Source organism: Rattus norvegicus, chromosome 1 (genome assembly GCF_036323735.1).
Source record: "Rattus norvegicus strain BN/NHsdMcwi chromosome 1, GRCr8, whole genome shotgun sequence".
Lineage (NCBI taxonomy): Eukaryota > Metazoa > Chordata > Mammalia > Rodentia > Muridae > Rattus > Rattus norvegicus.
In genome coordinates, this window is record NC_086019.1 from 15,441,608 (window position 1) to 15,513,696 (window position 72,089).

General features: G+C 42.6%; 1 long non-coding RNA gene and 1 pseudogene across 1 annotated transcript; one reads left to right on the forward strand and one right to left on the reverse strand.

Moving 5' to 3' along the window:
- The first annotated feature begins 35,913 nt into the window (after positions 1-35,913).
- LOC108348769 (60S ribosomal protein L7a pseudogene) lies at positions 35,914-36,706 on the forward strand (annotated as a pseudogene).
- Positions 36,707-41,258: 4,552 nt separating this feature from the next.
- On the reverse strand, positions 41,259-54,706 carry LOC134482579 (uncharacterized). The gene is made up of 2 exons (XR_010058852.1): positions 49,881-54,706; positions 41,259-42,677 (listed from the first exon to the last, which is right to left on the reverse strand). It is a non-coding gene; the product is annotated as an uncharacterized LOC134482579 (long non-coding RNA).
- Between the last annotated feature and the right edge of the window lie 17,383 nt (positions 54,707-72,089).

The following is a 72,089-nucleotide window of genomic DNA, read 5'->3' on the forward strand; positions in this document are numbered from 1 at the left end:
ATTCATAGTCAATGTGGAAGAACAAATGAAACTCTGACCGCCTCTAGCTCTGGACATGAACGCTTACACGTCATTCTGTTGAGATAGGCATGGGCATAGGGAAGGAATCTAAGGTCCAATGACGTGGATAATGAAATCTAAAAGTCAAACAGTTTGCGAGAACCTCTGCCCCAGACTGGAATGAATGATGATTTGTTGGGATGTTATGAGGGTTAGAAAGATGCAAATGGGAGGTTGAAAGGGGCGACCCTTTGAGGGATAGTGGGGTTGCAGAAGAGTGTGATGGACTGCGTGTTTGTGTTTGTGTGTTTCTTCCTTCTTGAATTCGCATTTTGGAACCCTGGCCCTAATAAGGTGCTGTTAGGAGCTGGGATGTACTACTGCCTTTGGAACATACATGCGTCATGATGGTGGAACGTCCATGGTGGGACTACTGCCCTTGTGAGAGGGCTAGCCTACTCTCCCTTTTCTCCATTGTGTGAGGATGTGCTAAGAAGTCAGTATCTGGAAACACGAAGAAGCAGGCTCTCATGAAGACCTGTGTCTTCTGGGACACATATATTGGACTTCCTAGCCTCTATAAGTATGGGGAATAACAGATTGTTTGGCTGTAATTTATTATACAAAGACAAGTATGGAGGTCTAAAGAGTGAGAAGCCCATCCTGAGACAATGGAGCCATCAGGTTATAAAGGGAGATGAGTACCAGAGGGCAGATATTATAATCTCCAACAGAACAACAGGGTGGACTTTGTTCAACTGTCATTTTAAAAATTGAGAAATCTTGGGGGGAGGGGGAGAAACTTGGATTTCTGAATATTCTTGAACTAGAAGTGGCAACATAGTCTTAATCCTTGTCTCTCGGTTCCTGGTCACAGTCAAGGACATGCTGCTGTCATTGGTGAGATTTGGGTTCTCCGCTCTACCCAAATTCATATCATATCCTGTTCACCTACTCTCCTCTTTCTTGCTTGAATTCTCTGATTAACTCCCACGGATAGAATAATTTGCAATCTGAAATTTTAAAACTTATTTTTACCTTCCACATTGACTTTGAGGCAGTCTCTCTTTTTGTTACTGCACTGCATACTTTAGGAGAGACGGCCTGAGAGCTTCTGTGGAATTGTCTTGCCTTGACTTCTCTTCTTGCCATGTGACTGCTGTGACGTTAGGCACATGCCCTGCATGTGCTTTTGCACCCAGATAGTCTGGGCATCCAAACTCCGGTTGTCAGACTTGCATGGCAGGCACTTTTCCTTGCTGATCCCTTCTTGTTGGCCCTGTCTTCTATTGTTTAGGCTTTTCCTGTATTCTGTGCTTTAAACTGCCCATCACTGCTATTGTTCAATATTGGGAATGATGTTGTTTTTTTGAATTTGTGAAGGTTTGCCAATATTGTTTTTGTTTTCATCTTTCTTTCTTTCTTTCTTTCCTTCTTTCTTCCTTCCTTTCTTCCTTTCTTCCTCCTCCTCTTCCTCTTCCTCCTCCTCCTCCTCCTTCTCCTCCTCCTTCTCCTTCTCCTCCTCCTCCTCCTCCTCCTTCTCCTCCTCTTCCACTTTGGCCTGGTATAGAATATTCAACAACAAACATTGTGTTTGTGTGTGCATGTGTGTGTGCTCACATGCGTGGCGAGAGAGAGAGAGAGAGAGAGAGAGAGAGAGAGAGAAAGAAAGAAAGAGAGTGAGCATGTGTGTACAGTGTATACATGTGTTTGGAAGGACAGAAGTTGGTGTTGGGATGTCTTCCTACATCACTTTCAACCCTATTTTAGAGACAAGGCTTCTCCTTGAATCCGAAGCTCACCAATTGGACAGAGTAGCCGGCTTCAGGGATTCCAGGACTCTGCCTCACAGATGCTGGGATTACAGGCATGTTTCACCATGCTGAAGCTTTCCCATGGGTGTTAATGGTTTGAATTTAAGTCCCTATGTTTTATGTCAAACACTTTATGGACTAAACAAACATTGTTTAGTACCTCCAGTGTTTCTAGAATTGTGTCATCAATGAGACTTCTCTCTTACCAAAACAGAGTAACCTGTGGGAGACAATGCTCTGTGTAGGGAACAGATGATAAACAGAGAGGACAATAAACCAGTTGGCTGATGCTGTTGTAAAAGGACATTTGTCAAGAGGAAAACAATAAAAGAAGGGGCTGGGGAGACTCCCCAGAATAGTGTTTGCTATTAAGCATAAGGACCTGTGTTTGAGCCCTAACACCCGTGGAAGAGCCAAGTGTGACATCATGTCTTTTTACTCCTACTGCGGAGAAAGGAGGCCCTTGGGGCACACTGACCAGCCAGGCTTGTTTAATCAGTGAGCTCCAAGTTCAGTGAGATACCCTGTGATTGAGGAAAACAGACAACATTGACCTATGGTCACATACACATACATGTACGGACACCCACATACACATGGACATATACATACACACAAATGCATGAGGATGAAGGGCTAACAGTGGATCTTATAATTTTAAAATATATATTTAGAATAAGTTTCAGTGAGAATGTGACATTTAAACAAATACTTAAAGAAGGCTGCTGGAGAGGGGACATCACCTTCATGCCATGGGGACTTCCAAGTACCAGGTAAACCATCCTGGCATTGAGCAGGGAAAAGCTCTAATTTTGATGCTTAGATTATAGAAACTAGCAAATGAACCTAACACACAAAATGAGAAAACAAAAAGCAGGGAACATATGTAAATGTATTAAGCCAATGCAGTTGGAGGGCCCGACTGAAGGAGCCCAGAGATATGTGTGCTAATATCATCTTCCCACTCAGTACCCACATGGATGTTTTTGTTTTTTTTTTTTTTTGCCACTGATAGTGAGGTTATAAGGACAAGACTTGAACTTGGTGCAAAAGTCTTCAGACTGAAAGTTCTCAGGCAATAGCAGAGACTGTGTCTGAATAACTATGGGTTCTGCTGTACATGTGGAAATATATATATATATATATATATATATATATCATCAGTGGGCAGTCAGTTAGATGGCATAGCTGTCAGCTCGGGGGTGGCACATCTAATTTTCAACCTTTGGTCTTTCATCCTTTCTGTAGTTGTTCTCAACCTGTGGGGTTTGTGTATCAGATATCATGCATATCAAGTATTCACACTACAATACATTACAGTAGCAAAATTACAGTTAATAAAGTAGCATGGTTTGGGGATCACCACAACATGAGGAACTGTATTAAAAGGTTACAACATTAGGAAGGTTAATAACTACTGCTTTATAGTGTGTGTGTGTGTGTGTGTGTGTGTGTGTGTGTGTGTGTGTGCATGTGTGTGTGTGTGTGCATGTGTGTGTGTGTGTGCAAATTATGCTCACCTGTCCATGTGGAGGCCAGAAATTGATGCTGAACATCTTCCTCTATGACTCTCAACTTTGTTCTTTGAGGCAGGGTTTGTTACTGATTCTGGAGCTCTGATTTGGCTAGACAGCTTGGCCAGCAAGCCTGTGACATCCACCTATTTTGCTCCACAAAATGCTGAAGATACAGACCTCACCACACCTGGCCACATCTGGATACTAGGGATCTGATCCTCACATTTATGCAGCAAACACTTTACCTACTGAGCCTCTCTCTCCAGCCTTGCACTAACAAACTTGGTTTGTTCTGTTTCTTAACTCATACATCTTGTGTATTATTCTTTAATATGTGTTATAGCATACTCCTTCATGTTTTAGGATAATCATCCATCCAGTTATTTTCTCATCTTTTACAGTGTAAATTATATAATAAACACACAATACAAAGGTAAAAGAGTAGTAGGCATATTTCCAGGAATTGAAGACAGGTTATAGAGACAGGCTGGGGGAAGTGTGGGTGAAGTTTAGTAGAACAGATGCTCAGCTTTTCCAGGCCTGCTGGTCACTGGGGGAACTGCCATGCCAACAGTAACTCATCCTTTACTGAGTGATGCTGTCTGTTTAGTTTTTCCACTCTCTAGGGACTACCCTTTACTCACCATCATGAGGGAAAGCATGGTCAAGCAGTGTCATTGGAATCCAGGGGGAGACAGGGTTGACTGTGAAATGACACTGATAAACAATAGGCTATTGGGAAGGAGAGGCCCTTTGAAATAGCAATCAAGATGTCATTGGTGAACTTCAAGGGACAGGTTTTGATGAAGCAGTCTGGGTAGAAGGCTGAGCACTTGCTGGTGTTACAAAGGAAGCATGTGGGGAGGAAAAGGATGTCTTCCTCAGGCTGAGGTGACCTTTGCAGATCACTTGCTGAGGTGAGAATGCTCCTCTCCCTGGGAACTTGTGGCTCAGGCAATCACTTCCCAGCATAGCCCCACAAACCCCATTTCTCATGCACCAGACTGCTGATTAAAATATTTCCAGCAAAGCCTACCAGATTCTTTGAAAGGCCACTGAGGTTGCTCATTCAAGAGAATCCTTTTATCTCTGTTTGTTTGTATGAATGGAAGGAACATAGATTAATAAATGCATTCACTGATAGATAATTTTAAGATTTAAAAATCCATAATTCTAAATCTAAAGATCATCTGTACCTGTATCCACCCAATCCAGTCAGATTCCCACTCACCTACCCACCTACTCATTTACCCACCATCCATCCATCCATCCATCCATCCATCCATCCATCCATCCATTCATCCATCCACTTATCCATCCATCTATCCACTTATCTATCCATCCATCCATCTATCCACTTATCCATCCATCCATCCATCTATCCACTTATCCATCCATCAATCCATCCACTTATCTATCCATCTATCCACTTATCCATCCATCCATCCATCCATCCACTTATCCATCCATCCATCCATCCACTTATCCATCCATCCATCCATCCATCCATCCATCCATCCATCCGTCTGTCTGTCTGCCCATTCATCCGTCTGCCCATCCATCTACCCATCTGCCTGCCCATCCATCCATCCATCCATCTACCCATCTGCCTGCCCATCCATCCATCCATCCATCCATCCATCCATCCATCCATCTATCCATCCATCTGTCCGCCTGCCCATTCATCCGTCTGCCCATCCATCTACCCATCTGCCCATCCAGCCAGCCATCCATTCGTCTGCCTGTCCATCCATCTCGTGCTTCTTTGTGACAAACAACCTAAGGAAGTAGTCTACAAGAACTTTGAATTTCATTTTCCACACTCAATCTAGCACTCCATTCTTTCTTCTTATCCTGCTGGAGAACTTGCAAAAACCGAATTTCTTCTTATTGTTGATCAACCATCTTGCTTTCGTGAATAAATGCAATTGGTGTCTTTCTTTAGTCTTTAAAGAGACACCTCTTCCAATTCTGTGCCCACCTGAAGGTTTTAGCCTAGGGTTCAGAGCCAAGCTCCTTAAATGTGTATTTTGCGATCTTAAAGTTTCTTCTTTACTGAAACTTCTGTACTCAAGTCTCAGACACACTCCCATCAGCTCAAAACACCTGTACTTAATATATTTCATAGCATAACTGACAAATTTCTTTTTTTTGTCTTACTCAAGAAAGTATATTCAGTTTCCTATTTACCAAGTCTCCAACATCTCTGATAGTCTGTGGCAAGTGGTAGAAGTTAATGACTGTTGAATGAAGGGATTCATTGACTGGCTGAATTCTGTTTTGACTTCCTCTGTATTTGAGCTATATAATCACGGCTGCCTTTTAAGGAATCATCTTGTACTTGGTATGTAGCTGGTAGTCTCCCTGGGTTTCATGTTAGCCTGTTCTTTTGTGGTTTATTATTGTTGAGTGATGCATCACTCCTAGGGATCTGACTTTGTTCTTTTCTCTGCACTGTATTCTACCTGGGCAGACTCGTCTTTAGTTATAAGTGTAACTTTCATTATGTTTACCTTTTCTCAAGGAGCCCTGACCTCCTGCCCTTTTGACCCATATCTAGCTTCCTTCAAAATACCACCATTTAATTGGATCATGGGGACTCTAAGTACAAAACTTAGAGACCAGTAGAGTCATCAATTTAGTTGACAAGGTGAGAAATATAGAAATTTCTCTAGATATTTTTTCTATTCACCTGTCCCATTTTATTTATCACTACTTCCACTGGATCAAATTCTGGTAATGCATATAAACTGTATCATCCACTACTCCATTTTTCCTGTCATGTGTGGAGTTCATGTATGAGGGGTGGAGCAAACACAAGCAGTACTTCCCCTTCAATCCCTCCTCACACTGTCTCTTCCTGTGTGTGTCTTTGTCTGTCTCTGTCTCTCCTCTCTTTCTCTGTCTCATTGCGTCTCACCTCTGTCACACACACACACACACACACACACACACACACACAAACACACAGAGACACACAAGAGAGAGGGAAGAGAGAGAGAGAGAGAGAGAGAGAGAGAGAGAGAGAGAGAGAGAGAGAGAGAGAGAACTCAGAAGTATTGGATTGCTGTCTCTGCAGACATCTGTGGGACACAGTGGTTAGCGCGCTCCCTTGACTGGAGAGAAAACAGTGGGGAGGCAGCATTAGAAAAATGGAGTAGATAACACTCATCTCTCTGAACACTGAAAAGATTTTTTTCTTTAAACAGCATTATTAAGTAACATAAAGTAACAAATCAATAAAAAGGAAAGGAGAAGTGTGTTCACTAAGGCAAGCAAGTCTGGCCACAGATTTCACAACCGGCTCCTAACTTTCCTACCATTTCATTCTACGGACTGACTATCCCTCAGAACAAGTTGTCATTTCACAAAGCCACATGCATGCTTTCCTGAAGCATTTTAATGTGTACACCTCAAATACTCAGCAACATCAGGGGCTAGGGCAGCAAAGTAACGATGCGGGCAGAGTTGGAGTTAGATGCCCTGGCTTACTCTGGACTTTTGAGGAGACCACTAGGCCCTTAAATTTGGAAGACTCAGAAGATAGATATTGCCACTAATACCCAGGAATGGGGAATGTAACAGAGTCTCAGACTTTAGCACAACTGACTCCATGATGAAAAGTACCATTCAGGCTCTAAAACTCAGCACGAACCAGCCACAGTTAAAACAAAGACCTAATCTGTCCAAGTTTATAGTTCAGGGAAAGTTTCTAAACATACCAACCTTGCTTCTTTTGATTTTTGTAGTTCCACTCTGGCTAACTGTTCTTGTTAGCTGAAGTGTGTCAACCCAGAACATGGTTTTGTGCTTAAAAGTTCATCCTGAGAGAGGCTTGTTGCTACACTGTTATCACGAGCACCCAGTGTAGACACTGGCTGGCAAATACTTTGTATTGGCTTAAAGCCACATCTGAGCAATCTTCTCTGGTAAATACTCCACAACAAGGAAGTCTTCATGTAACATTAGCAAGTTTGGATAGTTATATTTAAAACGGAACAGTTCAAGGATTATTTATTTATTCATTCACATATGCGCTGTTGGTGACCCAACCCAGAACCTTACACATTCCAGGCAATGCTCTTGTGGTTTGATTTAAGATGAGGTCTTGCTGTGTATCTCAGGCTGGCCTTGAACACAGACTAACCTAGATCTTGAAATCCTGCTGCCTTTGCCCCCTGACCACTAGAACTGCAAGTGTCTATTACCACACACAGCCAAACCGATGATATTTTAAGCACAGAGGTATTACAACGGATGGTCATCAAATGTTAGGCATGGCATAATGGCCTCCCATCTGTAACATTTAGAATATGGGAAGTGTTGTGGGAAATGATTGTTATTTAATTTTTAATGTAGCTCTTTGAGTCAATCATTCTTTATTTTTCTTTCACAGATAAAGAACCAAAGTATAAGGGAGCTAATTTGTTCTACTCCTTGTAGGTTATAGGATCCAAATTTCTTTCCCAGATTTATTAGACTCAGGAGGATTTTCAGTCATCAGTTTGATGAAGGAAATCAGTGAGACACTATTGAGAGTGCAGACCTTTGTTCTTTATTCCAGTATAATCCCACCTTTCTTTACCTCATTTCTTACCATTTCTCAACACTTACAATGTAGGACCACCATACCCACACACATCAAGCCGGTTCTGCTCTGTCTTGGCACATGATGGTACTTTTACTTTTTGCTCTTGTATGAGTGATTGTCTCTAGGCCTTTGAGACCGCTCCATTATCTCAAATCTCTCCTTTGCTTATGCCTCCTCCCCATTCCTTAGTCCAATCCTGGAGATGAGTGCAGCGGCCATTCCTTTCCAGCACTGGTCTCCCAACACTCTTGCTCTGAATCTAGTAATCCAGGTTTTAATCACACCTTACTTATTTTCAGTTACATTCAGAAGTTCTAAGTTTTTTCATCATAAGATTAAATAGTAGTAAAGCACGTAATTTCTAATGTTACAGACTTTTAAATGAAAAGTTGACTTTAAAATAAAATACTGCATCACTTTCTTAAGTGTATCCAGTGGAAACTAAATACTTTATGATACAGACAAACACTTCCCGGGCAATTGAGAGTTTTCTGCCATTCCTATTATTTCTTTTTTTTTTCTTTTTTTTTCTTTTTTTTTTTTTTTTCGGAGCTGGGGACCGAACCCAGGGCCTTGCACTCGCTAGGCAAGCGCTCTACCGCTGAGCTAAATCCCCAACCCCCCTATTATTTCTTTATCATATGTTTCATTTTTGTACTTCTGCAAATTTTTATCACAATGTGAGATATTTTTACTTGGAGGGGGTAGCATGGAACTTCTACCATTACAGGTTCTCAAATAAATCAGCTGTAGGAATTAGGAAATGGTGATCTAGACAATCTAGAAACTTCTTCCTAGCTAGCCTCCATACCTACATGCCCTTAGAGCGTCTTGTAGCACCTGGATACTCTGTGTGTCCCAACATTTGATCTCGTCGGTCCTTTATTAGTCTTCATGGGCCCTGAACAACCAAGCCTGGGACCAAGTGTTGCCTTATACTATGTCTGCACTACAAAGCAGGCGTTTTGAAAATATTTGCTGATCTAATGACCTCACTGGGGCTGTGTCCTATCTCTTTGTTTTCTGTTTTAATTCCTCTTTCAGACAGCCTTGGTTCAAACACGATAGGCCAGGTCTCTCTGACAGGGAAACATCAGGGGAATTTCCAGCAGGTGTATATACACAGTTCACTTCCTTAGCATCTGAACGTAAAGGGAAAGATATGACACAGGGGATACCTTTGGAACCTGGGAGCTCCAGTCACCTAGGATGTGATCTTTGCTCTAAAGGTGCTAGCCATCTGGCACAGGGGCAAAGACATGGAAAGATAAGCAAAGCCTATGAGGTACTATGAAATGGTTATGGTGGGAGGGGACACAGTTGTTTCATTATTTATCTAGAGCAAGCCATGCTATAAAGTCATAATCACATGTTTCATTCATTATCTAAGCAAGTCATCCCGTCACTGACAAGGCATCCCTATGGTAGATGTTGTAGGAAGTACATGGTAAAAATATACTTTCTTTAGGTGAAGAAAAGCCTAAGGACCTCCCAGTGGTGGTTCAAGCTGTCCTTCAGGAGGTAGTGTTGTAGAATAGGTGGAATCTGGACTTCAGGGTCCATGAGATTTGAGTTTTGATCAAAATATACCTGCTAGGAACTGAGGAAGCTGGAGCAAATACTTTGCTCTGTCTAAGACTTTGGTCTCAACGACACGATCAGAATAATGCTATCTTCCTTGGGGTACTGAGTACAGATGCAAAGGTTCTGTACATGTAAAATTCCATGTACCTGGCAGAATGTCAGGAAATATTAACTACTTTCTTTTACCTCCTTTTTGGGAGGGAACAATGTTTTTCATGCAGTTTCGCAATACTTTATTTTTTAAACTGTAGTCTATGTATGTGAATTTATTATTTCTCCTTTCCTTAGGCTTTCTGAAAGCTGGTGCCCCTTAGACTTGTCATCACAGCTCTCCCTGGAGGCTGGTCACAAATTTTAAGTTGAACCCAATGGTTGATGTCCCCTGTAGCATCTGCCCCCGATAGGGAGAGAACATACATTTCCAGCTCCAAGTCTTTGTCTTGACTTTCAAATTCTTGTTGCTTAACACTCTTTGAGCCATGCCCAGAAACTGACTTCCTTTAACTTATCCTGAAAAAGGGGTTTGGACAGGGCATTGGTAAAAATCTTCCCAGCACTGGGAAGCATGGAAATAGGGCAGTCCTCGAGGCTCTGGTCACAGGAGCCTTACACTAGGCTGTCATGGGGTTCCAACTCTAAGTTGTTCATGTTGGATGGCTATCAAGTGTTCAGACTTGCAGAAGAAAGCCCAGCTGGCTTTGCCCATGTGTCTGGAGCACGTGAGAAGGAAAGCAAGACCAATCGCACACCACAGATCCTGGGGCTCTCCCAGGGTGCGATTCCTTATCATGTTTCTGAGGAAACATGAGCAGATTTGGCACTTATTTATAGCATCTGTGTCAGATGTCACCTGAGCCAAGTCCCCTCTCACCTAGCTTGAAGCGAAACCAAGTCATCAGAACCAAGAAGAAGTTAGCCAAGCATGGAGACCTAAGGCAACAAAAACTCCCTTCCTCTTCCCCACCAACCCTTCCTTTTTCCTTTCCTTCTCACTGCCACATGTAAGGCTTTGGTATCTATCACATGTAGTCACTGTGAGATATTAAGGGGTGCACAAGAGGAGTCTTGCTCCAAAGAAAGTAACTGCCTAGCAGAGACACACAGACATTAAAAAGATAATTTGTGGGGCTGGGGATTTAGCTCAGTGGTAGAGCGCTTACCTAGGAAGCGCAAGGCCCTGGGTTCGGTCCCCAGCTCCGAAAAAAAGAACCAAAAAAAAAAGATAATTTGTGTAAATATCTCAAAGCAAAAGTGAGGGGCAGAGTGGCCATTGGTAAGGGCAGTGTTTGGAATATGATACCAGGGAGAAAGTGTGTTTTAATTAACAGTAAAACCAGTGACCTACTGGTGGCCAATCCACATAGCGATGACCAATTATTTCTGGGTCACTTTCCTATTTACCTCAACAAGAACAAATGCCCAAGTAAGTAAAGTACCTTATGGTAATGACTTTAGTCTAGGGTTGTTTATAGACGGATATGAGTGTCAACGTTCCCTTGCCTTAAAATCTCTTTCTTAACTGACTGACTAGGTGCCTCAGGTTCCCAGATGAGTTTAAACAGTTGTTTCCAGGGTCTTGACTGCCGTAGTGCCAGGCTAGGGGATGAGATGACGCTCTGGACACTAAACTGTTAGCAAGCACACACCGATCTGTCACGGCTTTCCATTAGTGAGGGCACCCACTTGGAGGGAACCTTATGCATGCCATTAGTTAGAAACAGAGAGGGAGTAAGTATGGTGCGGTGTGTGAACCATGAAGTACTCAGAGAAACAGCCAGATTTCAGAAGGTATGGGGTAGGACTGTGTATTGGAGGTCCACCAGAGATACCAAAGAGGTATTTTCTGGCCATAGAAAATTTGGAGAAAGATTGATTAAACACAGCAAACTCTTATAGCCTTGAAATCATTCCCAGAATCGTGACTGTGCTAATATGCCCTTGTAAATTTAACAGAAACATTGACATAAGGGGCTGAGGAGATGGGGTGCTGGGTGAATTTCCTCACGTCTTAATGTTTCTGACAACTTGGTTTACTCTCATGGCTTAGATGAGAGGGGATTCGGTGTGTATGACGTTTTAACGGCAAGCACGGAGACCTGTAAAACTCCAGGGGTGGCCATGCATACCTGTAACAACAGTGCTACAGCACCATGACAGTGGATTCTGACTGGACTTTATGCTCTGAATCCAACACAAACCCTCAGCTTCTAGTGGAGAGCTACATTCTGCTTGGTCTAAGGTCCTAAACAGGGACTGGAAAACTTCTTTCGGCAAAGGGCCAGGGGAGACACATTTTGCTTTGTGGGTGCTGTGGTACCCGTTTCTATTACTTTGATGCTATAGTATGAAGAAAGACATAGGTGCCTTGTAAATAGATGGGTGTGGCTATGGTCCAATTAGACTATGTTTATAGAAAATGGAGAACACCATGTTCTGAAGAGCAGTCAAAATCACCTCGCAATAGCAGTTGTTGCTTCAAAAACATCTACTGTTAGCAATACAGGAAACTACTCTTCTTACATTCTTGGTTCTGGGGAAACAAAACAATGAAGAATTGATGGGTTCTTGTTTCTGTTAGCATTAGGCAGGAGAGAGAAAAATCTTTTGCCTTGGGAAGAAGAAATAGGGAGAGTGAATTTGTGGGTCAGGGTAAGTTTAGGCATGGAGCCAAGCACGGTGTTAGAGTTTGAATGGGAATGTCCTTCACAGGCTCATAGTTTGAACGTTGATTCCCAAGTTGACACGAGGACACTGCTTCAGAAGGCTGCTAAGTCTTTAGGAAGTAAAATCTGGATGGCAGAAGTAGATCGCTAGATGTAGTCCTTTGGAGGTTATATCCTCCCTGGGTCCAGTCTGCCATCTCTAGCCAACCACCATGTGGCCATCACACTCCACTATCACTGTCTGAGGTCCTACCATGCCCTTCCACTGTAGTTGACTGAAATCTTTTAAAGTCATGAATCAAATAAACTTACTGTTAAGTTGTGTGTATTGGGCATTTGGTCACATCAATGTAAAATTGACAAATATACCAGATCTCAGAGCTGACTTCACTACCTGTGAAACCTGGGATATTAACGTAGGAATCTACCTGATTTCTGGGTCTTAAGATCCATTTCTATAAACAGAAGAGAAGTAATGTTAGCCAGCTTTCTAAAGCTGAGTCTAGAAGGCAAGAGGGAAATAAATGAACAGAGGGAAATAACAGGGCTCAAATGTGTTAAATGCGAGACTCACTGGAGAGCTTTTTCATAAAATGGTGAATTGTAAGAAGACTTGGGCACCAGGTGGGAACTGAGATTTCCAGGAATAAATTATATCACAGCATGGTGATATAAAAGGCAATCCAAGTGGACAAGTTTTGATTTTTGCCTGGTGGAATTCTTTTTTTTTTTAAATGAAAATATTTTGCTTCATAAAATATACTCTCATCACTGTTTCTTCGTCCTCACCTCCTTCCAGATCCTACCTTCCCATCCTTCAAACTCCATGCCTTTTCTGCTTTTTTCTCTTTCTCTTAAGAAAAAGGCCCAGGAAAATAGAAAAGACAAACAAAAATATAGAAAACTAAAAGACAACAAAAAAAGGGCACAAAGATCATGAGGAATGCACACACAAGAACAGACACACACACACACACACACACACACACACACACACACACACACTATTAAAACCTAAGATTGGAAACAGTAATATGTAAGCAAAAGACCAGTGATGGGAAAAGGGCTCAAATTAAAAAGATCCAAATATACCTTCGATGGAATTTTGTGTTGGTGATCTACTGCTGGGGATGGGACATATCCTTACATGAGCTTTGTCCAGTGAGACTCCCTTGGAGAAACTTTTTCCTCGTGAAAAGGTATTAATTGATGATATCTTCATGGTTGGGGATGAGAGCTTGTGTCTCCTTCCCCACTTCAGTGCTGGGATGCTGTTGGGTTTGGATCTGTGCAGGCGGCCTCAGTCTCAGTGAGTTCAAATACATGCTATTCTTGCTCTATCTAAAGGCCTTAATCCCTTGGTGGTCTCCATCTCCTTTGGGACTAACACTCTGCCTCATTTTCTGAAGTTCCCTGAGCCTTTGAGTGGAGGAATTTGATGGAGACATCCCATTTAAGGCTGAGTGTTCCGAGCGCTCTCATTCTTTGCATATTGTCTTGCTGTGGGCCTCTATATTAGTTCCCATCTGCCTCAGGAGGAAGCGTCTCTGCTGACAGCTGAGCAATGTGTGGACTATTATTTCCGCAGAATCTCATTAGCCATTGTACTGTTGCGTTCCTTTGGCAGAACAGCAGCATTGAGTTTTCCTCTAGGTCCCTTGCCTACGTAGTCTCAGGTTCTTGGCTACCCAAGAAGTCTTGAATGTGGGTTCCATCTCGTGAAGTGGTCCTTAACTCAAATCAGATATTGCTTGGTTACTCCCACAAGTCTGGTGGTGCTACTGTACCAGCATATCATGTAGGCAGGTCAAGTCATCATTGTAGACAGAAGGTTTTGCAGCTGTGTTGGTATTTACCATTCTCCTCTGGTAGCATATAGAGGCTTCCCATACCATCAACACTAGTTGGTAGGTGTGATGGTTTTGGGTAAGCATCAGTTAGACTTCTCTATGTTTAATGAGTTTTGTAGGTATTATCTTCAACAACAGGGTCTTAACATTGTTGAAAGATACCAATAGCCTTGCCAATCATCTACGTTATGGGTTCCTATGGGCTATTTAACCAAAACTTGATTAGGTGTAACCCATTTTCAGTATTGGATGTTTCATTGGTGACAAGACATGTCTAGTTGAGGCTCTACCCCTTTATTTAGTAATTTCATCTAGATCTTCTCTATATATACCTATATTATAGAAAGCTTCTACAGTGTTATATTTTCATACGACCCCTCAAATTGCACTTAGATTTACCTCACACAGGATATTTTTCGATTTCCATTTATTTACCTGTGAATTTCATCATTTATTTTTTAACTGCTTAGTAATAGTCCATTATGTAAATGTACCACATATTTTTAATTCATTCATCCATCTGCAGACATCTAAGACCTTTCTCATTTATGGCTCTAATGGCCAGACCAGCAATGATTATGGATAAACAAGTATTTCTGTAGCATGTTGTAGAGACTTTAGGGTATATGTTAAAGTATATAGGATAGCTGGATCTTGAGGTAAATCTATTCTCAGCTTCCTGAAGAACCACCACACTGATTTCCATAGTGACTGTATGAGTCTGTACTCCCACCAGCAATGGATGAGTGTTCCTTACTCCACATCCTTATCAGCATGAGTTGTCATTTCTTTTATTGATCTCAACCATTCTGACTGGTTTAAGATGGAAATCTCAGAGTAGTTTTGCATTTCCCTGATGACTAAGGACGTTGAAAATCTGTGTTTGTCAGCCATCTGAGTTTCATCTTTCGAAAACTCTCTGTATAGTTCTGTATTCTATTTGTCCCTTCCTCGCTTTTTATGTTCTTTATATATTTTAGATACTAACCCTTTCTAAGATATATAATTGTTAAAAAAATTTTACCCTTCTATAGCCTGCCACTTTCCTTGAATGACAGTGTCCTTTGCCATACAGAAACTTTTCTGTTTCATAAGGTCCCATTTATTAATTGTTGTTCTTAGTGCCAGTGTTCTGTTCAAAAAGGCTTTTTCCTGTGACAATGAGTTCAAGACTTCTTCATTTTCTCTTCCATCGAATTCATTGTATTTGGTTTTAAGGTTGTTGACCCATTTGGAGTTGAGTTTTATACAGGGTAGTAAGGATGGATCTATTTGGATACTTCTATACGCAATCATCCAGTACTGCTAGTATCATTCACTGGAGTTGTTGTCCTTTTTTTCCAGTGTGTATTTCAAGATTCTGTGTTAAATATCAATTACCCATAAGTATGTGAGCTTGTGTCTGGGTCTTCAGCTTTATTCCATTGATCTGTTTTTATGTCAATATCATATTTGATGTTTTTATTACTATAGCTCTGTAGTAAAATTTGAGGTTCGGGATGGGGATACCTCAAACAATTCTTTGATTAATCAGGATTATTTTACATAACTTGTTTGTGTGTGTGTGTGTGTGTGTGTGTGTGTGTGTGTGTTTCTGTATGAAACCAAAAATTGTTCTTTCAGCTTCTGTGAAGAGCTGTGTAGAAATTTTGATGTGGATTGCATTGAATCTGTAGACTGCCTTTGGTAGAATGGTCATTTTCATTATATTAATTCTACTGACTCATGAGCATGGGAGATCCTTCTGTCTTCTGATATCTTCTTCAACATATTATGGTTTTTAATATACAACACTTTCATTTGCTTGGTTAGAGTTCCCACATGATATTTTTGAGGCTATTGTGAAAGATACTGTTTCCCTGATTTCTTTCACAGCCCAGTTGTTATTTGTATATAGGAAGGAGACTGGTTTTTTCTGTGTGTTAATTTTATATCCTGCTACTTTGCTAAAAGGGTTTATCATCTGTAGAAGTTATCTGGTAGAATTTTTAGGATCACTTATGTATAAAATCATATCATCTGCAAATAAAGATACTTTGACCTCTTTCTTTCCTGGTATGCCTTCGACCTCCTTCATCGGTCCTATTACTTTAGACTTCAAGTACTATATTGAATATGTATAAAGAGAGTGTAGTTTTGTTCTTGATTTTGGTTGGAAATGCATTCACTTTCTAGGTTGACATTGTTCTTGAACTTTCAGGTGCATCATTAAATTACTAATGTGAGTCCCCACGCTTCTGTTTTGAATATAGACACTTAGTGCTATGAATTTGCCTCTTAGAACCACCTTTATTCTATCCCACAGGTTTGGGTATGTTCCATTTTCATTTTCTTTCAATTCTAGAAAGTCTTTCATTTCCTTCTTAATTTCTGTCTTGACCCATTTTTCATCCAGGAGTGAGTTGTTCAGTTTCCATGAGTTTGTAAGCTGTCTATTCTTTCTGTTATTATTGATATACAGCTTTAATCTATAGTGATCTGATAGGATGCAGAGTGTTATTTCAGTTTTCCTGTACCAGACGAGGGTTGCTCTGTGTCGAAGTTTGTGATCAATTTTGGAGAAAGGTCCATGAACTGCTGAGAAGAGATATTCTTTTGTGTTTGGATGAAATGTTCTGTAAATATGTTAGGTCCATTTGATTTATATTATTTAATGCCAGCATTTCTTTGTTTAGTTTTTGTCTGGATAATGGCTGTATTGGCAAGAGTGGGGAACTGAAGTCTCCCAATATCAGTATGTGAAGGTCCATGTATGGTTTATGCTGTAATATCATTTCTTTTATAAAATTGGGTGCCTCGAGCTTGGTGCATAAATATTGAGACTTGACATGTGCTCTTGGTGGATTTTTCCTTTGATGAGTATGTAGTGCCCTTCCCTATCTCTTCTGACTAGGTTGGCTTGAAGTTTGTTTTTTCAGATATTAAAATGGTGACACCTGCTTGCTTCTTGAATCCATTTGCTTGGAATATCTCCCTCCATCTTTTTATCCGGAGGTAATGTCTATTTGTTATAGTAAGGTGTGTTTTTTGTAAGCATCAGAAGGATGAGTTCTGTTATGTAATTCAATTTGCTAGTCTGTGTACTTTATTGGAGAATTGAGGTCATTAATACTGAAAATTCATCAATGAGCAATGTTTATCGATTCCTGTAAAAACAAACAAAAACAGGAATCAAGTGTTGCTATTGTGTGGGTTCTTTCCTCCTTCACCTCTTTTTATCTGCTGGTCTGGAATTGTTTGTTTTTTTGTGTTGTTTTGGATGTGGTTAACAGCCTCAGATAGAGGTTTTACTTCTAGCACCTTCTATAGAACTGGTCTTGACTTGTCTTTAATGTCTGAGATTCTCTCCTTTCCATGTCTTGTATCTGTTGCTAAGGCTTATTTCTGAGATTTTGTTTGACCTCCTAACGTTTTCATTTCCAGCATTATGTCAGTTTGGATTTTCTTCAGTGTTTCTATTTCTACTTTTATGCCTTGAATCATTTTTATTGTGTTTTCATAGACTTTATTAAGGGATTTATTCATATCTTCTTTAACGTCCTTGAACACATTCAAAATTGCTAATTGGAAGTTCTTGCCTTGTCTTTTAGCTATTTTGTGTTTCCCAGGGCCTACTGTATAGAGATTAGGTCTGGTTTTTTCTCCCAACCCCATGCTCACAGAAATAAGACTCAGACTCAAAATATATTTACAAATACCTTGGCCATATAACTAAGTTCTTCATGACTAGATCTTAATTTAAAATAACCCATTTATTTTAATCTATATTCTGCCACATGGCTGGTTACCTGTGATCAGGTACCAAGAGTCAGCCTCGCCACATCTTTCTGGGTGACCCATTCTGCCTCCTGGATGTCCCACCTATTTCCTGCCTAAGCCATAGGCCATCGAATCCATCACTGACAGGTGGCATATCCATACGGACACAAGATGTTCATTATCACTACACTACTGTAGTAGGGTCACTGGATTCTGGTGGAGATGCATTGTCCTTGCTGCTAATAATTATGCTTTTGTACAGTTGTCTAGGAATTTGAGTTTGGGGTGATTGGAATGATTTTAGGTATTGATATTTGGTCTTATATTTTTTGAGTGGGTGTTTCATTTCTTCATTTCTGTTGCCCTCTCTGAATCTTGGGAAAGTGTGATGGCTGTATGTTGCCTGGTAAGGTTATCCTTTTTCAGGTCAGAGAGGAGTAGAGGCAGGCTTGGAAGACAGCCTGAGAGGGACATCAGGAAAGAGCCAAGGGGAAAGACCTAGAAGCTGGGTGAGAGGTGTGGTGGGAAGAGGAGATCTTGAAATCGTGTTGTAGTGAGGCAAATAATTGTCTGTAGAGACATGGTTAAAAGGTATACGGGGACACTGGATCTCAGCCAAGGGTGGAGTCTCCAATGGATGGGGTTGGGGCAAGTAGAGGGCCACCTTGAAGCAGGTTGCTACCAGGCTAAAGGCGAGAATGGAAAGACCATAAAAAAGGCCAAGAAGGAAAGTATAATTCATCTACCTGAGTCCTTGCTAGGTATGACCACTGTTTTCCTAGGTAGAAAGTGTTCCTAGGTATTGGTGGCTGACACAAAGGAATGGGAATCCACTGGTGGGGTGAGGGGGTGAGAAGATATCTACCAGGATAAAGAAAGCTGGATCTACTCTCTGGTTCAGAAGACTCCCCAGGGAATGGAGATAGAAAGAGAAGACAAATCCCTGCAAGTGACCTGCTGCAAGGCTGTGGAGGAGACTGGAGAGATTGGAGGGCAGAAAGAAGAGTGGGAATCACTGAGTCCTGGTCAGTTGTGTGCACTGGGGATCTCAGGTAGAAAGTCCTGCCTGATTTCTTGCCTTGATGATGAATACATCTAATCTGTTGCTTCCAATGATGTAGCCATCCTCTGCTTTCTCTGGCATGCCAACTCGTATTGGAGTTTTTCTGGGTATAGTGTGGGCCTTCAGCACTGAATTGGGACTGTTATAGCCTTATAGTTTGAGCAACTACTGAATCCTTAGTCTCTCCAACGTGCAGATGGCCATTGTTGAGATCTATTTGGTTTACTCTTTATGATTCTGATTTTTAAAAAGTTTCCAATTACATTTGTGTGTGTGTGTGTGTGTGTGTGTGTGTGTGTGTGTGTGTGTGTGTGTTGGGGGGATATAGTGTATGCTCAAGTGTACATGTCACTGTGTAGAGCTGAAGAAGCATTGAATGAATGTGTAAAAAAAAAACAGATAAAGTAATGAGTGGGTTGTATGTTGTTAACATGGGACAGCCAAGTCAAGAACCAATGCCTTAGATCCCTGAGTAGATAAAGGTTTTGTCAATTCCAAACTTGACCTTTATAGGAAAGATTTTATTGATTTCCCACGGATCTAAGGCATTGGTTTTTGACTTGGCTGTCCAACGTTAACATCTCTGTATCCATGCAGGAAACAACCCCATTAACGGTTTTACCTGTATAAAGTATTCATTGTGTACTATGTAAATAGACTATGGTTACTTGGGACTTGTCTAAGCCTTGCCACAGTAAGTAAGTAGCTATGTGTACAGTCATTACAGCATTGCAGAAGTGACAGTAAGAAAGATGCCCAAAATAGGGATGTTCCCAGAAACTGTTAAAGATTGCCACATTCCCCTCCCGTCACATTAAACTGATTCCTCTTCATGAGAAAGTGGTGTAATCTTAAATTTTAGTGTTCTTATTTTGTTGTGCCATCCAAATGTTTTGAATGGGAAATGTCATTGTCACGATTTGTATATTTTTTCCAGTTTATTTTATTATTGCCAGGTTTTTTCCTGTCACTGTGATAAAATACTAGACAAAGGCAACTCAAAGGAGAAAGGGCTTATTTTGTTAAAGAGCACCCACCAGAATTGACCACGCAGACAGTTTATAGCCAATTGAAAGTCTTTATTCCAGCTGACTGGAACTATACTCAGATGTTTGGGATGTTTAGTGCTAAGTGTTTAGGGTAAAGAGACTTTTAAAGGCAAAAACCACAGCCTAAGACCTTGCTCAACAGCTATGGCAGGGGTGGGGGTTGTGCAAGCAAACAGTTTAACAGATGCTAAGATAAGCAGTAATCTAGAGGGGGAGGGATGCCCAAGTAAGCACTACAATGGAACTTAAGTGGTTAGTGGGAGGTTTTGCACAAGCAGGCAGTTTAACAGAAGCTAAGTTAGCTGAAGCATCTTAAAATTAACCTCAAGTTCCTAGAATAGAGGTGGGCAATTTTCCATGGAATTCTCCATCTAGAAGACTAAATTCTAGTTAAATGGTCTAAAGTAGCCTCAGCTGGAATAAAAGATGGAAGATCCTCTTGCTGAGAAATAGTTTTAGCTCATTTGAGGGTACAGTCCGTTATGAGAGACAAATCCAGACAGCAGGAGCGTGATGCAGCTGGTCACGTCAATGGGCAGGGAGTGCAGAGCAATGAACACTTGTGCTCAGTTCACGGTTTCCTTTTTGTGCAGACCAGGACCAAAGTCTAGGGAATGGGGTGCCATGCATTTTTAGCGTTGACATTCCCACATCAATGAACTTAACATGATAGTTCATAGGCTTTCCTCAAGGCTAAATAATTCCTCACAGGTGTGCCTGGAGGCCGGTCTCCTTATTGATTCTCGATTCTAGCAAAAGTTCCATCACCACTAACCGCCATACACACTTGCCTTGTTTAGGGTATATTTTTTCATCATCATGGACGTTTCAAAAGTTATAGAATTTGACTCACTGTTTCAATATTGTGATTTTTTTTTAAAAAAATTAGTTCATAGAAACCCCTTTTCTAAAATAAAAAAATGCACCTATAGTTTCCTTTATAATTTTTATTTATTTTCAATTTTAAGAATTTGATATAGTTTAAGATTTATCTTTACAGTTTATGTTTCCTTCAATCAGCTAGTTGTCCCTTTAGCTAATATGTGTTTTCATCTTGTTATTAAAATTGTTTTTTATAATATAAAAAATTTCTCAATGGATTAGCATCTTTAAAAGCTTTATCTTGTTTCACTACTGTTTCTATTTATGCAGCAATATCAGCTTAATTTATTAAACTTTCTGGCACATTTTAAAACTGATATGTTGACCCTACTCATATTTCTTTTAGTTTTCTACCTATTATCGTTTATTTATATTTTCACATGAAATAATATCTGGTTTATTTTCATTGAGATAATTATACATTTAAGGATAACTTGTGGTACACTGTTGGGTAAATGGACAAGCCAAATGTAAGAGAAATAAATAATTACAATGTATAATATATATAATCATTATTTTCACATGTGGTACAACATGTAGGCTAAGTAAAATTAGCTGGTCACAAAAGGACAAATGCTTTAATACTACAAATGATTTAAATACTACCTAAGGAATGTATCAAAGTTAGTCCTGAAATGCACCACAAAATGATAATTGTAGAAGCTGGGTGGGGCCAGGGAGGGGAAGGAGAAGTTATAGTTTAATGGGTAGAGAAGGTTCTGTTTTACAAGAATAAAAGGGTCCTGGAGACAGTTGATGGAAATGGCTACACACATTCAATTCTATTGGTGTATTTTTCAGGAGTATGTATGTTTTTTTCCTTACACTCGTGCAGGTTCTAAGCATTAGAATATGGCTATTCTGGGAGACCTATCGTTTAGGAATGGGAATGAAAAACTGTGGTAAATGAGCAACAAGGAGCAACACCAGCTTTTAGAGGATAGGTACTGGCTGGGCACATGGGATAGGCTATGAGATGAGACTGAGAAATGGTTACCTCCTCACGTTGTGGACCTGTGTAGCAAGTTGGGTTGCTGATCTTAAGATAGCGAGACTGGCCTGGAAGAGCCATGATGTGTTCCTCAGCAGGAGGAGGAAGTAGGTCCAGCAGTCAGTAGTAGGAGTCAGGACCAGGACCACAGTACCATTGACCAGTTACGCAGCAGGAAGAAGACAAAGCAAACTGGAACACACTTGAGCCAAGAAATGAGACTTCCTTTCTCCTGCAATCCCATTCTAGCAGTCTATACTTATATAGAATCCTACTGTGCTTTCTGTGAAGGGGAAATACTACAGACGTTGAGGTCACATGTGGAGAGCAACTGTCTTAGTCAGGGTTTCTATTGCTACAGTGAAACACCCTAACACCACGACCAAAAAGCAAGTTGGGGAGAAAAGGGTTTATTTGACTTACACTTCCATGTCGCTGTTCATCATTAAAGCAAGTCAGAATAGAAACTCGAACAGGGCAGGAACCTAGAGGCAGGAGCTGATGTAGAGGCCATGGAGGGATGCTGCTTATTGGCTTGTTCTACACTTGCTCAGCCTGCTTTCTTGTAGAACCCAGGACCACCAGCCCCAAGATGGTACCATCCACAATGGGCTGGGCTCACTGATTAAGAATATGCTCTACCAGATTGCCTGATAAACCCAATCTAATAGTGGTGTTTTCTTGATATTCCCTTCTCTCAGATGACTTTAGCTTGTGTCAAGTTGTTATAAAACTATCTAACACAACTATTAAAAGAATTCGAAACAGAGAAGCATTTTTTTTTTTATTTTTGGAAAAGCAAGCAAGCAAACAAACAAAACAATCTTGGCAGTTATATTAGAATGAACAAAATTAAGATGTATTTCAAAGCTCTATTCCTAGTTGGTTTTTATGTTTATTGCGTTATAAAGGAATAGATTAGACAACTAGCACGTAGGGAGTCCACTGGGCAAAGATCCTTTTCCTGGACAATTATTTCTTCTAATTATGTTTTTATCACACTTGAACCCAATGTGCTATGCTCCCTTCATCCCCTACGGCCTCTCTCCTCCACCTCCCACTTGCCCTGAATTCTTTTACTCCCAGCTGGCCTCCTTCTACCCTCATGCCCTCTTTCTCTTTGGTTCCAGGCCCTGTTTAGGCATTCACACCTGCTGAGCATCTGTGCTTGCACCTGCCACGTCATAAACAGGTGACAGCAGAACTTCTCATCCACCAACTCCTTCGATGCCCTTGTATCCCCTCTTCTGTGCTATCTGCCAGACATCAGAGCAAGGTTACACAGATGTCCTGTTTGGAAGTGAACACTCAACAGTCATTTAGTCTCATTACTTTGGCCACTTATGAATCTCTGCTTTAATCATTGCCCACTGCTAAATCAAGGCCGAGAGTTGCACTAGTCTACGGGTATGAAGACAAATGGTTAGAAGGCAGTTTAATCCATTTGATACAACATCAATAGCAGATTTACCCCATAGGGCCAGGGGCCTTCCTCACCTTAGGCTTTTGATCAATTCTTTAATGCCAGGCACGTATTCCCTTCCATGAAGAAGGCCTCAAATCTAATACAGAAGTGGTTGGTTGGTTTCTAGAACATTCATACCACTATTGCATGGCTCTCCTGTCAGTTTAGTATTACAACATAAAAGGTCTATGGGTTGGGTGTGGTCACTGGTGATGTCTTTCCTACAACTACCTGCATAGCACCTTCTAGAACTATGAGTGTTAGCCAGCAAGTAGGAAAGTTACAGCCTAGCTTTAGGTTGCTTTCTCAGAATATGTGGTATCTTCATCATAAGAAGCTGCTGTTTAATTTTGCTTGGCAACCAAGAGCTTGGCAATAGGAATAGCCTGTATTGTTTGGGGAGCCTCTGTGGGTTCTCTGGCCAACAGTGCATGGGGGAGGTTTCCTTCACTTTGCATTGGAACGTTGAAAACTATGACTTTCTGAGAGGAGTGCTGACCACACATATTTCTGTTCAATCTCCAGGGTTTTAGTGGAGTTTGGGGGATGGTCGAAAACATTTCTGTTATGTTCTCTTGTGAAACAGTAGGCTCCTACATGGCTCTTTTTTAGTTGACCTCCTCCCCACCTCCTTTCTATCCACATCCATCCCAGTTTTCCTCCTTCAGTGGTCCCCAGTCCACTTTCATATCCTGTGTTTTACTATTCCCTTCTTCAGCCCTCTTTCTCTTCCCTCACATTTATTATGGTTCCTCTCTTGCTATCTGGCCTCTGCTGACATTACCAACTTAAAATCACCCCAACTTAAAATACAGTAATGTAAACATTTGAGTTTAATATCTGTATATAAGCGTGAATATACGGTGTTTCCCTTTCTGAGCTTGGGTTACCTCACTCAGTGCAATTTCTTCCAGTTCTTAGTGCTGAGTAAAATTCCAATGTGTGAATGTATACATTACCACCTGGACATCTGGGCTGATCCCATTTTCTAGCTACTGTGAAGAGGGTTAGAGCGAACATGGATGGACAGGTGTCAGTATCATAAGCTAGAGAGTCCTTTGGGTGTATGCACACAAGTGGTAGACCCAGTCATAGGGCAGATCTATCTTTAGCTTTGTGAGAAACTTCCACATTGGTTTCTGTAGTGACTGTGTCAGTTTGCACTCCTACCACATCCTTGCCAGCTTTTGTTGTTGTTTTCTTAATAAAGAGCATTCTTACTGGGGTGGGGTGGAATTAGCATAGGTAAAATCTTTCTCAATAGGACCACAGTTACTCAGGAAATAAGGTCAGTGACTGACAAATGGGACCTTTTGAGATTAAAGAGCTTTTCAATAGAAAAGAAGTGACTTACAGGATGCCAGTTAACGCTCTCTTCAGGAGCCGAAGACCAGCTAACAAAACCCCCAATACCAGCCACGAAAAGCCTTATTTGGAGTTGTTGGCTAGGGCTGTCTAAGAAAACCCAACCATACAGCCTATTGCTGCTGTGTTTAGTTACTTCCCAGAGGCGAAAGGTAAGTACCTATTGATGATACCAAGCACTAAAGAAACAAGGCCTGTGATCTGGAACTAATGCCCCCTCAGGACTAGTTTTCATGGTACCATAACATACTATGCAAGCTTCCAAAGGAGAGAGGCAATCTACAGTCCCATCTACCTATGAACCACATATATGCCTGTGAACCACATCAAAGACCAACGTGGCACGATACCCTTACGTGTGCAGTAGTGGTACATATACTTTGGCAGTAGCCAACAATTCTCTAACTGGATTAATAAGACCCACGCTATGAAAGGGACCCCAGAACTGTTACTAGAAACCTAGCTAACTAGGTAACTGGTTAGTGCTAGTGAAATCATTGTTACTGGGGGAATCTTCAAGCACAAGTTCACTAAACTAGCCTAACCCCTATCGACAATCTATAAATAGTTGTACTTGTGTAAGGACAAAGACCCACAGATGAGTGTGGTCTTCACCCCGCATCAAGGAAATGTCTCTTTGAAACAAATGGAGACCACTACAGAAAACCACGGCCAATCAACAATCAATAGAGAGTTATGGAGCCTGGTCTCAGTGGATATAGCTACACTACTCAGACACGCAAGGTTCAAGGGACATTGCGGAAGGGGAAGGGAGCTGTGAGAGCCCTCGGAATCAGGGTTTTGCTGTGAGGTTGTGTCCCCTAATTACATCAGAAGTTACACATGTAAAGTCTAACCAATATAATCACCTGGGCCTGAGCTGAGCAAAGAGGACAGCAAACAACTTTGCAAACTGAGGAGAAAAATCCCACAAGACCTTAGTCCTACACAAAGAACGATAGGCCACTGAGTATTTCTGGGATCAAGAAGAGTGGCCCTTCTCAGGGAAGAGCACACCAATTGGTTGTCCAGTGCCAAATGGGAAGACCTGAAAGTGTGTGTTCAAGTGAATAAGAGGCATTATGTAGACGAAACAGGTTACCATTGGGAATATATAAGCCTATTTAAATACATATATGCTCGCAGTAACAAAATAAAAAGAATAGGACTAAATGTTTGACAGCTGTGTATCTGACAGGTTTGATATCTGTAATATATATATATATATATAAAGATATTTTATAAAAATATATGTTTATTTAAATCCCTGTATACTATATTTTATTTATATTATATTATTTACTTTACTTATTTATATAGTAAATATAATTAATACCTATATTATATATATTACATAGAGATACTATTAAAAAAACTAAAAAAAAAAACCAAACCACTCAACATCAAGAAAACAAGTACCCTAATTAAAAATGGGGCTTGGAATTGAACAGAGAGTTTTCAGAAGAAATACAGAGAGATAAGGAACATTTTTAAGAGGTGCTCAACATCCCCAGTTATCAGGGGAATGCAAATCAAAACTACTTTGAGACTCCATCCCATCCCAGTAGAAATGCTGTTTACATCTCTGTAACGCTTACATCTCTGAATTCCAGGCAATCTCCACCTGCTGGTTTGAACCTAAAGCAGCCAACCTTGAGCTAGCAAGTTTTGGTCACCTCTGTGCTCTTTCCCTCTAGGGTGGAAGATTTGCATATGGCAGAGGCTGTAACTCCTGGGTCCCCTGAGCATCCTGTGGTCTTCTGAGTCTCAGAATTCAGTCTCTTCTAACACCTGGTCATTCCTCAAACTACCTGCTCCTCGGTCTAGGGGATGACGGACTGAGTGAGTGAATGAACCAGTGAGGCATAACCCCATTCTGGAGAGCTCTGGGAATAACTAGGAAGAGCACACAGAGAACAGAATATATATATATATGCTATGATAGCATAAATTGTGTTTGCTAATACCATGATTTTAAATAAGATTTTCTTTGAATCTCAGATCTAATTTTTCTATCTTTTTTTTTTAAATGAGTGGTTTTTACTTTTATAACCGAGCTTGGTGACAACGCACTTAAAAACCCAGTACAGTGGTATTTACATTTCTGTGTTTTACATGACTCACTTGCAAACCCACGCCTTAACGTAAGAGTCATGGTGACAGGCAGCCCCGGTGCTCCCTCACCTGGCCTGGAAGATAAAAGTCATCTTCCCTGGTATCTGAGACCTTTGAACTGAATGCCATTTGTTTTTTCAACTTTCAAGAAAACCAGAGTCATGGAGAGAGGAGACCAATGAGGAGAGCGAAGGACAACACTTAGTCTTAACTTCCAATGAAGCAAGTGGGCCAGCTGCCAGCTGCCGTGTGAGTCTTGACATTTTACCTCGAGCTCAACTTTACAGTGCAAGAAAAGAGAAGAGGACATGTGTGACACACGCATTGTGAAACCTGCACTGGTGATGCGACCCTCTAATTTGGTCAGACGGTGCGCAGCATAAGTCAGTCCAGCTTTTGGCTGATACAAATAAGGAGTCGTGTTCAAGTGTGGGAGCTTTCCCATGAGCCGCCCATTTTTTGGTTTTAATAAGGCTCCATCTCTCGAGGCGCCTTGACGGTAAATCATTTTTGCTAACTTAGAACTAGGAAACAGATGGAAACCTTGAGGTTTTTCCCCTACAACATGGCTACTTCTAATGTCAAGATTGCTGGAGAGGTTTAGGGGATGGGGCCATGGCTGTGAGAGGGAATCGAGAAAACGTTTTGAGGTGGGGAAGTATTTTAATAAGTGGATATTGTCTGTGGCTGTGCGGCAGAAGAAACCGGGGCAGTGACTTCAATGTCGAAGTCCTTAGAAACTTCCTGGTTAAGCCTCTTTTTAAAGAAAAAAGCAAGGTTAAGAAATTGCATAGGGAATTTACATAGGTTAAAACTTGCCTAAAAGGGGTGCCTACTGCTTACTTTGCTGAAGGTCACTGAATTTCCCAAGGGCTACTTGAATTGTGTGTGTGTATTTCCTGTTTGTTCGTTTTGCTGGTAGGAGTACTGAAGAGTTATAAATGCCATGGGGAATCTTTTCCTCTTGCAGAATCAGCCAGGATACTCTGTACTCTAACCCAAATCGCTTTCTAGGTCATCCCTCCCACTCCACCAACTTTACACGGCTTGTTAACAGGGCTAATTCGCAGCACAACATAATTTTATCTAACGTCTCACTTCAAAATAGAGGAGCTAGTAGTACTAACCTCATTGGATCTATGTAAGGAACACTTGACTTTGGGTTTCAAACTATGAAGAATAGAGCCTGCTGTACAAGTTTTGGGTAAACTTTTAGCTGTTTTAGAGACGTTGGTATAAAGGGAGGAAAGGGTGGTTTTCTAAAACTTTTACAATGCCCAAGTCTACTTGTTCTTATATCTGCTGACAAAGGTCCTGCTTTGAGGTCCTGACATTAATTATATTCTTAGGAATTTCATAGTAAGACCCCAAAATGGATATAGGATGATGGGAGCAAAGGTCTAAGGAAAGAAAAGAGTAATGGGTCATAGGGGAATGTGTTAAGCAATTAGCTAAGAACATAGCTTAGGCAGGCAGCATTTCTTACTGGGAGGGAGGGAGGGAGGGAGAGAGGGAGGGAGAGAGGGAAGGAGGGAGGGGAGGGAAAGAGGGAGGGAGGGAAGGAGGGAAGGAGGGAAAGAGGGAGAAAGGGAGGCAGGGAGGGAACTGAGTTTGCATATTGTTCCAGGCATCGAGTCATGCTATTATGATCACAAATGAGAGGTTACACTTTTTTCAATGCTCAAATCCCCAACATCTGACCTTTCACCTGAATAACAGTCTATATCTGGGAAATATTTTTAGGCAGTCACCTTGGATACCCAGCTTCTTACTCAGCACAAAATAGGTTCCCTTTCTTGGGACAACCAGTGTCCAAAACCTTTAGTCCTGCCCTTGGTAATCTTACCCCTGCTTAAGATCATTACTATTTTAAACGCTTTCATTCTTGAAATTCGAGTCTCAGTATGGGGTAACCATGTGATCTCCCATAGGCTGTTTTATTTCTGATTTTTGCTTTTTTAATTTTGACCATCTCATAAGGATCAGTGAAGAGAATGCTACAAGTGTTAGAGCAATTGTTAGAGCTGATGAAGGGTTAGGAAAATATAATATCGTAGTCATACTAGTAGTGGTAGTATTTTTGAGATCCTAGTATCTTCTCATTAAACCTGTATATCTTTACTATAAATGGGCTCTATTTTTAACTTTGTGTCAAAACAAAACAAAATAAAACCACAAAGAAAAAAATTGAGGCTTATAGAGACTCAGCCTTTGTAGAAGGCTTTGACTATGAACAGTTTTCTAGAAGTTTGGAACTCACCAGTACATAATGATGTGTTTTTCTCTTGGAAAACTTTCGTTCTAGTAGGGAACACCAAGTCAACGAATAAAGCTACTGCAGGTCGCTCAGAGTTCTTCAAAGTAGACCTCAGGGTCTTGGGGAAGTTTTTTAGATGATTAGCTAACTCTCAACTGAGTAACCAAAGAAGGAACGGGAAAAGATTCGGGTGTGAAGGCACTGCAGGCAGAGAGAAAAAGGTATTTCAACTAGGGAGGGACAATGCTGAAGAGGACCAGAAATGAGGTCTCGGGGTAATGGAGACAGGAAGATCCCTCAGCACTGTGATGAGTTGGGAATTCATTCTCCTGCAGTGGGAAGACTGACTAGGGAAAAAAGCAGAACGATGGATGATTGACCAAAGTTAAAACATTTAAGTAACTATCTGACTTGGTGTGGCAAAAGGTTTATAAGGTGTGTGTGTGTGTGTGTGTGTGTGTGTGTTTGTGTGTATGTGTTTGTGTGTATGTGTGTGTGTATGTCTGTGTATATGTGAGTGTGTGTGTGTTTGTGTGTATGTGTGTGTGTTTGTATATGTGTATGTTTGTGTGTTTGTATATGTGTGTTTGTGTGTGTATGTCTGTGTATATGTGCGTATGTATGTGTGTGTTTGTATATATGTATGTGTGTTTGTGTGTATGTCTGTGTATATGTGCGTGTGTATGTGTGTGTTTGTATATGTGTATGTTTGTGTGTTTGTATATGTGTGTTTGTGTGTGTATGTCTGTGTATATGTGCGTATGTATGTGTGTGTTTGTATATATGTATGTGTTTGTGTGTATGTCTGTGTATATGTGCGTGTGTATGGTGTGTGTGTGTATGTCTGTGTATATGTGCGTGTGTATGTGTGTGTTTGTGTATGTGTATGTGTGTGTTTGTATATGTGTGTCCATGTGTGTTTGTGTGTGTATGTGTGTGTTTGTGTGTATGTGTATGTGTGTTTGTGTATGTGTATGTGTGTGTTTGTATATGTGTGTGTATGTTTGTGTGGTGTGTGTGTGTGTGTGTGTGTGTGTGTGTGTGTGTGAGGGCGGTCAGTGGGAGAGAACAGATGAACAGGGACTTCACTGGAGCCCTGGAGCATGGACTAAGGAAGATGAATACACGTGAGTAATGAGACACCTGATTCTGTTGTTCTTTTGAGATGTCTCACTCTGTAACCCAGGCTGGTTTGGAACTCACCCTGTAGCCCAGCTTGCCACAAACTCAGAGCAATTCCATATCCTGGATCTACCAAGTATCAAGATCATAGGCATCAACACTCACTACTTCTGGTGATGTTACTTATCTTTGAGGTAGAGTCATGGTGACTGACTGATGGGCTTGGGGAAGGGGGAATCAGAGAAATCGGTAGTCAGGAAAAGAACTCTAAGTTCAGCATCTGGGTAACTGGCATACCTTATAACCAGTAATTACAGTAGAAACGGGTTCTGAGAAAGAAATGGGATGTACGAAGAAAGGGGGCACTTAAATGGAGAGTTGAACCATGCAAGCATCCAGATGTGGGGTCTGACAGGAGGTAAAAATGTGGGCCTGTTTGCATACACAGGAATGTAGAACCTATGGCATGAAGGAGAGAAGATACTCAGAGAAAAGAGCCTTCTTCAAGTCTGAATCCTAAAAAATCCAAATTCTGGTAGAAGACCCAGAGGTTGTGTCAAGGGATGTGAGAAGAGAAATTTGTTCCAGGTCATCTAGTTAGTAAGGAGTTGAACCCAAATTCTGGATGCAGTGGTTGGAAGGATTCCTGTGGGGTCAGACACAGAAATAACCCTCTCTGTGACCACTGTGACCCCTCCACTCCACATTCAGGCAGACTGATAGATTCTCCCCCGGGTGGTCTATTGGCATCCCAGATGCTCTTAAAGCAGTCTAGAACTTACAAACATCTAGATACATTTTAAGGTGCTGTTTGCTAGATTGTAGCAACCATCACCACTGCAACATCCTTCAGTCCATTCTCTCTCTCACACACTCATTCAGGTGAGTTTGCCATCGAGTCATCAAGCCCAGAGGATAACCTGGGAAAGGATTCAGATGAAGCCCCTGCTCTTGTGGAGCTGATACTGGGAAGGGGGGTTCCCCATTCCATCTCATCATGTGCCTTCATGGCTTCTCCATGGTTCACACTCATTCCCAGACCCACGAATGTTCATTCTGCTCTCCTCACCCTGTTCCTCCCCTCTACTTATTCAAATCCTCCATTTCTGTAGAAGCCAGCACGTCTAAAAATAGCATGTCATGCTCTTGCTTGTGGGTACTGATCTGTCTGCCTTTGGTTCTTGCTCCCCTCTGCAGAGATGCACACCTGCCTACGGAGAGATCAAGAGCCTCCCAGCAGACCCCAATATGGCGGCTTTTGCAGAGATAACAGATTTCTCTATATGCACACACACCAGAGAAGTAAGCCTAACAAAGTAGGTACGTAGAAGGGGCTGGAACCTGAGCCTTAGTGGGTGAATATAGCGGGCACTGAAGGGTGCAGAGAAAAGAATGAGATCAGAGGAAATAGTAAGTGGTTGTGACAAACAGCTTCAGGACACTCGGAGAAGGCAAACTCCAGGAGACCCAGGAAAGAGTTTCTGGCTGTTCTGATTTATCCTGTCCAGCATACTACCTATCACTAGGATCGGAAATAGAGCTCTGCTCTGGGCTTGTCTTAGGAGCCCAGGCACAAGGTGAGACTCCTGTAAGAAAGGTCAGTTCATCTTCAGCAGCACGAACTATATTAGGAACACTTTTCTCGGTGCTAACCCAATTAGCATCAAAGCCTTCTCAACCGTGGGGATTAGCCTAATGCTCTTCTGTGAGTGGTAGGACACTGGTGAGTTTTCTTATCCTCCAGCAGGTGGAGCTAGAGCTTTGAAAGGTTCTAGATGCTTCTGTGGCTGTGCCCACAGGCTCTACCAAATGTGAGAGGTGAAGAAGGAATGAGGAATTAGGAATGAAAAGAGTTACTCGGTGTAGAATCTGTGGTTGTATAGTTCCTGGTCTCAGCGTCTGACCCCCAGGACGCAATCAACAGATGAAGATAAGTACGTGCATCATCAATTGGGATGGAGTTAAAGTAGTAATTCTCCCCTCCTCCTCCTTCATTTTGCTCTGATTTTCTTTTTTTTTTTCTTTTCTTTTTTTTTGTATGTTTATGCCTTTTGGACATTCATATCCAATCAAAATTTGGAAGAACTCTGTGAAGTTGGCCTTCAAGTTGGTGTTTAAAAGAACATGTTGGAAGAGGCTTATGCTAAAAATAACCCGGTGGAGGTTCCTGTCTGTTTTCCAGGCCTTCATACTGCGGCCCTGGGCACTGTTCCTTGAAGTTGTTCCCCCCACTGCATCAAAGCTGTCTGAGTTGTTTGCCAAAATTCCAGTTCCTAGCCAAACAATCAAGTTTGGTTCTTTTGCGAACTAAGCTTAGAAATCTCTCTCAGATAGGAAGGACAGTCAGCCATCACTTATCTGCACTCTCAAGTTTTCTACTGAAAACTGAAAAGTATAGGTTTATATCCTCACAGCATAAAACCTGACCCATTTACTATCAGAAGTGTGGTGCTCCACTTACATTACCTTGTGTAGAAATGCACACATCCTTTGTTATGCAGATAATAATGTGCTGGAGAAAAAGGATCTGCCTCCGACCCTCTTGAGGACAGCGTGCAATATATACTGAATGGTGCCTCTAAAATCCAAAGACTTTTTGAGTTCAAAGGTATGACCCAAATGTTTCAGATGACGGTCTTAAACTATGTTCTCAGGCCCTGTCCGAAGGTGTTCTTTTAAAGCAGGTATATTTCAGGTTCTGGGGTAGGGAGAGCCTAAATAAAGAGTCTTGAGCAAGAGAAACAAGTAAAGATGCCCGCCACTAAAACTGATAGCCCGAGTTCAGTCCCTGGAACCCACTTGATAGAAAGAGAAAACCGACTCCTGCAAGTTGTCCTCAAACCACACAGACAGGGTGCACATGTATAAGTGTGTGTGTGTGTGTGTGTGTGTGTGTGTGTGTGTGTGTGTGTGTGTGTGTGTGAAGTAGAAGAAAAGTCCTTAGGCTCTTTAATATTTTGTATTCTAGGGCTGAGGGTAGAGCTCAGTGAGACATGTTTGTCTGACACCAACCAATCCCAAAATTTGATCCCAGCATCCCATAAACTGAATGTGGTGAAACAGAGACAGGAGGCCTGAAGTTCAAGGTCGTCCTTGGCTATATAGCTAGGTCAGTTCCAGGGCAGCCTAGAGTTAAATAAGATTCTGTCCAATAAAGAGAGGGAGAGGGGGAGGGAGAGAGGGAGAGGGAGAGAGAGGGAGAGGGAGAAAGGGAGAGAGGGAGAGAAACAGAGCCAGAGCCACAGCCATAAAAATAAAGAAAAAACTTTTATGTTATAATGTATAACTACTAGAATTCAGAAGTCATGAATACAGAAGGTGTTATCGAATATTTTAGAACATCGTATAAGATATGGAGGACTAAAAGGAAACTGGAAAAGCTTTCACTACCAGCACAGAACTTAATTAGGTCAAAGGTCAGCAAGCTGCCTTTAGCACAATTCTCATGATCCCAAAGCCACATGACTATATGGCAATGCTATAATTAATGATTATATAAAGGGCCCTATTAAATTTTAAAGCAAGTTATTAAAACGACCAATTAAGACATTCATAAAACCCATGTTGGAACACAAGAAAAATGAGGTCTAAGTTCGCTTCCTCATGAACAATGGGCTGCAGGGTGTTCTCACACAGTGTGTATATTGAAGTGCCCAGCACCTTTGTTGGAACCTTATAGAGATACTCTGTAAACGTGTTAAATGCTAAAATAAAGGCATCAGGAGGAGCCCTCCTCCAAGCTACTCGTTTCCCTGTGGAAGGAAAGCTCATGCTTGGGATTGCAGCCACTTGCTGGAGTAGTTCCCTTTTGTTTTTAACTTGTCAATTCTAAGTGAGTAGTTTCACATCGTGCACCCCATTCCTACTCCCATTCGTCTCCCCATCCCTCTGTATCTGCCCTCTGCCCCTGCAGCCTCCCTCCCCAAAAGAAAACAAACAAACCAAAACATAAAAAAAAAACCTCATTGTGGAAGCTGTAGTGTGTCCCAGTGTGTCACACAGTGTTCCCTATTGTCCACACATCTTTACTTGCAAATGCTCGTTGCCCTGAGTCATTGGTCTGGTTCGTGCCTCTGGCTTCTGCTCCACCATCAACACCCTGGATTCTTACCTGGACTCCTCTTGGATGCCTTGTTGTTACCCTGTCTCATGGAGATCCTGCAGCTTTCGATCTGCAGGACTGGCCCTTTTGCTTGCTCCAGCAGGTCATAGATGAGATCGATATTGGGGTGACCCAACTCAAAGCCTTGGACCTGAGTTTTGACTTATAATAGTTTATTTTGTTAACATAAATGTGCACAAACCCCTGTATTTTAACTTCTCCTCTCCCCATGTTTTATTATTAATGTCATTAACTTACTTGTATATTGTGCACTCTTAGCCCATCACTGTGCTTTCAGTTACCTTTAAGTCATTTGTCTTCCAGCACTACAATCTTGTACATGATTATATTTTTTTCAACCAACTTCACACATTCATATATTTTCGTGTTGTCAGTTTCTTTCACTTCAGAATGTAGGACTGATTCCCTTTAGATTTCTCTTAAGGAGCTTATTAATATTAAAATCCTGGAGATTTTGTTTGGTTCAATACATTTTAATCATTCTGAAAGGACAGCCTTATGTGGTGGAATACTGTTGCCTACAGATTTTTTTTTCCCCTCACATCCTTCCTTCCACTCTCTCCTGACCTGAAAGATTTCTCCTAGAAAAACTGCTGATACTTACAGAATTTTCCTTGTGCAATGAATTAATTTTCCCTTGATACTTTCAAAGCCTCGGTAATTCAGATGCCAGGACGTTGTGGTTCTTCGCTTTCCTCATATTAAGCTACTTGTCTATGGATTTTTCTCCTAAAATAGTTGTAGGCTTGCTAGAATAATTATATCAACAAAATAGTTAATCTAGAATAAATGAATAATCCCTAGAGACATTTCATATGTTCATACAGTATTATGTAAGTAGATGAGTGTCTTAGTCAGGGTTTCTATTCCTGCACAAACATCATGACCAAGAAGCATGTTGGGGAGGAAAGGGTTTATTCAGCTTACACTTCCACATTGCTGTTCATCACCAAAGGAAGTCAGGACTGGAACTCAAGCAGGTCAGGAAGCAGGAGCTGATGCAGAGGCCATGGAGGGATGTTTCTTACTGGCTTGCTTCCCCTGCCTTGCTCAGCTTGCTCTCTTATGGAACCCAAGACCACCAGCCCAGGGACTGCACCACCCACAATGGGCTGGGTCCTCCCTTCTTGATCGCTAATTGAGAAAATGCCTTATAGCTGGATCTCATGGAGGCCTTTCCTCAACTGAGGCTCCTAGTTCTGTGGTAACTTCAGCTTGTGTCAAGTTGACACACAAAAAAAAGCCAGTACAACTGACCCCTTGTCAACTTGACACACAAACAGATCACTATTAACCCTCAACCCTTACTTTCTAATTCATCCACAAGGTTTAAATAACTTTAAAAGTCCCCTAGTCTTTACAAATTCTTACATGTTAAATTTTCAATCCCTTTAAAATATCCAATCTCTTTTAAAATTCAAAGTCTTTTTTCAATTCAAAGTCTCTTAACTGTGGGCTCCACTAAAATACTTTCTTCCTTCAAGAGGAGAAACTATCAGGACACAGCCACAAACAAAAATGGAATCCAACTCTAACCGTCCAATGTCTGGGATCCACTCATGACCTTCTGGGCTCCTCCAAGGGCTTGGGTCACTTCTCCAGCTCTGCCCTGCTGATGCCCACACAGACACGGCACCGAGAACCGAGCATAAGCCTGCAGGATTAAAACACACACACATGCTCTCTCCTCCTAGCCTAGCAAGATGCCCAAAGGAAAGAAGGCCAAGGGGAAGAAGGTGGCTCCAGCCCCCGCCATGGTCAAGAAACAAGAGGCCAAAAAGGTGGTCAATCCTTCGTTTGAGAGAAGGCCCAAGAACTTCGGCATTGGGCAGGACATCCAGCCCAAAAGAGATCTCATATGCTTCATCATGTGGCCCTGCTACACCAGGCTGCAGTGGCAAAGAGCCAACCTCTATAAGCAGCTCAAAGTACCTCCTGCCATCAACCAGTTCACCCAGGCCCTGGACAGGCAGACAGCTGCTTAAGCTTGCCCACAAGTACAGGCCAGAGACAAAGCAGGAGAAGAAGCAAAGGCTGCTGGCCCGCGCTAAGAAGAAAGTTGCTGGCAAAGGGGACGTCCCAACTAAGAGACCACTGTCCTCCGAGTAGGGGGTCAATACAATCACCACCTTGGTGGAGAACAAGAAGGCTCAGCTGGTGGTGACTACCCATGATGTAGACCCCATTGAGCTGGTGGTTTTCCTGCCTGCCCTTTGTCGAAAGATGGGGGTGCCCTACTGCATCATCAAGGGAAAGGCCAGGCTGGGGCACCTGGTCCACAGGAAGACATGCACCACTGCTGCCTTCACCCAGGTTAACTTGGAAGACAGGGGTGCTCTGGCTAAGCTGGTGGAAGCTATTAGGACCAATTATAATGACAGATATGACGAGATCTGCCGCCACTGGGGAGGTAATGTCCTGGGTCCTAAGTCTGTGGCTTGCATTGCCAAGCTGGAAAAGGCAAAGGCTAAAGAACTCGTCACTAAACTGGGTTAAATGTACACTAAGTTTTCTGTACATAAATATAATTACAAAATTATCTTCCAAACACACACACACACACACACACACACACACACACACACACACACACACATGGGTTATTCGCATTAAGAAAGAATGACCATTCTGTAAACTGACAGACATGGACAGTTTGGTGCACCAGGACACACAATAGCCATAGAGGGAAAAAACTCGATGGTGGCCCAGTGAAGGGACCCAGATATCCTACCTATGGAACTCAGAACCAGAAATAAGCATTTCTCTAATAGGAGCCAGCAGAGAAGTAGGACATCTTTTGCCTTCCTTCTGTCCCTAGGAGAGCTCTGAAAAAGTTTTCTTCTCTTTCTCCAAAGCATCCGTGGAGAGTCCGGGAGGACTGTTTTTCCCAAACTCATTCATTCTCTCTCATGTCTAGGGTGTAAACTTTCTCTAGTCAGGGTCCAAAGACTAAAATGTAACTCTAGAAGAACACGTATGCAAAAACACTTTACCATTACTGCCCTTTGTGGCACACATCTTGTCTTCTAGGCTCCAGATGCCTCTACTCCACTGCTTCTGCTGTTCTTGGTGGCCATCTCATCATACTGGCATCTCCAAACCACTGCTGTCTTCCACTGAAACTAGGCTTCACCAATAGCCTCTCATAGGTTCTCTTCATGGTGCCAAGCCTCAGCTCCTTTGCATAATCCCTTTAATCCTGGTTCATTAATTGCAACTGAGGCTGTATCTTCACCTAATGCCCTTCAATGGCCTCTCACAGTGCCCTGCCTCAGCTGCTTTTCATGACCCCTTCATGCCTTCAAAACCAGTACCACCTGGGTGACTCTTACACATTACCAAGTTCAGCCACAGCACAAGGTACAACCTTGGCTATCTCTGGAACACAGCCTCTTTGTGCTCTCAGAAAATGCTTCCCAGAAGAGTTTTCTTCAATGATGCTGGTCTCTTCTTAATCACCACTCATTTCTTAGCTCCAGCTGACCAGCATCAATAGTCCAGTAATGCAAAGGCTTTGCTTTAGCAGTCCTGGTATCTTGTTAATCACAGCTGAGTCTTCAGCCACAGAATCTTCACAATCAAAACGGCAATGGCCCTGATATGAGTCTTTAATCTTCCCTCTGAAATTTCACAAGCCAGGCCTCCATCTTCTCCACTGCTCTCAACATTATCTTCCAAGCACCTACAGAATATTAGGAACTCTTAACATCCTAATAGCTCTTCTAGCTCAAAGTTCCAAAGTCCTTTCACAGTCCTCCCCAAAACATAGTCAGGTTGTCACAAGAATACCCAACTCCTGGTACCAATTTGTCTTACTCAGGATTTCTATTCCTGAACAAACATCATGACCAAGAAGCAAGTTGGAGAGGAAAGGGTTTATTCAGCTTACACTTCCACATTGCTGTTCATCACCAAAGGAAGTCAGGACTGGAACTCAAGCAGGTCATGAGCTGATGCAGAGGCCATGGAGGGATGTTACTTACTGGCTTGCTTCCCCTGGTTTGCTCAGCTTGCTCTCTTATAGAACCCAAGACCACCAGCCCAGGGACTGCACCACCCACAGTGGGCTGGGTCCTCCATTCTTGATCGCTAGTTGAGAAAATGCCTTACAGCTGGGACTCATGGAGGCATTTCCCCAATTGAGGCTCCTTTCTCTGTGATCACTTCAGCTTGGGTTAAGTTGACACACAAAACCAGCCAGTACAATCAGTAATGATAAAGGAGATTAAATCACTGATCTAATACTTCTTAATGGATAAGAGACTAGGACCTAATAGTATCTCCACCAAACACATAAAGGAGTCCTTACACTCTCCTTAAAACTTAGCCAGGGACTATTTCCAAACTGTTTCATGTAACATTACCATGAAACGAAAGCTAGATGAAGACTCTGAAGAAAAGAAAATGATAGATTACTATCCCTGATAAACAAGGAAACTTCCTCAGCAAATATCTGCAGAGCCATTTCAACAGCACGATAGTGAGATCGAACACCACGATCTGGAAAAGGTGTTCCTGGAGGCCAAAGATGGTTCAACGTCTACAAACCAAAACTTACCACAGCACTGAGCACATAATGAAGGGTAACTAACACAAGTATCTCTTCAGATATAGGCCAGTCATTGGTTCAAATTTAGCAAATTCATCATCTGTAGGACAAGGTCAAGGAGGACGTGCTTAAGGACGAGAAGTTACAAATGCTTCCTTGTCAAATATGAGGAGTGAGAAGAGGATACCCACTTCCCTTTTTATTCACTATAGTACTGGAAGGAAGGTCCTAGCTTGAACCCGTAGGCAAGATGCAGTCTGAGAAGGGAAAAGTAAATTCGTCTCCTGCTTACAAATGGCATCGTCTTGAATATAGAAAACCCTAAACATGTCACCAAAAATTGTTAGAATAAATGAATTCAGCACACGTGGAGAGCTTTGGGGGCTGCCTGGCAAGAATTTGACATTGGGCCAGGACAGAGAAGTAAAGCTCAGGCAAGAATGTGACTTTGGGCTAGGACAAGGAAGGAGGCTCAGGTATCTTGGTTTTCCTGATGAGTCCTTAGAAACAGCGATCACAGGACTTTATTTATTGCCTTGCTTGTTCCTTGACTATTTGTGTTTATTGTCTTGCTTGTTCCTTAGCCTAGGATTGACCTTATTACTTGCATGTCATTAAAATGGTATAAAAGCAGACTAGGAAAAAAATAAACCTGCCTCGGCCTCAGAACTGGCTGGGGTCATGCTACAGTGTTGTCTAATCGTCTTTTTTCTTTTCAATCCTCACTCCTGCCCTGGAGAACCTGTTGACTGCCTGAGCTGGCTTGGTCAAGCACAGTTGCAGGAAACAAACATCAATACGCAAACACTATGCGTGCTTTTACACACTTAACAATGAATGTGTTTCCAAATAAAATAAAATAAATGAGGAAAGCAATCCTATTTTAAAGTAGTGTAAAAATGCCTACTAATAAGCCTAATCAAAGCCGGTAAACATCCACACATTCAAAACTACAAAATACCACTGAGAAGTTTGCAGCGAGATTCCAATAAACGGAAACTATGTTCGTGGATGTCCTATAGAATTCTATGTTCATGGACTGGAAGAGTGGATATTGACCAAATGTCTATACAATTCAAAGCATTCAGAGAGTGCTGTCATAGCTGGCAAAACTCCAACGCCACTTCTCAGAATATTGAAAAGGTAATTTTGAATTTCTGTGGAGCCACGAAGAGTCCCAAATAAGTGAACCAATCTGAGTCAAAAGAACAAAACGGGAACTACCATGATGGTTTGTTTCTAAGGGATTGGGTATCATCCAATTCGCCAATGAGCAGACTCAAAGGGGATAAAAGAGAAGAAAGGAGAAAGCCACAGGTACCAGTGTTCCCTTCCCTCTGTTTCAAACTGCCTGAAGAAGTTTTCCAAGCACACACTCCTACTGCCATGAAGCTCTGCTTTACAATAGGCCCAGACATGTGAAGTCAAGTCACCCTGGGTTGAACCTTTTAAAAACACGAAAACCCCTCTCTTAAATCCTTTCTGCCAGGTATTTTGGTCACAGCAATTAAAAAAGAAAGAAAGAAAGAAAGAGAGAGAGAAAGAAAGAAAGAAAGAAAGAAAGAAAGAAAGAAAGAAAGAAAGAAAGAAAGAAAGAGAGAGAGAAAGAAAGAAAGAAAGATAGAGAAACTCCACAAGTGTTAGGCCAGGCGAGCTAGCTAATGTTTCTAATCTTAGCACTCAGTAGGTAAAGGAAGGAGCATTTGAAGTTTAAGGTCATTTCGCAGTTATAGAACAAATTTAAGGCTAGTTTGAGTTCCGTGAGACCTTGTTTCCAACAAAGAAACAAATGCACACAGTTTTGTCACTTTAACTTAGTAATTCTGGGGAAAGGGACTATTGACCAGAAATTACTTTGTAAGGAGAGACTGAACATGAATTCTGTTTTGCTGGATAAAGGAAAATTTTTCATTATATCGCCAAGGTTCAAGGCCAAATGGCTAGATAATTAAATACATAGTTCTTAACCCTGAGTCATGTGAATAAAAACAAAAACAAAACAAAACAAAAACCAATAGAATAGAATGTCCAGCATGTGTGAAGCCCCGGGCTTGACATACATACAGCAGGGCATAAACTAGTTGTGATGGCGTGTGCTTGCTATCCCAGCAGTCGGGAGGTAGAGACAAGAGGATTGTAAGTTGAAGGTCATCCTTGGATATAAAGTGAGTTCAAAGCCAAATTGGTACACATACTGTCTTGTCTTAAAATAATAGCAATATAACAAGAATGCAGCTTACACTCCCAGTCTTTGACAATAAGTCCCAAGACAGATGGCAATGACCCATTTTGACAAAAGCTATAAAGTTGCTGTTTTGATCACAAACATTATTTTCATCCTTACCACATTATCAAGCCAAATAAATTTCTATTGCAATAAAGTTATATTATATTAGGTTACAATTTAGAAATAGAGAGGTTACTAAATTTTCTCTAGAAGACAAAGAACTTGGGCGGAATAGGACTATTTCAGTACAAAGTAACCATGAGTATCCTAAATCAGCCTCTGCATATTTTTATTTTGTTAGCCGGGAGTTGCCATAGAAAAATAAATATTCTGGAAAAAAATTTGTGTAAGCAAGTCTCACATGTGGTTTCAAGCAAAAAGTCCCACTGTCGTTTTTGGTGAAAGAAAACCACTGTAATACTCCACCTCTCCCCCAGACTGTCTCAAGCCCTCTTTCCTGGCTGATAGACGGAGAGATAGCGGCAGGTCAGCCTTTCTCTTTGGCTGTCCCAGGTCTTCCCATGTCTCAAATGTCCGAGGTCAGACTCACTTGAAATAAGGCAAGAGTTGGAGTTCCTATCCAGCTCAACGTTCAGTGAAACTGAACACCGAAACAAAGCAGCTCAAAAAGTGGGAAGCAAAAACTAGGAAGGGTTGAAAAGAGTGGTGTACCAGCTGGGCTAAGATAAAAAAGGGTGTTTGAAAACAGGTGGCAAACGATTAAAAATACCAGGCTCACTGGGGTTAATTAAGAATGACAGGGGCAGCTGAACAAGGTCCGTGAGGGTAGGGTGGAATTAAGCTCAGCTTACATGGCCAAGGGACTCCAGACTGACCAAGCGCATGCGTGCGTGCGTGCGTGCGTGCGCGCGTGCGTGCGTGCGTGGAGTGTGCCCCATCTTAATGGAGAGCTGCAGGGTGAAATTTGCCATCGATCGGCCTTTCTCCTTCATCTGACATCCCACAGCTCTCACTGTGGGCAAAAAAAGGCCCAGGTTGATGTTGGGGCAGCTTGGAAAACAGGAGGAGAAAGTCTCAGTCATCAGCACAAGATGAAGAGATCTGTTCTTAGGCAAAACTCTGTTCGACTTAGTACTTCAATGTCATTTCAGATGAATGGTTTTACTCCTTGCAACTTCAAGTCACTTTAGGAAAGTTTCCATAGGTGCCCAATGAGCCTTGCCCTGTCACCAAGTCAGCGTCAGATGTTACTTTTTGTGAACTTCTGGTTTACTTTTCTAAAATTGTTTTCCTTTTTGTCGTTGTTGTTTGTTTGTTTGTTTGTTTTTAAAGTGAAATCTCCCAAAATTTGGGAAAGTACTTTGAAAACAGTAAGTTACTGTATAGATGGTATGTATTAGCTTATGAATTTATTATCCTTTGCCTACAGCACTGTGGCTTGGTATTCTAGGGACCAACTGGGTTTTCAGTTTTGATAAAAATAAAGAAAAAAAACCCTCACTTTTTCATTTGGTAGGGGTGAAAATTCTTACAAGAGGATTCCAGCCTTACAAGGAGTTCACTTGTAGGTCAAGTTGAAGCCCCAGTTGGCGATTTCTTCTGCCCTGTGTTGGGAAGGCAAGGCTGTGCACACAGCCATCTGAGGATGCTCTCTATTACTTCTAGAGCCCTGATCTTGGAAACGAAGCTAAAGGAACATTTGTGTTGTATTTCCTTGAACAGAAATGCATCTAAAAAAAAAAAGACACAATGAAATTAAGTGTCAAGGTCAGCTGATAGACAAAGAATTAAATAAAATTATCAAAGAGGTCAAGATAAAAATAAAGTAAATAATTTAAAGTTAAAATTTAATGCCCAGGAAAACAGTCACTGTAGTGGAAAAGACCTTTCCGTGCCTGTGCTTTGCTTATGGGATTTTGACCAAGCCCAGATGGAAGGCATAATTTTTTAAAGTGTATCTGTACTGATCACATATAAATTTTTCTCTTTGTTGTTCATTATTCTTTATATAATACGTCATAGCAACTATCGGCAGAGTATTTCCCTTGTTTGAGAGATTATGATCTGAACTGATTTCAGAAAATATTGTGTAAACTACCAGTGGTAGGAGGAAGCCATCCACAGTCCTCCACAGCTCTGCAACAGCTGAGGACCGTGAATGTGTGCGTTCGTGTGTGTGTGTGTGTGTGTGTGTGTGTGTGTGTATGTGTGTGTGTATGTGTGTGTGTATGTGTGTGTGTATGTGTGTGTGTATATATATACATATATATTTGTGTGTATACATATATGTATGTGTATATATATACGCATATATATGTGTGTATGTGTGTGTGTATGTGTGTGTGGTGTGTATGTATGTGTGTGGTATATATATATAATATATGTGTGTGTGTGGTGTGTATGTGTGTGTTGTGTATGTATGTGTGTGGTATATATATATATAATATATGTGTGTGTCGTGTGTATGTATGTGTGTGGTATATATATATACGTATATATATGTGTGTGTGTGTGTGGTGTACGTATGTGTGTATGTGTGTATATATATGTGTGTATGTATATATATATGTATACACGTATGTGTGTGAAATAGTTTAAGAAACATATATAGTAAAATATGTATAGTAGAATTTAACTACTACATGGACTAAACTATGGAAAATATTAAAGACCCCAGACACTTCCCAATATCTCCTTCTTGTCAGTACCCCACATAAGGAAGAATTATCTAACTTGATTCACTATAAGCTAATTTTTATTGTACTTCAACTTCATATAGTCACTTTGTAGGTACACTTTTAGATTATATCTAAGTTCTTTTATTCACATTTTTCGTGAGACAGTTTGTTGTAAATAGCAACAGATGATTCTTTTTCATTGTTTGTTGGCTTTCTATCATATACAAATGCAAATATTAGTATACTCTACTATGGGTAAAAATCTAGACGAGCTTCCCTTTGGAGAAAATGTTTATACGGCTGTCATTTGTGAATATATTTATTTTCTTAGGTAGGAGGTTCTATACTTTTACCACGATAGGTCAAATAGTAAAGTTATTTCGATTTCTGCATTAAATATGGTCTCACAGTTGCCCAAGAATGTTACTTTAAAACTTATCACTGGATAATATGAAAACAAATGGCTGTGTCTCAATAAAACTTTATAGAGTGCAAAGCTGCAGATCTCAGCTTGCTCTGGTCACTTTGCTTGGCTGTTAGAAAATGCTGTATTTAATGATGGTTGTATGTTTGCCCATTGCCATATTAATATATTTTCTCACCAGCAGTAAACGAGAACTCTCCATCTTGTTTTGAACAATTTAAAAATTGCTCCTTTGCCCCGGGGCCATGCTCTGACCGCTCTCAGTTTAGCTCTAAGATTGGCTGCTGCTGGCCTCACCACCAATTTGCCTGTTCCTCCTGGCTACTAGCTTTGCCGAGCTGCCAGGAACTGCCTCGACTGCTCTCTTTCTCCTCCTGCCCACCTTAGCCCCTCAGATGGGAAACACTAGACAGTTTTATTATTTTTAAACTAGCCAGATAACGCAGTGGCTGGGTGAAGAATCTCCTGCCGTAATCTAACACAGGCTAACAGCTAGCCTATTCCAGCCAACCACTGGTAGCGGAAGCCACCATTTCCGGCCACACAAGATCTTTCATGGCTGTTACGTGCCTCCCATTCCAAAGCCGGGCCAGAAAGACCTCCGCTTTCCCTGTGCCCCTTCTTTTCTTCCTGAGACCGGGAAATCCCACCTTTCCCCCTTCCTTCAGCAGTTAACTTGTCTTCTTTATTGACACAACCAAGAACCAATCAGCTCCTCCCCCTTCACCATCTTTACCAACTACTCTCAGACATCGCTACAGACTGAAAAATAACATATTTCCTCCCATTTAGAATTTAGCATCATCATTGCTTTAGCAGCAAAATGTTTTGCTTTTTCTTCTCTAGGAAGTCAGGATGCTTCCTGTTATTGATGCCTCCCGTTCCTGCAGTCGGAATAGCCCTGACTTCTGACTGTCCTTATCTGGTACTTTATTTTGGTTGGCCTTTGGAAGACTCAAGCTGACTGGTGCTAAACTTAGTATTGTCACTTTTCGTTTTAGATTGTGTGTGTGTATGTATGTATGTATGTATGTATGTATGTATGTATGTATGCATGCGTGTATGCATGTGTGAACAAGAGGGAATGCCTGTGGACACCAGAAGTTATCAGACACTTTGTGAGCTGTCTGCCATGGGTGCTGAGAACCAAACTTCAGGCCCTAGGAAGAGCAGCAAACATTATTAGCCACAGAGACATCTGTCTAATCTCCATAAATTGTCACCATTGTGTCTCACTTCTTCATCTGTGGAAAGGAGTTAGCAATATCTGCCCTGGATATTTCTCTGGGTGCTTGTGATAACAAATACAGCCATGGAAACAAATAAATTTAGAGGGAGGTGACTCTCGCTTAACAGCTGAAATGCCATGTTCTGAAGCAGGATGCAAGCGAGACATTAACAGGAACATAAAACTGCTGACCGAGGCCATCTTCTAAAGATCATGACTGAGTATTTTAGGAAGTGTTCTTCTGGGATTGTTTTTCTCTGCCTTTATACTGGCTCTCACCCAGCCTTCTAGCTGGGATTGGGCATTCGTACTACTCTAGAACATGGCAGGATCCTAACCGAAACACTGGGTGATAATGCGTGATCCCATTTCCTGATCCTAGGCTGAATATATCAAGAATTCAATCTAACAAGATACGTAAGCAGAATGTTACAAAGTCATCGGTTATCATGACCAGAGGATTATAAAGAGACAGTGGGAGGCCTCTGCATTTGTTTTTTGTTTGTTTCTGGTTTTTAAGATTTAAAAACTTGTCACTGTCTTCAGACACACCAGAAGAAGGCATCAGATCTCATGGCAGATGGTTGTGAGCCACCTTGTGGTTTCTGGGAATTGAACCCAGGACCTCTGGAAGAGCAGTCAGTGCTCTTAACCACTGAGCCATCTCTCCAGCCCTGCATTTGGTTTTATATCATGTGGTTTTAACTGTTCTCTTAACACAGGGGCTTTTGAGTCACAGTCAGGCCTTGGCATCCATAGACCTCTGGGACCCCTGGGTGGATTCCAGGACCTCCTGTGAATACTGAAATCAATGAATTCTCAAGAGTCCTGCATTAAATGGCATGATAGTCGCATGCTACTCGTGCACATCTTTCTGTGCACTTTAAATCATCTGGGTACCGCTCATACATTCTGGTACAATGCAAACTTGATGCAAACAGCCCCTTCCCTGCAGAGCTCTGAGAATTATCTAGGGAATGTGAATGAATGTGTTCAGTACAGAGGCAGCCTAGTTTTATGAATATTTTCCATCTTCTGTTGCTTGAATCTGCTGAGGCAGACCTCGAAGATATAGGATGGTAATTGTGTTAGATGGCATTAGGGATTGGCAGTGGAAGTAGATGACAATATCAGAAATAAATGACTGACGACTGCCTACAAGTAGGCATCGAATCTGTTTGCTTCGCTGTGCCTGTCTACCTTTCCCTGAGGCTGAGCAGAGGAAGGTAGCTTGAGGAGTGGAGGAGCCTGACCTGAAACTGGTTTCTTCAGCGACTACTGCTGACAGACAGGAATATCCAAGTGACCCAGTCAGGCTGATTGGCATCCAAAGTACAAATATAACACAATTCAAAAAGAACATGGAAATGAACTTTGAGAGAAAGATGTGGAACAGATTGTTAATATTTCCCTACTTAAAATGTATGAAAAGAAATAGCTGCATTTCTTCAGGCTTATTAAAAGTTAGGGATGTTCATGGACTGTATTTTCTAAGACACAAGCCTACAGCTTTTCCTTTAAAAGCAAATATAGGACATTTCATAGGGAGAAATGTTGGCAAAGGTTCAGAGCCTAAAATTATAATACAGCTTGCAAAGAAATGCTTTTGGAACTGAACTCAGCACACTTGAGGACCTGGGTTCCAACCTTAGCCTGGGGGAGGAGGAGGGGAGGGAAGGAGAGGGAAGGAAAAGGGGAGAGGAGGGGAGGAGAGGGGAGGGAACAGGAAAGGACAAGAGAAGACAGTATAGGGCAGGATAGGACAGGATAGGACAGGAGAGGGCATGACAGGACAGGACAGAAGAGGAGAGGACAGGAGGGGAGAGGACAGGACAGGACAGGAAAGGAGAGGACAGGAGAGTTGATTTAAAGAGAAATTTCTACCACTTGGGAAGTCACATTGTAAATAGGATTTATGTTCCACTAGAGGCAGCCCACGGACACAGGGTGTCACGTTTAACCTATAGCATTTAGGACTGACCCTGTGGGTGGCAGGAAGGAAGAGGAGTGCCCTTGGCATTCTGCAAAGGATGGGCTTTGAACTATGGCCAGCAGAGAGGTTGAATTCTTAGACTGCTCAACCACAGGACTGTGTGGCGAAAACGGGGATTTCCACTTTCAAAAATAGCACAACTTCAGTTAGGTTTGAGATGGCCTTTTTGGGAAGTTTCTTATATTTAGGTTCACCACCCCCACCCCAATCATGTCCTTTATAGCCTGTCTACAGCACAGCACAAGTTCTCAGATTCTCAATGACCTAGTTTACCTCAAGTTTCAATTTGCAATCGAGTTGTTTTCCTAGATGTATAAAGCAAACCATGGAATTGACAATCAATCAATCAATAAATAAAAAATAAAAACACGGTCAAAGGGGGAAAGTGACCAGGGACTTTTGTTCTTCAGACTTCTCTCTACTTTCCAAATTGCACATAAAGAAGAGATTATAGGTGGGGTCAGTGAGGTTGGACGCCCTGCTGGCTTAGTTTTAAAAGCTGAAAAGTTTCAGCCTAGAGCCAGTTTGCCACAGGGCCCTCCACCTAATGATTATTGTTTGCACAAATTGCAAAAATAGAATCACGAAAAATCAATCCTATAATGAGCTTTTCTTTTCTTTTTCTATTCTTTCCCTTTCTTTTACTTTTTTCTTTTATTTATTTATTTTTTGCTTAAAAAAATAAAAATCTACATAAAGATTGGAAGCATGGGGCTGAGGTGTCCATGTGGAAAGGTCGGTTTTCAAAGACTTTGCCTAGAGCTGAGCTGAGCTGTCTCTCAGGCCAGCATTCCTTGCTCTGCTGGCTTACCCAGGGCAGTCCCAGAGGAGAGGTGAGGTTGTGTATCATGCTGGGTTTAATTTTGGATTGAGGGAGACATACAGTCTTCCTAATCAGGGGTCATTTCTCCACTGGTCTCCCTGTCAAATGACTTTTGGTTGTATTTTGTTTTGTTTGAGGCAGGGCCTTGGTTATGCAGCCATGACTGGCCTGTCACTCTATGTTGTTCAGGATGGACTGAAACTCTCAGCATTCCTCCTGCTTCAGCTTCCTAAGTTCTGGGGGTTACATCATAAGCCATATGTCTGTCTTCTGAAAATGACATTCAGGACACTTTTAGCATGCTCTAGAATCCACACTTTGCAACACATGGAAGAGAACCAGGGGCACAAAAAAAAAAAAAAAAAAGACACTTCCTTTCTCATGGCATTTGTAGAAGCAGAATCTGTCACTTCCAAATCAGAAGAAAGATAGAGAAGCCTTTCTTGCCTGCTGGTTGAAGTCCATGACAGATCTTCAAACATCTTAACTCTTGGGCTTGAAATGACCAGATTTCTGTTCGGGTGCCATTTCTTTCCCATGTGTCTCTTCAGCTATCACAATTTCATTTCCCCCCTCTCTACCTCCCCAGCTTACCAATCCTGAGGTAGCGTAAGCAGGAAGGGTGAACCTTAGATCACCTTCCTTCCCCGAGGAGTGGAATTGCAGTACAGCCAGGGGCTGCGCCATCACTGAGCATGAGCATCTCAGGTGAGAGCATGGGAAATCCTTCTCCTCTCACCCGAGCTTACTTTTCTTGTAGCGTCCGATTCCTTTCCCAGGTGCATTTCAGGATGTTGACCAGTGCATCTGTTAAGCTACTCCGGATATAGGAGGGATGGAAGGGAACCTAGGTGTACTTTTAAGAAGCCTTCCAGATTCATTTGTTCACAGTAATGGCCACAGAGCTGGTCCCCCACAGATACAAACGGAAATCTGTTCAAGGTGTCTCACTTTCTTAATGCAGAGTGTCAGCAGGTGGTTACTGGCAGGTGGCAGGTGTCGGGTCCCGAAGCTGGACCCCACTCCCACTTTTTGTTTGTTGGTTTTTTGCTTTTGTTTTTTTTTGTTTGTTTGTTTGTTTGTTTTTAGCTCAACTTTATTGAGGCAAAGTGGGTTTGGTTTTGCTTTTTCCCAGAATGCCTCTTATCTCATGTATGAAGCAAGTGTTGATGGAGACAGAACAAAACAGGACATCTGGGCAGTTTGAAGAACTAAACACCCAACCTGAAAAATGAGGGGCGGGGCGGGGTGAGGCCAATCCTCCTCAGGCCCAGGACTTTCAAGGGGTGCTTGGCTTTGCGGAACTGAGATAGAAGCTGGAAACTGAGGAAACAGGAGGAAAGGTAAAGCCAATGACAATCACTCTTTGGTGCCATCACAATGTCACCTAGGCAAGTCGTTTTGCCCTCCCTGGCCTGGGATTCTTTCTTCCAATATTGGAAATGAATGCCTCCATAGTGACTAAGTACCTCACAAGTTTACGTACTTTAATAAAAATTGTTCTTATCAAGCTTCCAATCAACACCAGAACACTCTGGAAGGGAAGTAATAAGGGGGTTAATGATGGGAACAGGAAAAAAAATCAGGCCTCTAATCTGTGAGGAGAAGCAGTGTGAAGTGGTCGGGGTAGCTCAGCTATCACAGATCCCCTGACCTGACAAAGGACCATTCTGAAGTTTTCTCTGCCATGTAGCGTAAAGCAGGATGATGCTAGGACCTGCTGCTTTGGATGTTGGAATACGGAGGCTGAACTGAGATAAGGAATAGGCAGACTTTAAGCTCAGTACCTGGCCTGTGCGCAGGAATGGCTGGGTGCTGGTGTTAAAGACGAAGAGAACATACATTAGGCAGGAAGAGAGCACACTGAAGACTTTTGAGGACATTGTCGCTTGGGGAATCCCTGTGTTCTACACAAGCAAAGAAGCAGCCAGTGTGGGTCAGAAAGACCATGATGAAGGGAGAATCTCAGAAACAGAGTCCCACGGCCTGTGTAGCAGCTGTTGCGGTTTAAATCTCGGCTCACTTCCAGACGAAGCACACCAAGCCGACATGGTTCCACGTGGAGGGAGGCGCTTAATGAGAGAAGACGAGGAGAAGACGGGAGGAGTAAAGGCCAGCTATGGGCACGTGGGGAGAAGTGGGGATGGGGAGAGAAGGGACAGGGACAAAGAGGGCATGAGAGCAGAGAAGAGTAAGGGCAAGAGAAAGAGGAAGGGGCAAGCAGTTCTTTTTATAGTCCCGCATACCTGACTGTTGCCAGGCAACTGTGGGGCAGAGCATACCTGGCTGTTGCCAGGCAACTGTGGGGGTGGAGCTTAGACAGAATACCAGCATCCCCGAGTTTTGGTTTAATTAAAAAGAAAAATTAGAAAGGTGATGGTGGAGCAGGAATAGGGTCGTCGTGATCTCTAACTACTTCCTGCTTGCTTTGGGGCGACGTGTCTCTAGGGAACCTAGAAAAATGGGTGTGGGATGTTTGTCCAGTATTAGGAGTTGGCTGTTTCCTTGTTGTCCAGGGTCTGTTGAACCATCTGAGGACAGGTCAGAAGGAACAGGTCCAATAGAAGCATCTGTGTCTGTGAGAGGAGATTGAACATCATGGTAGAACATGCACACACACACACACACACACACACACACACACACACACACACACACTTAGGTAGAGAATAACATTAAGTGCATTTGGGAGAAAAGAAATTTTTCCCTTAGATGTACATTTGAAACCCAGAGGAATCCCACCTTTTGGAATAGGTAATCAGTGGTAACTTTGGGCAGATGTGCTAATCTGGGTGGAGTCTATTTGGTCCATGAGAGGTAGGTCTGAGTGAGTTTCCTGTAGTTTATAAGTTTACAAAAGAGATAGCAACATGAGTTAACAACATGAACCTTCTTTACGATAAGCTTTTTGTGGAGCAGAAGGAAGAATTTGTCCTACAGAACATGTCCTGGATGTCTTAAAACAGTTTGCCACGACAAAAAGACAGATAGAGAAAGCAGTTTCCAGACCCTATTTGGAAAGACTGTTTAGCAACAGAGGGGTTCTGGACCTCCCAGACTCAGGGGTCTACCTGAGAAGCTGGTAAAGGAAGCAGCATGTCCGTGTTAGTAGGTTGACTGGCCAGAAGAAGCAGAAGGGCTGCAGGCGAGCTTGAGTTTGGGCAAATGGGTAGAACACAACAGAGGTTCCCATCTTAGCTAGAAGATCCCTTTCCAATAAGGGGACAGGGCATGTTGACACTACCAAAAAGGAATGGGTGAGAGGTACACCCCTAAAAATGTAACTAAGCGGTTGGGTTTGGTGAGAAAGGTAAGGTTACCCTCCCCTAGCCCAACAATGGGGAAACAGGAGAGAGAAGTGGGTCCCCAAAACTCCATTAGGACTGAGTAAATGGCCCCAGTGTCCAAGAGGAAAGAGATGGGCTGCCCACATACCATGATGGTTACCCAGAGCTCTGCTAGTGATGGCATTGACCAGGTCCAGGGAACTCAGGCCCCTTCAGTCATCCATAGCTAAGCCTAGAAGATTCCCCTGGAGGGTTATCTGGACGTGATGTCCGCCTGTCCTGTGCAACATGAGGGCAATTGACAGGCCAGTGTGCCTCTTGATGGTCCCTTGACTTGCAGAAGTTAGAGCAAGACCTTGCCCAGTAATCTTGTTGACCACATTTGTAACAGGAACCTGGTGGTCTTCTAGCCCTAGAAGACCAGGCGTTCTGGGCAGTGGCTGAGGCTGGTCGGACAGCCTTCGCCAGCATATGGTATTTTGTCTGTGAGCCTTCTCATCTCTCCCATGGTACACTTTAAAGACCAGCGCCAAAACTTCTGCCTGTGGAGTTAGCCCCCTGCAACGCACCCCCCTCCCCGGCTTTTTAAATTGTCCTTTATGTCGGGGTAGCTCTGGGAAAAGAAATAGGTCATCAGAAATTGCTTACCTTCTGGATTTTCAGGGTCCAGGTTAGTGTATTGTAATAAAGCCTTTGTAAGGCATTCTAAAACTTGGGATGGGTTTTCCTGTTTTTTCCTGGATAACCTCTTGTAGTTTTTCAAAACTCACTGGTTTTAAGACTGCCCTGCAAATATAGCCAGGACACAGGTCATGAATCCATCTCTGGCTAAAATACCACCTGTGGAACTATAATTCCCTCAGGGATCTTGGTCAGGTACTGCCTCAGACCAAACTGGGTATGTTCCTCTGCATGCATTCTCACCTGCTCCCAAACTCACCTGTGTTCCTCCGGAAGTAAATTATTAGTAAGGATCCTATGTTAAGACAGGGTAGGAATGAAAAAATCTGCAAAGCAAGGGAGAGGCACGAGCACATGTGCGCAGGCATGCGCAGCTGAGGCTCTGGTGCACAGGTGGCGGTGTGAGCACTCTGGAAAAGACAGCGTGAAAGCTGTTTTTCTCAAGGCTGTGGCGGGCTGAACACAGGAGCAGAGTCCCAGACAGAAAGAGAGAGTTCATTTGCATGGGGTCTTAGCAAGCAGAATCCCTGGCAGGGTACAAAGGTCAGTGCCAGATTCTCTTTTCCTGCTGCTGAGAACCAGGGGTTGCAGTGGCAGGCAGAGCACAGAAGCCCCACTCGAGAGACTGTGCCAAGTGTAGGGGTCCCACAGTCATGGGAAAGCTAGTCTCACAGACAGAGTCCCTGGCGGATGCAAGGGACAGGGCCAGACCTGCTTTTCACAGGGGGGGCAAAGACCGATAGACCCATGGGTGAGACTAGGGACTATTAATCGCCCCGACCAGTGCTGGGGCTACACTCAGAGCTGGTGCTCCCGAGCCAGAGAGCAGTTTGTCCGGGTTGGACCTGGCATTTTCAACTGTCTCAAAAGGGGGGGGGGGAGAGGGGAGAGGGAAAAAATCTCACCCAAGGGAAAAGGTCCTAGATTGTGTGTCAGTGAAAGGATCCATCCCCAGGGGCAGCATGGGGGTAGCTCCAAGAATGCTCTCCTGAGACCATGTATACACCATGGAAAGTCAAGCTCTGAGGTATAGAAAGGCCACAGAGGTCGAATAGGTACCGCTCACCAGCACATGCTTGAAGAGGGCCCTCTCCTTGGCAGGCAGCTGCATGCAGGGCATCATGGGGAAGGGGAGACCTGCTGGACTGACCAGCTAGTACCCGGGACACAGGTTACCTCAGCGGGATGCCACGGGAAGCGAAACACAGAGAGGGGTTAGAACGAAGGTAAATGAATGTTTGGATATAAAAGAACCTCCTTCCATTTACCAGACTGCTGGCAGTGATTGTGAAGATACCGTAAAATTGAAGAATTTAGTGGCCATTTTGAACCATTGTCCTGAGTCCAGACAGTATTGCAAGGGTGTATCAGTTTGATGTCCTCTTAGAGTTTTTAAATTCTCCAGAAAACATAAACTGGAGATATGTTTGAAGACAAGAATTGCTCACTGGGGGAGTTAACCAGTCATCCTAACCCGCGCCCCAGGAGGATTTACTGGTAACAGTACCACTCTGCCAGGCCAGGTGTCTGAGTCATCACTTATACTCCTGGAGGCCATAAACGTCCGGTCCTGGAAGCCCCCAGAAAGCGTTCCTACCCAGGCCTGGGATTTTCCGATCCGCTTCAAGAGTCTGGAGGGGAGGGGAGCAATGAAACACTTCCAAGGGAATCTCCGCCCAATGATCGAAGTTCTATCTTGTATGTTAGCTAGGGGTTACTTTTAATCCTATGAAGGCTGGCCAGGCCCTATCTGAGAAATCAGGCTCCTCCTTGCCAACCGGAATAAACCTACCAACGTGCCGGTGTTTGTGCAGGGTGGCAGCAGCACGCATCTCCATTCCTTCCCTCCACGGCATCGGCATCGGGTGAGCCCAGGGTGAACTGGGGGCTGGCGGGTGATGCAGTAGGAGTGGCAGGTGAGCGTGACTCCATCCCTCCACACCACACCCTCGAGGATCTGCCAGCCAAGGTCCCAGAGCTGCGGGGCAGTGAAGGCACACAGTTGGAAGGGCCTATTCTCCGCAGTGATGGCCGGGCCATGTAGTCACAGGGAGATCAATCACCACGTACGGTCACCAATGTTGGGGTTTAAATCTCGGCTTGCTTCTAGACAAAGCACACCAAGCCAACACAGTTCCACCTGGAAAGGTTTAATGAGAGAAGAAGAGTAGAAGACGAGAGGAGTAAAGGCCGGCAATAGGCACATGGGGGAGGTGGGGGATGGGGAGAGAAGGGACAGGGACAAAGAGGCCATGGGAGCAGAGAAGAGTAAGGGCAAGAGAAAGAGAAGGGGGCAAGCAGCCCCTTTTATAGTCAGGCATACCTGGCTGTTGCCAGGCAACTCTGGGGCGGAGCATACCTGGCTGTTGCCAGGTAGCTGTGGGAATAGAACTTAGAATACCAACAGCACGGATCACCATATTGGAGGATAAAGACAAATAAAGATGCAGATATACTGACTACATCTTTATTTTAAAAAATCATGCTTTTCATTATGGATTTGAAAAAGCCTATTTTTATTTATGTATTTTTAATTCTCTAGAGCTGGAGTTACAGGCGGTTGTAACCTACTCGATATGGCTCCTGGGAACCAAACTCCTGTCTTCTGAAGAGCATCAAGCATTCAGAACCACTGAGTCACCTCTCTTGCCCCTCATCACAGATTAGAGTATTAATTTCTATTTTTAAATAACCAAGTAAACGCTATTCTTCAAGATCACTGAACTTCGAGCCATCTTTTCCAATTCTGAGCCCGCGGCAAGCAGTTCATTAGCCTTACCCTTGTCTCAGGCCTACTCAAAACAAAGAGCTGATTTGTTTAGCTCTCAGAAACCAACTCCACAATAGAAATGGTAGTAAATTACTACAGACAGCTCAGATCCACCTAAATGATTGCAACTATAATAAAAGAAGGGAATGTGTCCCTTTGACTCGTGACTTTGGAAGGAATTTGGTGTACAAGAACTTCTGCTACCCATAACCGTTAGTCTAGAATCCCAGGCATAAGAAGACTTGGAGAGGGACCATTGGGCTGTTTTGTGGGCTTGAGCAAGAGGGGTGTATCTGTTAGCTGTTTTCATCCCAGTGGTCAAATACCTTATAAAAATAAATTAAGGGAAGCAAGGTTGTGTTTGATGTGTACATTTTATTTCTCTACCATGGTTTAAGAGACCTCAGTTCTATCTTTATGGCAGATGTGCGCTAGGATAGAGGCTACATCAAGAATTCTTACACTTAATTTCCTTCCAAAGTCATGAGAAAAAGGGACACATTCCCTTCTCTTATTGTCGCTGTAATTGTTTAGGGGGATTGAGCTATCTGTAGTAAGTTGCTAAAATTTCTATTATGGAATTAGTTTTGAGGGCTAATTGGCTTTCTACATTTCCCCTTGTAATTCCACTTTATTCTCTATCCCCACATTCAAGCTAGGTCTTCCCTCTTTTAAGTTATCCTTTCTGGAGATAATCTCGCAGACGCACATATGAGTGTGCTTGCGACTATTCAGTAATGCAAACTGACAAGACAAGGAAAGTTAACTGTCTTAAGGATAGCCGGGAGTTCAGCCAGCTCCAAGTCTTGTTTGTTCAAAAAAGGAAACATGTATTTGTGTAGAACACCAGGTATTTGGTACTTTAGGTTTTGTCTGGAGGAAGACAGGGAAGCAATGTTGTACAAAGATGCTCTGACAATTGATAAACTTTTACACGGAGAATCTCTGCTTTCGGACATTGCTAAGAGAAGAAACAGCTCCCCAGTAGAATAGGAGGAAAGAAAAAAGAATGGTTCAATGTTCCTGAGGGTACAGGGAAAATAGATTCCCTGAATACTGCATATTACATCACATTTCTAAGATAGGGATTGTGTTTGTGTGTCTGGTGGGTAGAGTATGGTATGGAAGGGAAAAGGAAGTCAGAGAGAGAGAGAGAGAGAGAGAGAGAGAGGAAAGAGAGAGATTATGAAGGTAGCTCATATGTGAAAAATTCATATTTAATATATTAGAATTGTGTTTGGTCTTTCAAGGTCACTCAATTTCTAAAGTAAGCCATACATTTAAGCAAACCAGTCTTTATGTTTCTGGGCAGTACTGTGATCTGCCTTATAATCACAGTGACACCTAAACATGGTATTTTCTTTAAATACCCGCTCTATGTTAGGTTTTCTGGGTGTTAAGGTAGTTTTTGTGAACAAAATGGAAAAATCAGCTTTCGTTGGAGTGGTGCGTGATACCTTCTTATATGATGAATTTTCCCCAGACAGTGGTTCCCAAGCTGCCCTTTAGACTCACTGGGTAGCCTTTAAAAAATTCTAAAGTCCGGCCCACCCACATCAACTTCTTCGTCACCTCTATTGGCGGCTTATGGTTTTCTTGAATTGTTATTTTTTGAGTTCCCCGGGTGATTCTGATGGGTCAGGAAGATCGAAAGCCTCAACCCAGAAATCCCGATGTACTTCCCTAGGAAGTCACCTCTCCCCATCTCCTCCGCACCCTTCTGAAACCATTTACACAATTCACAGTTGGAAAACCACAGACCCGATGATTGGGAGTGGCACGTTCAAGTAAGTGGCACACGCAGACAGCCGCCAGGCCAGAACTTGTAGCGGGTGGTTCTAAAGAGACTGGGGTTTTCATCCTGTTTCAAAGGGGTTAAGAAAACTGAGTATTTTTACTGCCTTTAGAAAAATCCTAGGGGCTTCCCTGGGAATTGAGGCAATTGCGTGTAAACTTTTTCATCATTTCTTGTCACTCATTGAAGATTTTAGCTCCTGGATCGATTTTTATCTTTATAAAGTAAAGTGAATAATCAGAGGTCCAATCAATACAGAGCACATTTGATAACGGACCTTCCTACCTTCCTTCCTTCCGTCTGTCCTTCCTTCCTTCCTTCCTTCCTTCCTTCCTTCCTTCCCTCTTTCCTTTCTGCTTGCTTTTGAGACAGCATCACTATGTATCCTTGTCCTGCCTCCAACTCAGATATCTGCCTACCTTTGTCTCTAGAATGCTGGGATTAAAGGTGTATACTACCATCCCCAACCTGACAGCTGTCTCTTGGCATTTCGCTGTCAATAACTTTCTTCCACACACCATGCCAGCCATCCACTCTCCACCCATGGAGAACGCAGCTCCTCCTGGATCATCCTAGAGTCTCCTTAAGATGAAATTCATAGGCTTGTGGTCCCCACTCCAAGGATTACCCAGTCTCCACCAATACACTCCCACTCCCCTCTTTCCTTCCTGTCCTAACCACCATTGTCCCTTAAACTATCATTTCTACCATTTCAAGGAAATGATTTGTAACTCTCCTGGTCACCTTGCAAATATACTTTTCTTTGAACATCGGTCCTCATAGCTGCTTCTGATGTTTTTCCTTGATTTTTCTTCCCAAAGGTTTGGGGATCAAATCCGTATCCTCTGCATTCTAGGCAAGTATTCCACCATTGAGCTACCTCTCCAGTCCATATCTGCTATCATCAATAGCTGTTACTCTCTTCCCACATGACTTCTGTCTGTGTAACTAACTCCTTCAGATCCAGAGTTGAATTACTATGAAGGGTCTACCCTACCTCTCGGACTTAAGGATGGAATCTCTTCTTGCTACATAATTACTTCCCAATCCATTTCATAAGTTATCTTTCTGCATGCATTTCTGTGTGATGCTCTGATCTTACCCTATTGGTCAAGAGCAGGCATTTTGGTTATTATTGTATCCCTAGCACTGATATTCTCTCTCTCTCTCTCTCTCTCTCTCTCTCTCTCTCTCTCTCTCTCTTGACAGGGTCTTCCTATGTAGGCCAAGCTGACATTGACTGAATTTTCTTAATACATCAGTGTCCCCTGGGGTTACTCAGTAGCAGAACCATAATTTGACCTGACATGACTTTATAGCACTACTGAAGTTTGCAGCTCAATGGCCCAGCTGGGGAAGTTTGTTTTTAGAGAACCCTTACAGTTCTCAATTACATTGCTCATGGGTATCAGTTATGAGCCTTAGAGCCATAGTGCACCACTGAACAGGTCTGGGGACCACAAATTGAAGCCAGGATCCTGCCAGTTTCCACTGTCATAAGAGATAGCAACTCCAATTCTTCCGCTGTTCAGGCTGAAAGTAATTTGGTTTAATACGAAAGTCCTTGATTCAATATCAAATCTTTCTTATAAACTCTCTTGACATAAAATGCCTATTCAAAGAGAAGGGCTTTTGAATTCTGGATGTGTTTGCCCTAAAATTGTTGTCTTTTGGAAGGACTTCCAGTTTTCTCTGGGAGTTATTATGAGGACACAATTTCCCACACATTATTATAAGAATGATTCCTTTCCCAAGAAGAAACCAGAGCCCCAAGAAACCTCATACTTTTGCTGATTTTGCTAATATTTATTTAGGTTCTGACTGATAAGGCAGGACTAGTCACCTGGGGAATGGAGAAAGATATCAGCTGCCTCCATTGGTCCACTTCCTAAGCACAGAAGGGAGTTGATTGCTCACTTGTAGTTTTACTAAAAGCAGGGAGATAAAGGATTTGGAAAGACTAGGAAAATGGTCATCCAAGGTGAACTAGGGAACAAAGGTGTCCTTTGTTCTCTGCTTGGTATCCCACCAGGAGCACAGCAGGATGTACACTTGGTCATGCATGAGCATGCAGCTGAGCACATGGCTGGGTGACCTTCTGTAACTCTACTCCTTTCATCCAGCCTTCGGAACATTTGTTTCCACCACAAACTAAAGGTGATCTTGACCCCTTTTCTAGAGAGCTAATGAAGAAGAGGTAGAACAGGGGTTGGGCTTCCACAGCCTCTCTCTCCTCTCTTCTCTTCTTCTTCTTCTTCTTCTTCTTCTTCTTCTTCTTCTTCTTCTTCTTCTTCTTCTTCTTCTTCTTCTTCTTCTTCTTCTTCTTCTTCTTCTTCTTCTCCTCCTCCTCCTCCTCCTCCTCCTCCTCCTCCTCCTCCTCCTTCTTCTTCTTCTTCTTTCTTCTTCTCCTTCCCCTTCCCCTTCCCCTCCCTCTCTCTCTCTCTCTCTCTCTCTCTCTCTCTCTCTCTCTCTCTCCCTCCCTCCCTCTCTCTCTCAACAGCCAATTCTATCTGAGCAAGAGGCATTGTGTGCTCTAGCCAGTTGTATTTGCTTTCTGGAAGAAACAGGACAGATACCCACACCTTTTGATGACTGTTCAAAAGTTGCTTCCGCTGAGATCCACTTCCTAGCTCAGACCCGACGCATCGCCCACTCATCCAAACCTGCACAGAAAGCAGGGGGACTGTGCAAACCCTAGGGGATCTCAGTAGTGTTAGGGATAGAGGTCTGCACAGCCCAGCTCTTTGAAGCTAGAGCCAATGGAGTCCCTGTCTGTCTCACGCGTTCTTGTTTACTTGTCCTTTCTAAATGTGCAGCAGGGTCTCTTAGCTTCACTAAGGAGTCTGGATGAACAAGGAGTGACAATCCATTTGCAGTCCCTTCATAGAAACTTTATTTACTTTTGATAAAGAAACCAGAGCAGAAGCAGCCGAGAGAACGACGAGTCTACTGTTTGGGCTGTCAGTCTTTATTAAACCGTGAATTCCCCTGGACCAAGGCCTAGGCTAAAACCCCTCATTCTTTACATAAATAAACACATACATACAGTCTTTTGGCTAGTACCTAATCAAAACACATACAGGGAAATCAGGCTTAGCGCATAGTCTGGAAACTCCCAACTTTTAAACTTCAATAAGCAGTCGGAGGCTGTCCGCTCAGTTAAAGCACGAGTACAAAATCCCCTCTGATCCCACAAATGACAAACAGCAGGGCCTTTACTCTTTTCCAGACTCTTTGACGGGTCTGTGGCTGACTGGGGATTAGTGAGGAAGATTGTCTAATCTGAAAGGTTTTATTATTTTTTTTTCTTGGAAAGATGATTCCACGAAGTAGTGAAAAGCCCTAAACAATCGTTCAGGCAAAACAAAACAAAAACTAGGCAACAAACGATCTTCTTGGCATAGAGATGTGCTATTCTTGGCTCCTGGGCTCCTTTCAAAATGGACGTTCAGTCATATGATTTTAGTTTATTTGAATCAGTTTGGGCTGAAATCAATAATTGCAGAAATGATCCCCCTTTCAATTTTCCCTAAAAATGTTTTTAGTACACTTACTTAGTGTGTGTTTGGAGGGATTATAAGGCTGTGGGGTGTCTTGGTTAGGGTTTTATTGCTGTGAATAGATGCCATGACCAAGGCAACTCTTTTTTTTATTGGATGTTTTTTATTTACATTTTAAATGTTATTCTCTTTCCTGGTTTCCTGTCGGTAAGCCCCCTATCCCATCCCCCTTCCCCTTCTTCTATGAGGGTGTTCCCCCTCCCCAACCACCCCCCTCATGTCTCCCCACCCTGACATTCTCCTACACTGGGTTTTCCAGCCTTGACAGGGCTTCTCCTATTGGTGCCCAACAAGGCCATCCTCTGCTACCTATGCAGTTGGAGCCATGGGTCTGTCCATGTGTACTCTTTGGGTAGTGGTTTAGTCCCTGGGAGTTCTGGTTGGTTGGTATTGTTGTTCTTTGGGGTTGCAAACCCCTTCAGCTCCTCCAATCCTTTCTCTAACTCCTCCATTGGGGACCCCATTCTCAGTTCAATGTTGGCTATAAGCATCCGCCTCTGTATTTGTCAGGCTCTGGCTAAGCCTCTCAGGAGACAGTTATATCAGACTCCTATCAGCATGCACTTCTTGATTTCATCAACACTGTCTAGGTTTGGTGGCTGTGTGTGTGCGCGCACACACACACACACACACACACACACACACACACACACATATATATGTATATATATATATATATACATATATATATGTGTGTGTGTGTATGTATGTATGCTAGGTCCCCATGTGGGGCAGGCTCTGAATGGCCATTCCCAAGGCACCTCTTATAAGGACAACATTTCATTGGGGCTGGCTCTCAGGTTCAGAGGTTCAGTCCATTATCATTAAGGCAGAAACATGGCAGTGTCCAGACAGGCAAGGTATAGGAGGAGCTGAGATTTTTTACATCATATTCCGAAGACAACTAGAAACCAGAAGACTGGTTTCCAGGCAGCTAGGAAGAGGGTCTTAAAGCCCAAGCCCACAATGACACACTTCCTCAAAAAGGCCACACCTACTTCAAGCCCACACCTAATCATGCCACTCTCTGGGGCAAGCATATTTAAATCATCACACAGGGTAGAGGTCAGATAGTAACATGATCAAACTCCGGTAATCAGGCTTGGCAGCAAGTCTTTACTTACTGAACAATCTTGCTAGCCCTTAGCTTTCACTGAACCAAATTATTATGTAACATTAGCTTCTTTTGTCTCTAAGGCCCCAACCATGAAATGAAAAAATGCCCAGATGATTATAGCTAATGATAGATAGACCTTCTCCATTTCAGTTTGGGAACACTGTTCTAATGCAGCATGCGTGTTCACTTGGTTGTGGGAGGGGGGTAGGGAGAGTCCCCTAGTTTTCTTCAAAAGAACATATTCTCAGTTTTCCCAGAGGCATTTGGCAGTGTCTGGAGACAGTCTTGGATATTGGGAATGAGTTTGGGGGTGATTGGAGGTCAGCTGGAGTCAGGGAGGTCTCTGCCCTCTACTGGAGAAAGATCAAAGATGCTCTCATCATACAACATCCAGAGAAAGCCACAACACAAAATTGTCCCCAAAATGTCAATAACATAGAGATATGCTGGGTTCCCTTAGCTGGTTGCGAAAGTGACTGTAGAATGGCAATCCCCCGGGAGACAGCAAGTAATAGCGACTATTCATCCCTCTTTGTGTCCCACGTTACTTTTTAAAACAGCATTTAATTTTTAGTACAGTAGTTTTTGGAACAGTTTTGACTTTTGGAACAGGTTTATAATTACAGAAAATCTGAGTGAAAAATAGGAAGTTTTCATGCTCCTCTTCTATGTCTAGAGCCACCATTATGAGCTGAGCACCTGACATCAGGGTGGCACTTTGTGACACCTGATAAAGAACAAGGGACAGGTCATTTCCAAGTCCATTTTTACGTCGGAGTTAGGTGTTTGCTTAAATTCCATGGGTTTTAATAAATGCATCTAACTTATGCCTCAGTATAGGACCTCAAACAATGGCTTCATTATCCTCTAAGTTGTCTCTGAGCTACCTTGGCCTATCATCCTTTTCCCTTCTCCCCTCTATTCTTGGCATCAAGCTATCTTGTTATGCTCTCCGTGGTTCACAAAAGCTTTTCAAATTCACTTCTTCCACATGATAGTATATTTTTAAGCTCCTTCCGCCATACTTTCCCATCTTGATAACTCATTCACGTAGACTTAGTTACTTGAGAGGCAGAGGCAGGATGATCTCTTGAGCTTTAGGAGTTTGAGGTTAGTTTGGACAATATAGCTGAACCCTTTCTCCAAAATAGAAATAGATTAAGTAAAACCCCATGATCATTTCTGGGCAACATGCATTTTAAGTGAGGTCTTTACAGAGGATGACCCCATGAATGTACCCTCTTTCTGAGCAGCTATATTGACTCTGTTAATGGTTGCTGAAGGTGGGGCGTCATTTTCCTTAATGATGTAGCTTCTGAGGGATGATGTGGGGAAAAGGAGGGCCCAGTGGAAAGAAAAGGTGACACGGAGGATAATGGGAGAGTGAATGAAATCACAATAGATTATATAGACATATCAAACTGTCATGAAAATATATACGACTTGTGCAATAAACTGCCACATCTGTGTTTACATAAGTGAAAGGGAGCCCATAAGACAAGTGATGAGACTAGAAAGTATTGGGAATAGGGCACTGCTTCTATAACAAAGAGATATCAAATTAGGATACTTACCAAGGATCTGGAGGTAGGGACTCTACCCAGCAACATAATAAAACATACTGTGTTCTTCCTTGTTTTGAGGTCCATAATTCTTAGAGGACTGCCATTTCTTCCTGTCCTGACTCGTAAAGGAAGAACAGCTAGGATAGTCTTCATAATCTACCCCCCTAGGTGGGAAGATGGGTGAGGTGACGGCCCCTGACTGGTCTATTGGTTTTTTTATTAAGAAAAAGACCAAAGTCCCACTCTCAGACTTCTCTTTATGAATAAGTAGCTAGGGTCATTTTACTGACTACCTTTAAATATTTCAGACTTCCAGGGTAGAGGCTCTCAAGAGATAGGGGTTGGAGAAAGTGTTGAATGCCACCCGTGTGTGGTAGTCCTTCACTTTAATCACAGCGCTAAGGCGGCAGAAGCAGTTTCTGAGTTCGAGGTCAGCCTGGTCTACATACTGAGTTCCGGGTGACAGGTTACTAGATCATAAGTACCAGAAGTCAGAGCAAAGCAGAATCTCCCAGACGTGGCAAACCTACGACACTCGTGAACTCAGCAGTGGTAGTTGCCTGCACAGTCGACATTCTAGCCTGGAGTGGGAAGGGGCTCTGTGCAACCAACCCTACCAGTGGAATCATTGATGGCTTCTTGGAGAGTGAGAGTCAGTTTTCTTAAAGAATGTGACCCAGAGTAGGATGACCATGCTTTAATGGATATCCCCTCAACATATACATATATGTATATATATATATATACATATATATGATTAAAATGGCTTATAATTTTTTAAAAAAGAGGATACAAAGTTGAGAGGAAGTTGGGGTAAGGCATATATATATTCAGGATAAGTTGGAAGAGGGATGAGGGTGAATATAATCAAAATGCATTGCATATGTGATGATTTATAATTAGTCAATAAAAATATATTTTAACAGATGTCTGTCTTATGGACTTCTCATCATAAAAGCGTCCTTTGCATTCATGTTATCTCTTGCCCATTTCTTTTCCAGTGTGTAAAAATCAAAATAATCCCTGCTTAAACCATCCCTTGCAGAGACCCCTCCCCCCAGTTCTGGTCCCTTGATGGTTATCAGTGTATTTTTCTTCTTCTTTTTTTTAATCATTTCTTTTTTTTTAAAGATTTATTTATTTAATGTGAGTACACTGTAGCTGTCTTCAGACACACCAGAAGAGGGCATCAGATCTCATTATAGATGGTTGTGAGCCACCATGTGGTTGCTGGGATTTGAACTCAGGACCTCTGGAAGAGCAATCAGTGCTCTTAACCACTGAGCCATCTCTCCAGCCCCAGTGTATTTTTCAATATCATGTGTAATTCAGAGACCAGTAGAGTTGTCACAGAGTCTCGGGTGAAGAATCTCCACCGGTGAAAAGAGCAGTGCTGCTTTACAAAAGAAGGGCCTCCTATCGGCCTTTGGAAACCACATTCACTTAGTCTTCACTCCAGTGAATCGTTAAGCCCTACACTGGTACCAGGGCACAAATCCAGAACAAGAAAGAGAAGCTATAGACAGTCACCCAAACTACTGAGTAACTACAAAGAACGAAACCCTGGATCAGCCCCTAGCACCGTATACCCCAGGCATGGCAATGTAGTCTTATAATCCCAGCATTCAGGAGATAGAAGCAGAGGATTGGGAATCCAAGGCCATCCTCAGCTATACAGTGAACTTGAGGCTAGGCTGGACTGCATGAGACCTTATCAGGAAGAAGGACAGAGAGGAGGAGAGAAGAGAGAAGGGATGCTAAGGGAAAGGTGCCTGATTATTATATTATACAGCACAGACGGTTTTCCGTTTGCATATGGGTCTTCTCAATACTCATTAGGAGACGCTGCAGAAATGTATTCACACTTTCCCTTCATTGTGTTCATACCTTTTTAAGTTCTCCCAGCCACTTAACATCGATAAGTACCGAGTTCTACTGAGGGAAGTCTTTGCTGGACCATTTTAAATTCAGTGTGAAACCAACACTTGCATATAGCAAAGCCATGGCGGGGGAGGTCGTGCGCGCGCGCGCGTGTGTGTGTGTGTGTGTGTGTGTGTGTGTGTGTGTGTGTGTGTGTGGAGTGCGGGGGAGGGGAGCAAATGAAAGGGTAATGTTGCCAAGTAGAAGGATTTCTTTAAAAATCTCAGGACACACGCTATGCCTTTCAGGAGACAACTTCCTTCCTAACTCCTGCTAAGCAAGAAGTAGAAGAGGATCAAGGAGAGCACCAGGATTCACGTGGTGCAATGAGGGGCAATCTCGAACTTGATGAGTTAATGTCTTCCCTGGAGAGTTAAAACCTGGGGCTGTGCTGAAGTGTTAATACATGAGAACATGTTTTCACACACCAGAGTGGGTTTTGGATGTGGTTCAATTGGATTTCAAGGACTTTGGGTGACGGTAGAGTTAGAAGGAATGGAGGCAGTGGTAGACTAACAAAAGGGGAGCCTCATAATTTGATTTGTGTGCCCTCGAGGCCTGCCAGGAAAGATTTTCTACAGAGGAAATGAATTCAAATGAGAATTGCCACCAGGGAAGAAGGGCGGGATGGAGACAATTTGGCTTTACATTCTTGTTCACCTCCCCCCCCTCCATCTTCTCTGCTTGTCCTCCTGTGCTGGGGGTGGGGTGGGGGTGGGGGTGGGGGTGGGGTGGGGGTGGGGGTGGGGGGTTCAGTAGCAGAAAGGTGTTTCCCCAGCACAAATCTGTGGTGAAAGAGCTAAAGCAGCTTCAGCCATCAATCCTCACTTTCATTCACATCGCAACAGACACTTACTCTTGTGCTCGGCTCAGTAGGAGGGCAGTTACTTTCTGAAGAAAAGCAGGCTGAGGTAAAGTGGTCCTGGTGCACTGAAGCTGGCTCAGAGAGGTTTGTTCTACAAGTGTGTGGGGTGTTTCACCTGCACCCAGCCAAGAGCGATCCAGCTAGGCTGTGCAGTTCAGATTCTTTAGTTTGAATCAATCATGGGCTTTGTAGCATCCAGAGGAAGGGCCAACTTAATCTGGAAGCTGGATTGGGCACAAAGGGAATGTGGTATAAACACAATGTGCTTGTACTATTGGGTTCACATGGGGGAGTCCAAGCTATAAATAACTGAGTAGTGGAAATGGGAAATCAATCGCAAAGCACAGTGAGGGACCACAACCCAGCCAGAAGGTCATCCATACTTTCCAGTAAGCTTAAGTGAGTATAAGGGTCACTCCTTAAAGAATGAACACATGGGAAACAACCACAGCAACAATAACAACAACAGCAACAATACAAATACACCAAAAAACCAACCAACCAACCAACCAACCAACCAACCAACTTTTGTTACTTGCAGGAAAATCAAATGAAAGTGGAAAATTCCCCACTGTGTTAAAGGATAAGCTGACTGGGGGAGACTTTAAAGAAGTTACAGAAGTCAAACTGATAAATGTAATAAACAGTGTCGGAGAAATCTGCTCACAGCTGCGGCAGCAGGAACCATGGAATCTATTGGATAACGTGAAACCATGTCTTTCTCCCCCCCTCCGCCCCCCCCCCCCCCCGCTCCCAGTTGTTGCGGTAAAAATAAAAAACGGTGCATGACCCCTGCTCCACGCTGGCTTCCTGGTACTCTCGGACCCAGGCGGTCGCTCCCTGGCGTTAGTTAGTTCTGGCACCGTAGGGCCATAGAGAACTAACATCAATTTATCTCAGCGGCACTTTGCTCCAGTGTGGCACCACGCCACGTTAGCCTAGCTGTCTTCTGGCCCCAGCGATCTCTCCACTCCCATCGCTAGTCACCCTGACAAGCCCTGGCCAGCCGGGAAGTCTGGTCCCAGCTACCCGGTAAAACCAAGACTCAACAAACTGTAACTCAAGAATCAGATTGATGCGTTATATTCTCAATCCACAATACATCCACACAATAAACACAACCAATCGATAAGGATATAAACCGCCCATCTAGATAAGATAAATCAGCCCACAGAAATCCATCTCAGCTACCTTGGCAATTCAAAACCACCCGGATCTGGGTTATCCTTCCCCATCTCCATCTTGATTCCCCTTGCTCTCCTCCTTTTCCCCCGTTTCTAGACTTTTTCTCCACCTACCCTTCCTTCTCATCCAATGATAGGCTTTGCCTTATCCTGGACCTGCCTTGCTGTATAACGACATCATCCTACACCAGTTCAGTCAGGGTTTCTCTAAAGGCTGTCCTGGAACTCACTCAGTAGGCCAGGCTGGCCTTGAATTTAGAGATTTGCCTGCCTCTGCCTCCCTAGCCCTGAGTTTAAAGGCGTGCACCACCAGCCATCCGTCTCTGTCTGGAGAAACCAGTCATAGAAAGGGTACGTGACAATGCAGAGACGAGGGCCAGAGAAGCTCTGTTAGCTAAGTAAAGCCTCTGAAAAGCTTGATGATGATGATGATGGTGGTGGTGGTGGTGGTGATGATGATGATGATGATGATGATGATGTTAGGCTCAAAGCCTGAGCATTGGCAACCTTAAATAGTAGGGTTCCACCACCTGTACTCAACAGAACAATTAGAGATACAAGTAACAATAAAAAGTTGATAAAGGGTACTTATCCAATATACATGTATATACACATGTTGGGAAGAGGAACAGTCAAGAGCAGGTTCCTGACTCTTCCTCCATATCCACCCTCAGGAGTCTTACGTAAGGTTTAGGCTTAAAAAGAAGGTAGGAGGTGGTGTAGCCCAGCAGTTCTTACCAAGGTGTGTCATTGTCCAGCATCATTGCCTCAGCTTCGTTCCTCCGACAAGTTGTCAGAACTGTGTAAAATCTCTGGGAGATGAGCGCGACAAACAGTTGCGAGCAATAGCTTAGAGACAAGACGCTTCTGGCTGGCTCAGGGGTTCAGTCGTTTCCTTCTCCCAGTATGAGATTCCTGGGAAATTTCACATTTGGGGTGGGGAGGTCCACTGTCTCCATAGGCTCTGCTTGCCAAAGGGGAGGGGCACACAATGATCTCTTGAGAAGATCTTCATCCCTGTCAGGATGGTTCCAATATGGGCGTTATAAGAAAATGCTTTTATAAATCTGAAATAAATGCTTATTTTAGTTGGCTGAAATTCTTCGGTTTTTGTCTCTATTAAAGCAATACACTTTTGAAATTCCGAGTAAAGATGTCAAGAGACAGAGGAGCATAGAAGGGGGCTTAAGAGGTCCCACTGCCACCCTCAGCACTTTTCCCCGCCCCCTCTCCATGAAGTGAACAGCAAACCCCTTCCCACACTTCCCTGGACCCGAGAAGACCCATCAGACTCGTCTATCACTGAAACATTAAGTAGACCTACAATGGCAACCCTCAGGAAAGTCAGTCTGATTTCTGATGGGAAGGGTGAGAATTTTCCCTAGACTTCGATTTCCCACTGGGATGCTGAACTAGGGACAGTCTGCCAATCATGAAACAAAACCACTTTAAGGCTGGCACAGCAGAAAAGGGGATGTGACAGAGGAGCCATTTAAGGGACCTGAAAATGCTCCCCCTCCAGACTACCCTGTGGAGATTTAATTAAGAGAGTTGTCATTCCGGGGAGCTAGCTCTGCAGTGAAAAGCACCGGCTGCTTTTCTGAAAGACCTGGGTTCCATTCTCAGCACCTAAGCTGCATCTTACAAGTGTCTACAACGCCAGCCCTAGGGAACCTGATACGCTCTTCTGGCCTGGCTGAGCACCAGACATGCATCTGACACACAGACACACATTCGGGAAACATGCTGATACACGCAAAAGAAAAGAAAAAGAAGGAAAAGAAAGTTGCCCCTTGACTTCTGCCCTTGGTTTTTTTGCTCCGGAATACACACCTTTCCTGTAAAGACTAGGATTTTGGTAGGCGAAATTTTGTGAAAGATACCTAAATTATGTCACTTGTGTAGGAAAGGCAATAAGCTACGGTGTTGATTTTTTAATTTATGAATGTGTAGACATACCTGAAGAGTTGAGGGAGGGGCTGTGATAGAAGGCAAGTTAAGTCTGTGGGGAAAGGTTCAGAACCTCTCTGTCAGGTCAGAGTCTCCTTGGAGAGTCTGAGTGTAGAAGTCTGTCTTTGAGGCACCTTTGCATGGTCGAGACCTTTGAAGGGGTGTGAAAGCCCCTCTGTAGTTCCTCACATTCACCTCGCCTATCTGTCTGAGGTAAGCCTAGGCGTTGGTGTTCTGTGTAGCTCTCTTTCTTTGTCATTCTGCCTCTGCTTGGTTTTTCTTCTTTCCTGGTGAATGTTCACTTCTGTACGGTAAGCACCCCTGCCTGTCACTCTTCTCTGCCAGAGAGCAGCTGTCCTTCCCTTCCAGGCCTGACTGACTCTCTAGCTTTCCTCACATTCTCGCCTCTATAAAGGAAAATGAGAGGTAATGCTCTATAAATTGTACCCTGTAAAGGAGCCAACCTCTATCAAGCCGGCTGATAAGCAGAGGTGGCCATCCCACACGCCCCGAGTAGCCCTAACGCCATCTAATTTTCAGCAGTAAAGGGTGTCCTACCTTAAAAATCATGTTACTTTGAAAGAGGAGAGACTCAGTCCTGCTGCGTGACTATCCCTTTCCATATCCGATTCCTTTCTGTCTCTTTTTTCTTCAGAGAGGCCATTTAAATGATCTGCAGTGGTACACGTTAAACTCCACATGAGCATATCCATAGATGGGGTGAAAACCGAGAGAAATTAGCTCTGAACCTCAGTGAGAGTGCCCAGACATGGATATTAAAAACAAAAAAAAAAGTATATTCTTGGAAAGAACAGAGAGCTAGGACATGCATTTTCAATATAAGATTGTGTATTAAAGTAATGCGAATTAAACCAGAGCTGGGGATCTAAGAAAACCCCACTGAACTGAGAATGGTAAGATGAAGCAGAAAAAAAAATCTCATCATGAGGGTACCAGGACTTCCCAAAAGGGTAACAGGGGGCTGAGATGACATGTGTGGGCGCTGCCCACGTTCAGGGGTATGCCCCAAGTTAAAACTGTTTCCAAAAACCCCTACGTGACCACAGACAGCACAGAGCCTGCCACACTTATATTTAGAAACAAAGCAATAAACACACAAAAGAATTCCATCAGATGCAATGAGATTAAAACAAGCGACTTCTCTCTACTTTGTAAAGAAAAATAAAATTAATAAAATTGTATGTACCTAGTCATCTTGTTTGAAAGTGCACCAAAGACGCTCTCTTTTTTTAGACAGTGGGAACAATAATTTCTATAGGGGTAATTTCGCAAAGTTTTCCTAGGTAGTTTTAGTGAAATTTTTTGGAAGTTTTTGGTTCCATTTAATGATTCAAACTTAGAGGTTTAGAGGTCTGTGTGTGTGTGTGTGTGTGTGTGTGTGTGTGTGTGTGTGTGTGTTTCTTCGCAAGTGAATGAGCTTGCTTGCTTGCAGGCAGATATGCATGTTTGTGCGTGTTCAAGAGAGAAAACCAGAGGTAGGGAAGAACATGATTACAGAATAGATCAGGTACTTGGTTGGTGGAGAACCATATCAGATCAGAATCTCTTAGAGAACAACCTGGCAATACTGTGAAAGGTTTGTTCTCTATTTCCACAAACTCACTCTAAGAAAACCATCATAGAATAACGAAAAATCATAACTTTATAATGACAAAATATTGAATATGTTATATGATAAAATAATTGCATTAAATATCACGAAATATACAATGGAATATCAAAAGATTTAGAATAAATGAAAATAGAGGATAGGTAGGTAGGTAGATAGGTAGATAGAAATTTCACCGTTCAGTTCATCAATGCCTACAAAGTATGAGCTTGCTTATGGGAAAATGTGCTTATTACTGCATAAAATCTGAATAACTATAACCTAAAAGACCTTATGATGGTTATTTATCTGAAATCAAAAATCCTTGAAATTAGAAATAGCCTATTTGTATTGCAATGCTGATTCAAAGGTAATGTGGATGAATTGATTAAATTATGTGATGGAATTATGAGCATTTTCATCCTTTCTGTTGATAAACCAATTTTTCTAATTTTTCAGTTTGTATTTTATATTTTATTTTATGCAAAAACCAGCAGAGATTCATAATGCTTGGTGCATACCTATAATTCTAGCACTGGGGTGGTTGAGGCTGGAGGAGGTTGAGCCTGGGTTAGAGCAAGATCATCTCAGAAACCCAAAAATTAATGACTTAATAAACAACAAAATGAATAAGAAAACAGACAAGATTTGTTTTATAGAAAATGAATGTATGGGCACAGAGAATCAAATGAATACATGAAGGTAAAATTAGTTTTGTCGAGGTGGTAAAATAATAGAATGGATATTTTCTTAACCTTTCTATACACACGCCTTCAGTAGCAGAAACACACACACACACATACACACACACACACTCGCACACTCACACACTAAAAGTTATGGGTTCAGTGGATAAAAGCAATAACTGTCCCAGTAGCATGGTCCTTATTCATTCTTTGGAATAAATGGTAGAAGAAGAGAACTAGCCATGCAAGTTGTCCTCCAATCTCTATACAAATAATAATAATAATAATAAATAATAATAATAACAATAAATAAAAGACAAAAGAAAAATCACAAGTCAAATGATAGACTATCAAATGTTAGTGGAGAGTCCTCTCAACTCTGTAATTTATTAAAATTTAAAATTTGTGCCCAAAAAGTCAACTGAGTTTCTATGTGACTAAAAGTAAGTGAGAAAGGTAATTTTTCAAGAAGACAACAGTCTCTGTCTGTTCTAAGGCAAGGCCTTGCTGTGTAGCCCTTCTCACCAAAGACTTTTGATTCCCCTGCCTCAGCTTCCCCGGTTTTCGACCACTCTCAAGTTAAGACATTCATTAAACCACAAAGTAAATATCAAAGGAAGAGAAAACACAAGGCATAGACATAGTTTCATTTCCCAAAGAAGAGCCGAATTGTGTAGACAATACTGTGGGCTTTATTTGTTGCTCCATGTGGTCTGGCTGTAGGACCCCTAAGGTTTAAGGAAAAGAACAGGGTTTCCCACTTTCCTGCTCTACCACATACCCAAGTCAACCTCAGAGGCTAAAGATTTAAATGTGAACAAGAAAGCTGAAAAGACATTTGTTTGTTTATTGAGACAGAGTCTCCCTCCCAAGTCCAGATTGGCCAAGGTGTACATTCCTGGTGAGCCTCCTGCCGCAGATTCCTGAGTGCTAGTGTCACACAGAGGCATGTATCCAATGTTACGCTCTCCCTGGCTATTAACAAGATTTTTAAGTGACGACACAGG